The 60,526-nt window shown below is 29.7% G+C and overlaps 1 protein-coding gene across 1 annotated transcript; it reads right to left on the minus strand.

The window, feature by feature from the left end:
* Nucleotides 1–14,807: 14,807 nt before the first annotated feature.
* LOC105113934 (transcription factor MYB46) lies at nt 14,808–16,677 on the minus strand. Its single transcript, XM_011010301.1, has 3 exons — nt 16,362–16,677; nt 15,936–16,065; nt 14,808–15,844 (listed from the first exon to the last, which is right to left on the minus strand). Exons 1-3 carry the CDS (start codon nt 16,492–16,494, stop codon nt 15,007–15,009), a joined length of 1,101 nt encoding a protein of 366 aa, XP_011008603.1. The 5' UTR covers nt 16,495–16,677; the 3' UTR covers nt 14,808–15,006.
* Between the last annotated feature and the right edge of the window lie 43,849 nt (nt 16,678–60,526).

Consider the following 60,526-nt stretch of genomic DNA (forward strand, 5'->3'; position numbering starts at 1 on the left):
GAAAAAAAATTAAGGTCATTTGGACTTTTATAACTCAAGATATGGGTTGAACACTGAATAGTGTCTGGGCTACAAGATAGATTCGGACTTCTTCATTGTTGCTATAATTTCAATTAAAAATGTCCTTTTTAAATATTGAACTCCTAGGAAAGTTGTAGCCCTATATCTTACATTTCCATCCGTATAAAGTAAACCTAAATCTAAGATCTACAACTTCAGATATGACCCAATTACTAAACAGTGTTCTAGTTTGGACTGCACCAGCATCTCTTTTCCAAGTTTGGCTATCTTTTTGTTCTTTCAATTTCACTACTTAAACTCATCAATCAATCCTTTCATTTATGTGATAGGTCTGCATTTAAGATGAACATTTACCACAAATTAAAGGTATCTTATATTATTAGATATATTATTATAAAACATGCTTTATTTAAGGAGTTATCGATGCTTCAAGTGCAAAATGATGATATAAAACCATGATAAAAATTTACTTTTAAGTACTAATCATAAAACCAAGGGATGATGCATGCCACAATCACAACTACCTGTATATACATAATTTTTTCAAAAAATAAATAAATAAAGAGAAAGAGAGAGAGTATGAGATTCTAGATGGCCTACATATAGGTGGTATGATTGCATTTTCAAGTTCTTATCTATATAATCTTCTCTTTCTTCCTTTTATTTCTACTAAACCCATACATTCAACAATTTTTTCAAAAAATAAATAAATAAAGAGAAAGAGAGAGAGTATGAGATTCTAGATGGCCTACATATAGGTGGTATGATTGCATTTTCAAGTTCTTATCTATATAATCTTCTCTTTCTTCCTTTTATTTCTACTAAACCCATACATTCAACAGATATAAAAGTGCGTAGAAATGACAGGTTCCTCAAGTCATCACATAAGAAACATTTATGTTTTTGGTGGATCCAATCTTGGGAAAAAAATAGAGTTTTTAGAATCAACAAATCATCTTGGTCAAGTACTAGTTGAGAGAAAGATTCATTAGCGTATAGGGGAGGTAACCTTGGGTTAATAGGGGGAGTGTCAACATCTATATTTTTAGGAGGTAGTCAAGTTATAGAGGTTGTCTCCAAAGCTTGAGCACAAGGGGACATAATTAGAAAAACAATTAGAGAGGAATTACAGGTCTCCATAATGTCTAATCGAATGAATGCAATGTTTAAACATGTTGATTCCTTCATTACCTTACCAAGTGGTCTGGGCATATTGGAAGAGATTTTTCATATTACCTCTCGGGCCCAACAACACATTCACTATAAATCCATAGGTTTGTTAAATGTTAATGGTTTTTATGACAAATTCTTGTCTTTTCTCGATCATGTTATGGAACAGGAATTTCTAACATCTTTTGCACAATAAATCATAATCTCTACTGCTGTTGCTGAACAATTGATTGACCAACTACAATCTTTTACTCTTGTAATTTATCCCTCCATGAGTTGCATAAATTGGTTAACTAAGAAAAACTGTAAAAAACTTAGATTGGATTGTAGTCTTCATTTGTGAATCCTTATGTCTTTTAGTTTTCTTAATAGTATATTATTTTGTGTTTTCTTATTTTTTATATTTGTTTAAGTGTGTTTCAGGTTTGTCAATAATTATTGTTTTAGGTAATGTCTTCTATACTCTATCTTTCTACCTTAGAACATTGTGAATAATGTCTCATTTTAGGTGGAGGGAGAGGGTAGTAGTTGATATTAAAAAAAAATTAACTAACTGTGTTTTTTATTTCATAAACCATTTGTAGAATTGTTGTTACTAGGATGACAAAGTAAAGGAGTTCTTTTGTTAAAGTGACTCTTCATACCCATCTTAGTAAACATCCTTAACAAGGTCTATCAGAATACTTCTTGAAAGATTCAGGTTCACAAACTCTCACATTATTATCACTCAATTCTACTCATTTACTCATTTAACAAGTATTCTTAAATCTTTATTTTCACATACACACTTTAACATATGATTGTGGAAAGCAGATTGGATTATTATATTATTTATGTTCTTTTGTTAAAGGTAACAACTAAGGGAAAGGATAGCCTCCTTAACCTAAGCAATTAAGTTTGAAGGGGTGTTTTAACACTTAATACCCTAAACATTGCACTATCTACGTATCAGTATCTGCAACTCGAGTTATTAAGCTCGAAGGGGTGTCTCAACACCTAATGATGCCCTAAGACCAACTAGTTTGGGAGTTATTAGCCGAAAGCTCGTTACATGGTTAAGGATACATTATGTTATATATATATATATATATATATATATATATAACAAAAAAGAAAAACAAAAAAAAGAAAAAGATAATAATCCCAACCCAAGGAAGTTATCCTTAAATATTAGAACAAAAATTTTGTTTTCTTCCAAGTAAAGCCCCATAACTATATGTTGATATATTGAGCACAAAAGAAAGGTTTATTAGTATCTTATTTAAGAAGTATGAAGAAGATATATAACTCTAATGAGAGTTTGTTTATCTGAATAAATTAATGGAAGTTGAATGATGAATGCCTTGCTTAATGGAACTTGTAAATTAGTTTCTCTATTTTAACGCTTTGATTATTAAGGACTAGTAACAAGCTGGTTGAGGGTTGTGATTAGTACTTAAAAGTGCATTTTTAGCAAGGTTTTATATTAGCATTTTGGACTTGAAGTATTAATAACTCTTTAACTAAAGCATGTTTTATAATAACTAGTCTGATACTATAAGTTATCTTTAATTTATGGTAAATATTCATCTTAAATGCTGGCCTATCATGTAAATCAAAGGATTGATTGATGAGTTCAACTACTAAAATTGAGAAGCCAACGATAGAGTGAAGTTTAGAAAAGAGATGTTGGTTCAATCCAAACTAGAACATTGTTCAGTCATTGGGCCATATTTGAAGTTATAGAACTTGGATTTGGGTCTACTCTATATGGATAGAAAGCTAATACATAGGCCTAAAACATTCATTTGGAAGGAAAGACTATATTCTGCTGTTTGGAAGTCCAAATCTTATAAACAAAGGAGAAGTTTGAATCTGTCGTATAGCCCAGATACTATTCAGTGTTTAGCTCATATCCTGAGTTCTAGAAGTCCAAATAACCTTGACTTTTTTGTTATTATAAAGTTGAGACAATTTTCTAGAAGGTCCATGATTTAAGTTTGTTCAAATTCTAATGTTAGCAATCATGTTTTTGACAGACAAGAAGATAAGGATTATCATCAAGTCAAGAGTTGGCCACCCACTCAACAATTAGTCATCAAATCAATAGTTTTTAATTTTGACCTATAAAAAAAGGCATTTGTTATGCATTTAGGCAGCTTGGTTTTCAGAATAAGATCATGTTCTTGCTCTTTTTTTTATTGTAATGCTTAAGTTTTACTTATATTCATCTCTTATTTATGCTTCTTATTTCCTTTCCTTTCCTTAGTTAACTTTTATCTTATTTATGTTCTTATCTTGTTTATTTATGTTTCTCCCTTTTATTATATTTAGTTAAGTTTATAATGTTTAGGTGAAAATGTTACATTAATAGTGCAAGAATAAGTATAGTGTAAACTCAATATAGACTTTAATGTTTAATACTAATAAGTTTTATATTTGTTATCTTATTTACTTTTAATACTTTGCTTGTTAAATGGTTAATCTAGATTTGTATTGTATAACACTTGGTACAACAAATTTTTGACACTTTCATAGCCCAACCATATGGTATAACCGATACTTGCGCTATGAAAGGAACTTAATTTGTTGTTAAAATAAGTTATAATTATCCTAACAATATTTTCAAGTATTAGTATTATTCAAATAAGATAACTAATGTAATCAAGTTAACAATTTATAATCTGATTGTAACATCTTTTGTGTGTTGTTTTCAGTTCAGTAATAAAAAGAGTTTATACTATACTCGTTTAAAATACCATTAGTGGTCCTCTAACCTTGACATTTATTTTTATCATTGTTTAATCCTCACATTAATCTTACAATCTCAAAGTCTTCTTTAACTTTTTCTTTTTCTTCTTCTTTTTCTTATTATTATTATTGTTGTTGTTGTTGTTGTTGTTGTTATTGTTACTATTATTGTTGTTATATAGTTAACCTCCTTATTGTTTGACCTCGATCTTGCTAGGTTATTTATTACTTCAATACTCCTACACTTAGAAGAAGAAATAAATCTTTTGGTTGTGTCAATCATGTTAAGTAGCTTCCATGTGCCCCCTGTCCCTCTTATTTATAGCGACTTCTCCAACCTATTTTGGCTCCTTATGATTGATTCCAATCTTAAATAATTTAGTTTATTAAATATTTTGGGCAATTTTTTAGATATTTGATTTATTATACATTTTATTTTTAGGTTTTTTGTGAAAATGATTTGTTAGATATTTGATTTGATTATGCATTTTCCATGTATGATTAAATTTGTGTGAATGCAATTTAGGTATGATTTATTTTAATGGTGTTATTATTGTTGATTCGTGAGCAAATATAAATGTGGTGTTAACGATAATTTTACAAGGATTTTTTTTATGGAAATCATTTTGTTTGGGTACAGATTTTAATTCTTGTGTTGTGACAATTTATCTTCTCTCATAGTGAGCGGACTTTGGTTGGGTCATGATTAGTACTTAAAAGTGCATTTTTTATCAAGGTTTTATGTCATCATTTTGCACTTGAAGTATTAATAACTCCTTAACTAAAGCATGTTTTATAATAATATATCTAATAATATAAGATACCTTTAATTTATGGTAAATTTTTATTTTAAATGCAGGCCTATCACATAAATGAAATGATTGATTGATGAATTTAAGAACTGAAATTGAAAGGACAAAGAGATGGTCAAACTTAGAAAAGAGATGTCGGTGCAGTCCAAACTGGAATACTGTTTGGTAATTGGATCATATCTGAAGCTGTAGATCTCAGATTTAGGTTTACTTTATATGGATGGAAAGGTAAGACATAGGCCCACAACTTTTATATAGAGCTCAAAACTTAGAAAGACCATTTTCAAGTTCAAATTGTAACAACAACAAAGAAGTCTGAATCTATCTTCCAGCTAGAGCACTATTCAATGTTTGGCCCATATCTGGAGTTCTAGAACCCCAAATGAGCTGAATTGTTTATAAAAGAAAGCTGAGACAATTTCCTACAACTTTCATGTTTTCAAGTGGCTCCAGTTTTGACGTTATCAATGACGTTTTGGGCAGACAAGAGAAGATAAGGATTGTCATCAAGTCAAAAGTTGGCCACCCACTTATTAATTAGTCATCAAATCAATAGTTCCCAATTTTGGTGTATAAAAGGAGGCATTTGCCATGAATTTAGGCATCTTGGTTTCCAGATCAAGATCATGCTCTTCCTTTCTCTCTTTGTATTTTTTATGCTTTGTTTTCATTAATATTAAGTTTATGCTTTTCATTTCCTTTCCTTTACTTAGTTAACTTTTATGTTGTTATTTTGTTTATCTATTTTGCTTTCTTTCATTATGTCTAGCTAAGTTAATTATGTCAAGGTGAAAAGGTTACACTAATGGTGTAAGAATAAGTATAGTGTAAACTTAATATGGACTTTAATGTTTGATACTATCATGTTTTGTATTTGTTATCTTGTTCACTCTTTAATATTTTGCTTGTTAAATGACTAATCTTGATTTATGTTGTTTAACACTTGGTACAACAAATGCTTGGCACTTTCATAAGTCATATTGTATGGTATAACTGACACCTGAGCTATGAAAGGAACTTGATTTGTTGTTAACATAAGTTATAATCATGAATGCTTGACGAGATTTACAAGTATTAGCATTAATCAAATAAGATGACTAATGTAATCATGTTAACAATCTATAATATGATTGGAACCTCCTTTGTCTGTGGTTTCCAATTGAATAATAAGAGTTTATATTATACCTGTTTGACGTACCATTAATGGATCCTTTAACCTTGACATTTAGTGTTATTATTATTTAATTTTTACGTTAATCTTTCATCTCAAAGTTCTCATCAACTTTTCTTCTTCTTCTTTATTATAATTATAATTATTATTACTATTGCTACTACTACTACTACTATTATTATTATTAGTATTATTATTGCTATTATTATTAGAGTTGTTGTTGTTGTTACTATTATTGTTGTTTATTATTCTTATTTATAATTTATACAATTAGTTTCCCTGTGGTTCGACCCTAGTCTTGCCAGGTTATTTATTACTTCGACACTCTTGCACTTAGGAGAAGATATTAATCTTTTGGTTGTATTAAGTTTTTGGTGCCATTGCCGGAGAGGTAAGTTCTTGTACAAATTATAGTATTTATTTTATTTTCACTTTTCACTTTTCTTGTATATAACTTTGTTTCTTTTCGCTTGTTTCTTCTTCTTTTGTTTTTTTTTTATTCTATTCCTACATGTGTATGAGAGTGTAGTCACGTGCATTAAGTGGTAGACTTTGTAGGGTATCCTCATCATTTTTAGAAAATATGGTCGAAGAAGATAATCAATCACTTTATGATGAGAATAATGAGAATAACCGTGTTAGAACACTTAGAGACCATATGAATCCCACAAGAACAAGTGCACCATCATGCATAGTTTTCCCTCCTGATGCATCTCAATTTAATTTTAAGCCAGACATTATTTAACTTTTACCTTCTTTTTATAGCTTAGATTTAGAACATCCATACTTGCATTTAAGAGAATTTGAGGAGGTCTACAACACATATAATGACTCAAATTGTAGTGTGAATACCATCAGATTAAAGTTTTTTTTTTCATTAAAAGATAATGTTGCTATAAAATTTGAGACTAGGATCCATTCGTGTTTAGGATGAAATGCAACAACAGTTTTTAAAGAAGTTTTTCCCATCTTAGAGAACAAACTCTTTCAAAAGAGAAATCACCACTTTTACTCAAAAATCAGGAGAAACATTTTACCAATGTTGGGATAGGTATCGAGACTTGCTTAATACTTGCCCTTATCATGGTTTTGAAATATGGAGATTGGTTTCATATTTTTATGAAGGGTTAACGCCTAGAGTTGAATTGATGTGCAATGGAACTTTTGAAGATAAAAAACTTGATGAAGCAATGGAGTACTTAGACTTGTTAGCTGGAAATGCTCAAAATTAGGATGCTGCGGGTACTTATGAGACACCGAGTAAAACTTAACCTCATATATCTAGTGGAGGTATGTACAACCTTAAGGAAGATCATGACCTCCAAGCCAAGTTTGCATCTTTAGATAGAAAAGTCGAAGCACTAAAATTGAAAAAGAGTAGTCAATTAAAATCAGTTGAAAACATTGTGTGTCAAATATGTGAAACAAATAAACACTCAACCAATAACTGTCCAAACTTGCCTTCTTTCAAGGAATGTTTCCATGAACAAGCCCATGCTTTAAATAGTTTTCAAAGGGCCAACTACAACCCATATTCACAAACATACAACCCTGGTTGGAGAAATCACTCAAATTTTAGTTGGAAGAGTGATAATAACAATGTACAAACTTCACAACCATCATTTCAAACACACTATAATTTTCAAAATTCTCATGGATATGCACCTCCTTATGCTCCACCTCCTAGAAGAAATCTTGAGGAAACATTGCATGCATTCATTGAAAAGCAAGAGACAATCAATACTCAACTTGCTCAAAACAGAACAAATTTTAAAGATACTCTTGCAAAATTGACCTCTGCTCTTAGTTTCCAAGAGAAAGGCAAGTTTCCATCTCAACCACAACAAAATCCGAAGGGGCAATACAATCCAAATGCAAGTAGTTCTGGAAGCCAACACATGGATCAAGTCAAATCAATCACTACTCTTCGCAATGGTAAGATTATTGAAAAACCCACTCTTGAACCTTGTGAGAAAGATGATGAGTCAATCTTTTGAGGGTAAGGAAGGGGTTGAATCTGAAAATACAAAGAAACGACTGATTCCCCGCTAATGCTTCCATTTCCTCATGCCATGACTAAATAAAGGAAAGTCAATCACAACTTTGAAATCTTTGAAACTTTCAAACAGGTAAGAATCAATATACCTTTGCTGGATGCTATTAAACAGGTTCCTTTCTCTGTTAAATTTTTGAAAGATCTATGCACGGTGAAGAGGAAACTGAATGTGAAAAAGAAAGTCTTTTTAACCGAACAAGTAAGTGCCATTCTTCATAACAATAATGCTTTGAAATATAAAGACCCTAGTTATCCTACAATTTCTTGCTTTATTGGAGAATGTAAAATTAAAGGAGCCTTACTTGATCTTGGAGCTAGTGTGAATTTATTTCCATATTTAGTTTTCCAAAGTCTCAATCTAGGTAAGTTAAAACCAACTTTTGTAACTCTTTTACTTGCCGATAAATCTATAAAAGTGCCTAGAGGAATAATTGAAGATGCGTTAGTACAAGCGATAAATTCATTTATCTTGTGGATTTTGTTGTCTTGGACACACAACCTATTGAAACATGTAATTCATTTCCTGTTATTTTAGGATGTCCATTTCTTGCAACTTTTAATGCATTGATTAATTGTAGGAATGGACTGATGAAGCTATCATTTGGAAACATGACATTGGAAATGAATATTTTCAACATTTACAAGCAACCTGGAGATGATAATGATTTACAAGAAGTAGATCATATTGACAAATTAGTTTATGATCAACTTGAATCTACTTTAAGTAAAAATAAGTTGGATGAATTTGAAGATTTGCAAATGATGTATTCCAAGGAAGAAATCACGGATGAAAAACACACCGAAAATGTTGATGCGAAAGTGACAACAAATTCGACATCTGACATCACACCAATTGATGATTACTTTCCTAATGAATCCTTACTTCCTCTTAGTCCAATGCCATGGTATGATAAAAATATCAATTTTCTTGCTTTAGGAGATTTGCCAGCTAATTGAAGTACCCAAGATAAAGAAAAGTTTTTGAACGAAGTAAAGAACTTTTATTGGGATCACCCTAACTTATTCAAATATTTTCCTGATCAAATATTTCAAAGATGCATTCCTGACAATGAGAATGCAATTACAAAAATTTACTGTGTTAGATGTGCAAAATTGAGATTGTTAATGAATCATGGAATTCTTGAAGATATTCGCTGGTTGATTGAAGCAAAAGTCCAATTATCAGGTGAGTCCTTTAATTCCTTCATTTCACATATGCCTGGAACAGGTAAAAGCACTTTTGTAAAGAAACGTTGTGCAAAACAACTAAAAGTCTGTCATCGATGTGCTAGATGGACTTGTAATGCACAATGTCGTTCTTTAGGAATGATATTTATAAACCATGAAGATAAAATACAATTCATTAGGGATGGCCTGAGTAAGGAGTCTCTAGATAATCTTCTATTAACTCTTGAGACGCATCCTAGTGGAGATGTGCATCATGAAATTCATGATTTATGGCCAATATTTCATAAAAAACATGCTCGACTTAGTCTTGGAAATCTAACTAAAAAAGACCTTGTTTGCCAGTTTTTAAGAAAACTAGATGGGAAGCATATCCCCGACCCATAGAGGGTGTTTAAGCCGTTCTTGGACGTAAAACCAAGGGAAGATATGAGCCACAATCACAACTACCTGTACATACAAATGTTTTTTCAAAAGAGAGAGAGAGAGAGAGAGAGAGATAGAGTGTGAGACTCTAGCTAGCCTACATATAGGTGGTATGATTGCCTTTTTTTAATTTCTATAAAATCCTCTTTTTCCTCCTTTCATTTTTACTCAACCCATACATTCAACAAATATAGAAGTGTGTAGAAATGGCAAGTTCCTCAGGTCATCACATAAGAAATATTTGTGTTTTCGATGGATCTAGTCCTAGGAAAGAAAAGGAGTTTTTAGAATCAGCAAATCATCTTAATCAGGTGCTAGCTGAGAGAAAGATTCATTTAGTATATGGGGGAGGCAGTCTGGGGTTAATATGAGGTGTGTTAATAACTGCATTTTTAGGAGGTAGTCAAGTTTTGGGGGTCGTCCCTGAAGCTTTAGCACAAGGGGACATCATTGGAAAAACAATTGGAGAGGAACTACAGGTCTCCACAATGTCTACTCGAATGAATGGAATGTTTAACCATGCTGATGCCTTCATTGCCTTACCAAGTAGTCTAGGCACATTGGAAGAGATCTTTCATATTTCCTCTTGGGCCCAACTACACATTCACCATAAATCCATAGGTTTGTTAAATGTTAATGATTATTATGATAAGTTGTCTTTTCTTGATCCTGCTATGGAATAGGAATTTCTAACATCTTCTGCACGACAATTGATTGACCAACTACAATCTTTCATTTCTATAATTGATCCCTCCATGAGTCACATAAATTGGTCATCTAAGGATAGTCATAAAAAGCTTAGATTAGATTTGAGTCTTTATTTGTAAATTTGTTTTTGTCTTTTTATTTTATTATTGTGTTTTCTTGTTTCTTATTTTTGTTTTAGTGTGTTTCAGGTTTGTTAGTGTTGGTTATTTCAGGTGATATCTTATATACTCTATCTTTCTACCTTAGAACATTAAGGAAAATGTCTCATTTTAGTTGGGGGAGAAGGTAAAAGCTAAAAAAAAAAATTAACTAACTGTGTTTTCTATTTCATAAAGCATGTGCAAAATTGTTGTTACTATGATGGCAGAGTAAAGAAGATTTTTTTATGACTCTTGAGATGCATCTTAGTAACCCTTCTTAATAAGTTCTATCATAATACTTCTTGAAATATTCGGGTTTACAAACTCTCGCATTGTTAGCACTTAATTCTGCTCATATACTCATTTAACATGTATTCTTAAACCTTAATTTACACACACACACTTTAACATATGATTGTGGGTTGCACATTGGATTATTACATTATTTATGTTCTTTTGTTAAAGGTAACAACTAAGGGAAAGGGATAATATATAATTTGAAATAAAAAAACAAAAAACAAAACAAAAAAAATAAAAAAATAAAAAAAATGATGATAATAAAAATGTAGATAAGTTTGGTTTCGTGGCCACCCTAAACTAAGCAATTAAGCCCGAATGGGTGTTTTAACACCTAATACCCTAAAGTCAACTGACTTGGGAGTTATTGGCCTAACGCTTATTACATGGGTTGAGGAGAAAAGCTTAAGGGAATAAAACATTATACTATCTACATATCAGTATCTGCGACCCGAGTTACTAAGCTCGTAGGGGTGTCTCAACACCTAATGCCCTAAGATCAACTAGTCTGGGAGTCATTAGCCGAAAGCTCGTTACATGGGTTAAAGATACATGGTGTTTTAAGTTATATGTATATATATTTATAAAAAATAAAAAAAAATAAAAAAATAATAATCCTAACCCAGGAAAGTTAACCTTAAACATTGGAACAAAAATTTTGTTTTCTTCCAAGAAGAGCCTCATAATTATGTGTTGATATGTTGAGCACAAAAGAAAGGTTTATTAATATCTTGTTAAGAGGTATTAAGCAGATATATAAATTTAATGAGAGTTTGTTTATCTGGATAGATTAATGGAAGTTAAATGATGAATACCTTGCTTTGTGGGGTATTGAGTAGATATATAAATTTAATGAGAGTTTGTTTATTTGGATAGATTAATGGAAGTGGAATGATGAATACCTTGCCTTGTGGAATTTGCAAATTGTTTTTCTATTTTAACGCTTTGATTACTAGAGACTAGTAATAAGCTGGTTGGGGGGTGTGATTAGTACTTAAAAATGCATTTTTTATCAAGGTTTTATGTCATCATTTTGCACTTGAAGTATCAATAACTCTTTAACTAAAACATGTTTTATAATAATATATCTAATAATATAAGATATCTTTAATTTATGGTAAATGTTCATTTTAAATGTAGACCTATCACATAAATGAAAGGATTGATTGATGAATTTAAGAACTGAAATTGAAGGGACAAAGAGATAGCCAAACTTAGAAAAGAGATGTCAGTGCAGTCCAAACTGGAATACTGTTCGATAATTAGGTCATATCTGGAGCTGTAGATCTCAGATTTAGGTCTAATTTATATGGATGGAAAGGTAAGACGTAGGCCTACAACTTTCATATGGAGCTCAAGACTTAGAAAAACCATTTTCAAATCCAAATTATAGCTACAACAAAGAAGTCTGAATCTGTCTTCTAACTCGAGCACTGTTCAACGTTTGGCCCATATCTAGAGTTATAGAAGTCCAAATAATCTGAATGTTTTACACAAGAAAGCTGAGATAATTTCCTACAACTTTCATATTTTCAAGTGGTTTCAATTTTTACGTTATCAAGGACGTTTTGGCAGACAAAAGAAGATAAAGATTGTCAGCAAGTCAAAAGTTAGTGACCCACTCATCAATTAGTCGTCAAATCAATAGTTCCCAATTTTAGCCTATAAAAGGAGGCATTTGCCATGCATTTAGGCATCTTGGTTTCTAGATAAAGATCATGCTCTTGCTTTCTCTCTTTGTATTTTTTGTAATGTTTATGCTTTGCTTTCATTAATATCAAGTTTATGCCTTTCATTTCCTTTCCTTCACTTAGTTAACTTTTATGTTGTTATTTTGTTTATCTATTTTTCTTTCTTTCATTATGTCTAGCTAAGTTTATTATGTCAAGGTGAAAAGGTTACACTAATGGTGTAAGAATAAGTATAATGTAAACTTAATATGGACTTTAATGTTTGATACTAACATGTTTTATATTTGTTATCTTATTCACTCTTTAATACTTTCCTTGTTAAATGACTAATCTTGATTTATGTTGTATAACACTTGGTACAACAAATGCTTGGCACTTTCATAGCCCATAATGTATGGTATAACCGACACCTGAGCTATGAAAGGAACTTGATACTTGGCACTCTCATAACCCATATTGTATGGTATAACCAACATCTGAGCTATGAAAGGAACTTGATTTGTTGTTAACATAAGTTAGAATCATGAATGCTTGATGAGATTTACAAGTATTAGCATTAATCAAATAAGATAACTAATGTAATTATGTTAACAATCTATAATATGATTGGAACCTTCTTTGTGTGTGGTTTTCAATTGAATAATAAGAGTTTAAACTATAATTTTTTGGCGTACCATTAATAGATCCTCTAACCTTGACATTTATTGTTATCATTATTTAATCCTTATATTAATCTTCCATCTCAAAGTTCTCATCAACTTTTCTTCCTCTTCTTTATTATTATTATTATTATTATTACTACTACTACTACTACTACTACTAGTACTACTACTACTATTAGTATTATTATTGCTACTATTATTAGAGTTGTTGTTGTTGTTACTATTGTTGTTGTTTATTTTTGTTATTTATAATTTGTACAATTAACCTCCTTATGGTTCGACCCCGGTCTCATCGGGTTATTTATTACTTCTACACTCTTGCACTTGGGAGAAGATATCAATCTTTTGGTCTTGTTAGGTCAACTTAGCCCCACATAGGCCCAAATAGTATGAGTGGCACCTTGCAAGTCATGTTAGTCAAAGTGAGCCAAAGCTTTTTTTTACCATTTATATAGGTCCAACACTTGTTTTTAATATTTTTTATGAAATTTTTTACATTTAGAGATTAACATCATGATTTTATAAGTGTCTCAACTTCAATGAAATCTCCTTTATTAGGGATTAATGTCACCATTTTTCATAAAACTTTCAACTTTGATGGAATTTTTGCAAAATAGGGATTAACATAACAATCTTATAAAAACTTTAAGTTGACAAAATCTCCTACAAAATAGGGATTAACATAATGATTTTATAAAAAGCTTAATTTCAATGAAATCTCCTATAAAATAGGAATTAATTTCATGATTTTAATAAAATTCTAATTTTGAGAAAATATCCTACAAAATAGGGATTAATGTCATTTTTTATATATAAAATTTTCAACTTAACAAAATCTCTTATTCATAGGGATTTATGTTAAAAAATCTTTGTTAAGTTTTAAAAATTGATAAAATTTCCTTTGCATAGAAATTAACATCAAATAATAGTAGCTTTAAAAATGAAAAGATACGAAAAGGATGGTGTCTATCTTTTTCTAAGTAGAACTAACACAATATCTCAATATATGAAGGTAGTTAGAATTTTTAGTGACCATAATATTAGATAACGATTTCTCTTTTTATTTTTATTTTATTTTTTAAAAATAAAAAAAACCCTTTATTTTATGACCTACAATTCCCATTAGGCATAACACACCAATCTCATTAGACTATAACACCCCAAATTTCTATGAAGCACGTTGCAAACATTAAGTAAGCATAGCATTTCCCTTTCGTTTTCTTATTTCCCTTTGAATTTGAATTGGAACTATTAAGTTTAATCTCATGAATAATTAATTAAGGGAAAACAACAATTTTTTTCTTGGAAAAAGAAATAAATCAACATATATATATATATATATTACCATTTCACCAAATTATTAAAAAAAAAACATATAGTATATTTGCTTGTCTCACCATGTCACTGTTGTGGTCACCTGCAGCAATCCATAATAATAGAAATTCCCCAAAGTTGGCATCTAAATAAATGAATATACATTTGGGCGTATATGAATTTACTATATATTGCTTATTGTATCTTTGATTGTTAAAGGAAAGACAGAGACCAGAGAGAAAAAGAGAGAAATTTTTTTTTATCAAAATAAGGTACTTAACTTGGGAATTAATTGGTAGCAATAATTAATAAAATAAGGTACTTGACAGGGAAATTCATTAGTAATATGCAGATTTAGAATACTGTTCCTTCTTCAATATATGGAACAATAACTGCTGTATGCAAATATTTTAGGAGAGAAACATGTGAAAGAGGGTAGATATATTTATGAAATGAAACCTCAGCAAGCATTACTTGCAGAAGAACCTGAACAAGTAACATTTAGGTTTTCCAATAAAAGTTCGCTTTACCTATCTTATGCATATATCAGGAAACAAATGCATGCACTATATCAAATGAATATCCATACAAAATACCTAAACATTTCCTAGACATACCCATTTCTAGGTATCCCAGCTAGAAGGAAGATGGGGGTTTGCAACAAATTGACTACTTGAAAATGGTGATAATGATGATGAGGAGGAGGAGGAGTATGCTGACAGTGATGACATGATTGCATCGATGGACTCCAATTGACTGGTTGCCACTTCATGTACTGGATACGGCCCAGATGGGAGACTTGAAAGTCTAGCAAGTGGGTCGTGAACTGTGTTCTGTGATTCAGCTGAAGGTGGCATACGGCAAACATTTCCTTCGTTGATCTCAAAAAGTTTTGGCATCATAGACACTACCATAGATTGATTGTCATAAGACATTGTTGCATCAATCGCACTCTGATCATGAGTAACAACTTTCTCTCCAATATAATGCACTGGAATTGCCCCATTGCTCAAACTTTGATGATGATCTTCTTGGTTTTGATCGAGGTGTTGAGGTAGATAAGGCAATGACCACCCTGGGTCAAATGAAGATGAATTATCATTCAGAGGAGGTGGGATTGAGGGAGTTGCAGGTGACAAATGAGGCAAATCAACATTGTAATTATTGGGTTGGTTGAGTTTGAAATCTCCATGGCCAAAACTTTGTAGAATTGTGGTTGGTGAGGGGAGGTAGAGCTGGTGATGATCATGATGATGAGCAGTCAGGATGAGATTAGGGTTTGCATTCAGAGAGAGGAAAGCTTCCTCAGGAACACTCGAATTGTGGACAATATAATCAGTGAAGGCGGCTAAAGCAGGAACTTGATCATGAGAAATGAGCTTCTTCTTGATACTTGAATTCCAAAAGTTCTTCACCTCATTATCTGTTCTTCCTGGTAGGTGCTTAGCTATCTGTGCCCATCTGTCCAGTAGGAAATAACGAGCTTATAATTGCATGAATAAATGTGAACTACAGGAAAGATATATGATTTTTATACCAGAGGGTAATATACCTATTGCCTAGAATACTATGGAGTTCGATGATAAGTGCTGCTTCTTGAGGAGAGAAGCTTCCACGTTTTAGGTCAGGTCTTAGATAATTTATCCATCTTAGTCTGCAGCTCTTTCCACATCTCTGCAGGCCTGCATCCAAGAATAAGGCGGAAGAAAACAACGAATTGAAGAAGAAGAAGAAGAAGAGAATCAAATTAATACAGTTCTAGAATTAATCCAAGCACCCAAAAAAAACCTCTGCAACGTCTATACTTTAAAGAGAAATAGAAACTAGGAAATGCAAACATGATCATGAAATATATAGAAAACATGACACGGACACCAATTAATATTATTCAAGAAACAATCTTTCGTGGATGACAAGTATGCTGTGTGCGTGTGTGAGAGAGACACGGAAAGATACTATTAATTAATTAAATAAAAACCTGCAAGTTTAGGAACTGAGCTCCAGCAACCATGACCATATGTCGAAATGTAGTTGGCGAGCTTCTCATCTTCCTCAGGCGACCATAGACCTCTCTTAACTTTCTGTTTATTACAGCATGAGTGATGTCCCATCTCTCTATCTCTCTCCCACACACTCACTCTAAAAGCAGTATTGCAGCCAATGACAGACCGAAATGAGTCTTCTGTAATGTTTATTTAAAAGCGAATAGCTAGAGGCAGAGAGAGGAAGGGTTGTTTAGAAAGGAAATGGAAAGCAAAAATGCATGGAGAAATCATAAAAACTGTGAGATAGTGATGAAGGGTTGTTTAGAAAGGAAATGGAAAGCAAAAATGCATGGAGAAATCATAAAAACTGTGAGATAGTGATGAAGGGTTGTTTAGAAAGGAAATGGAAAGCAAAAATGCATGGAGAAATCATAAAAACTGTGAGATAGTGATGAAGGGTTGTTTAGAAAGGAAATGGAAAGCAAAAATGCATGGAGAAATCATAAAAACTGTGAGATAGTGATGAAGAGAGATATCAGAGTGTGAGTTCACTGACTGAGAGGTCTGTGGGAGAATTTAATGTGGAGAGCGGTACCATGGTGGCCCAGTTAGGGTTTGTGGGCAAAAGGCTAAAAGCTGCTGCATCCTCCTGTAAGAGCTGTATGGCTTATAATGGGAGGATCATTCAGGGATGGGCTCTTTCCCTCCACGCGTGTCACACATGCGACGTGGGTGGGTCCCGTTCCCTTGACAGGTCCCACTTTGGATTTATCGACCATTCAGATAAGATCAACGTTTCAGTATCTGTGGACCTTCCATGCTCGCATGAAATCAATGGACGCCACAAGATTATGATTAGAGAGAATCATCTCGCTACTGTGATTGCTTCAAACTACAAAATTCCATGGTTGCCTCTCTTGCTTACCATTGGATTAGTGAATTAAGATGGAATACACTAATGTTATTCAATATTTTTTAAAAGGGTATTTGGTACAACGTTTCGACTAGATTTTTCAAAAGTTTTAAGTTTTATTTTGGTATCTTTATATTATTTTAACATGAAGTTGTCAAAAATAAATTTTAAAAAATAAAAAATATTTTATTTTAATATATTAAAAAATAACCATTACCATTTATATTACATAATTGAATGGGTATATATAACACTCCTTGCAAAAATTAAGAAATGTTCCTTATAGATTTTCTCTTCAATAAGTGTAACCTTAAAAGTTAAAACTCTTTTACCAGAGGTTTGCTCTCTTTTCAACTACTAGCTAGCTAAGCATAGGTGATAAATTTAATGAACACTTGACTTACTAATAACTAAACCATCGAATCAATCCTCCCTATATACAGAACAGGAGGATCATAAGCGTGGAATTGAAGTAATCTCCAGTTAGCTAATACTAGATTGCTCGACACTTAATTTATAGATCTTTCTCTTACCAAATCTTCTTCTTAGCCTAAACTTAAGACTTTAATTTATTATTTTCTTCTTCCACTTCTTTCAAGGGTTTCGTTTTTTTAAAAAAATTATTTATTCTTTAATTTTATAGGTTCAAATTTTATAACGACACTCAAAAAAAATCTATTAAATTTTTTAAATATACTAGACCAATTAGGATATGTATTTTTAAGATTATCTGGAAAAAAAACTTAGAATAAGCTACATCAAGAATATTTTATCATCGAAAAAATTCCAATACATAATTCTACCCTGTAGTTAACTTTGATATCATTTCTACACACAAGCTTCTTGCATTATTGTATATTTGATAAGTTCTTCTTTTTTTTTAAGTCTCATAATTATAATATAACTAGAGATGATTATGTACTACATTTGTCTTTTGAGTCTCCCAATAATCCAAAAAGTAAACTTTATTATTATTATTTATCTTACCTGGTAAAAATTATTTTTTTTGTTTTATTTTAAATTTTATATATATTTTTCTCCGTATTATTGGATTAAAATAAATGAATTGAATGTGAAAGCTTTATTCTCACAGTCTAGTTGTTTTTTTTTTTTTTTTAAGATTGGATGCATAAGTCACTTCCTTGCATAGAAAAGGTGTCAATACACACAAGCAATTATTGAAACCAAACTTTTTCTGCGAGCTAGAATTTTGCGCAAGTTGATTTGAATTGAAGTTAGATCCATAAAGTTTTACATAAAAATTCCATTTATAAATTAAAAAACACACACAACACGCATAAACACAAGGAATCCCGCTGGGATAAAAGAAATTCCGACATGACATGACTATTGATTCTCATCATTATTTATTTGACTTAGTCGATAGAATAATATTGTTTATGTACCAAAAGTTTTCATGATTAAACACAGAATGCATAACTATTTTGAGAAATAATATCAGGCCCGCATGTTCTTCCTAAATCGAACAACTATCCCTGGCACATAAATAATATCCATACTTTCGTTTTCAATTAAAAGCTTGTAAAAAAAAAAAAAAAACCAACGCCAAATACACTTCATAGCATACATGCTCTATGATCATGTAAAGTTGCCAAAATCATTATTTAGGTTACTGTTTAGAGTATAAATCTTAATTTAACATAGGAAACCTTAAGGCTTTTTTCATTGGCCCAATTATCACAAATGTGTGGCAATTTATTTCTTTTTCGCTCTTTCTATATGCTCAAATTAAATTGATTTGTCTAAGTAGGGTATATGCTATTCTACTTCATCACCGGGACTAAACTTTAGGTCAGAGTATGGGCGGAACTATATGCAGAATATGCCCCTTCAAAGGTTTCTTTTTTAAAAAAAAAATCTTCAAGATCCTTATTATTTATAAAATATTTTATTTGATCCTTTTTAATTTTTTAACTTACACATATATCCTGCTCTTTATAAATAGGAAACAAATGAGTTTAGGCAAGGTATTTACTTTAAAGATTTGATTGAGTAGTGCTTTCAACTATTATAACCTATGTTTTAATATTTTTGTTTTTTATATGTTTTTTAAATAAAAATAAAAAATATTATAATAATTAAAAAAATATTAGGGATAAACAAGAAATAAAAAGGAACCAAAATGATGGATGATCAAATATTATAATATATAAAAGATTATACAAATGAAAAGAACAATAGTGCCTCAAACAATATTAGAAAAAAAATAGAGAGAGATCCTCTTTCAACGAGAAAATAATATAAAAATCTTCATGTTTTAATTTTTTTTCTATTTTTTTAGGAACCTAGCAACATATATAAATTAAATAGGGGATAGATCAACCAACCCTACCCCAATTGAAACATATTAGACATTGAAAAATCATATAGGAGAAAAACCTTAAAAAATAAATAAACATAAACTAAAACCAAAAAAATAAAATTCACTCCATCCCTTAAAAAGAAAAAATCTAGTTACCAGTCGCCACCAGAAAGTCATTAGCTCATTCTCATGATGAACTGCACAATATTGTTACAAACTATCCATTAGTCCAACCTCTCTCAACTCTTAACTCTCAGCCCCAATAACCATGATCCTTTCTTGCTATAGTAGCCAGTCGCAAATAAGCACTAGCAACAACAATTATAATAACTTTATCCATGTCAATCTACTCATAACATTCACTATCTTTCAAAATTTTAGTAATAACCATCATCGATCAATAAAGACCAACCAAGCCTATAACCACCTCCAAATTGAACCACTAGCAACATCGTGCTTCCCTTCATCTTCTTTTCCTTGTCTAATTGAATCAAGTTAGAGATTACAACAAATTCCCATTCCAAGAATCAATTTATTTTTTGTTGTTTTAAAGGTATAGTGTCAACATGTGGAGCACCTAGCTCATCCCACATACTAGTGCATGGCAGCCATACTCCACCCCCTCTATGGATTATTTCTAGTAGTTTCTAGTTGATTTAATAGCTTTCAAAGGTCATTCTTGAACCCTAACACATTGATTTTTCTTCTTTGAATGACTTGTAAAGTGTTATTGATTTTTATATGAACGATGATAGAATGTTTAAAGTGCTGGGGTCTGTATTGTTGCATGGCAAGCTCGAGGTGATGAAACCATTAAGGACTTAGTTTTAAAGGTGGAATAAAGTTGGTAATTGATTAATACTTAAAAGAGTATTTTTATCAAGGTTTTATATCATTATATTACACTTAAAGTATCATTAAATTTCCTAACTTAAGCATGTTTTATAATAATAATTCTGATAATATAAAATATCTTTAATTTATAATAAATGCTCATTTTAAGTGCAGGCATGTTCACAATTCAAATGATTGATTGATTTGTTTATCTATTGAAATTGAGAAGACAAATAAAGGGCTAAGCTTGGAGAAGAGATGCTGGTTCAATTCAAACTGGAATACCATTCAGTTATTAGATCATAACTAGAGCTGTAAAACTTGGATTTAGGTCTAGTTTGTATGGATAGAAACCTAAGACATAGGCCTAAAAATTTCATAAGAGTCCAAGATTTAAAATGACTCTTTTCAAGCTTAAATTATAATAATAAAAGAGATGTCAGAATTTGTCTTATAGCCTAGACATTATTCAGTATTCAGCTCATATCTCGAGTTTTGGAAGTTCAAATGAGCTCATTCTTATTTTCTTAGAAAGTTGAGACAAATGTCTAGAACTTTCATGAATATTATTTGTTTAAATTCTGACATTAGCAATGATGTTTTGTTCAAATAAGAAGATAATGGTTGTCACCATATTAAAAGGTGGCTACCCACTCAATAATTAGTCATCAAATCAATAGTTATGAATTTTCACATATAAAAGGAGGCATTTACCATGCATTTTGACATCTTATTCAGATCAAGATCTTACTCTTACTTTCTTTCTTTGTATTATATAATGTTCTAGTTTTATTTTATATTATATTAATCTTTTGTTTATGCTTTTCATTTCCTTTACTTAGTTAACTTCTATCTTATTTATATTCTTATCATGTTTATTTATATTTTTCTCTTTCATTATGTGTAGTTAAATTTATTATGTCAAGGTGAAAAGATTATACTAATAGTGTACGAATAATTATAGTATAAACTCAACATGGACTTTAGTGTTTGATACTAACATGTTGTGTATTTGCTATCTTATTCACTTTTAATACTTTACTTGTTAAATGGTTAATCTAGATTTATATTGTATAACCCTTGGTACAATAAATGCTTGACCCTTTTATAACCTACTGTATGGTTTAACCGACACTTGTGCTATGGAAGGAATATGATTTGTTGTTAACATAAATTAATATCATGAATACCTGACAACATTTACAAGTATTAACATTATTCGAATAAGATAACTAATGTAATCATGTTAACAATTTATAATCCGATTGGAACCTCCTTTGTATGTGGTTTCCAATTGAGTAATAAAAATAGTTTATATTATTATTATTTGAAATACCATTAGTGGATCCTCTAACCTTGACAATTGTTTTATCCTTATTTAATCCTTACATCAATATCCCATGAAATTCTCATAAACTCTTTATTTTATTAAATATATATATATATATATATATATATATAATTTGTAATTTATGTAGTTCACTTCCTTATGGTTCGACCTTAGTCTTGCGAATTATTTATTACTTCGACACTTTTACACTTGAGATAAGATATCAATTTTTTTATCATGTCAATAATCAATACTTGTATATGAGTTGAGAGGAAGGGAATAAAGTTGGTAATCAATACTCATGTATAAGCATTATTTTAATGCATTTCCAAGCAAAAATATTTTAAATGACAATTACTATCATGATATCAAATTAGCTCTTAGTCTGATTTGTATATTCCTCGTAACTTAAAATCAGCATAGAAATTGTAAATCCTAATTAGATTTTTTTCCTGGATATCACATTAATGGTAAACAGATTCTTATATGTAAATATTGATGTTAGTGTATATATTTTTGTATTCTTAATTTTTTTAATGATTTATATTTTTCTTGTAATTCAAAATTGACTGAGAATTTATAAATCTCAATTAGGTCTTTCTTAGATGTTACATTAAAGATAAGGAAATTTATATCCATTATTGGTGTGCATACATTTGTTTTCATGTTTATAGCCCATTTATGATATGGTTAAATTTTGGTTGAATCGATATGATCCTACATGGACTTTTCGAGTAAAAATGGTGACTTTTGAGCCAGTTTTATAGCATAACCGAAAAAGGCATGCCATCACGTAATTTTTCATCCATCATCCATTCATATCAATATCCATACTTTAAAAGTGAGGATTAAGCTTAGCTATTGGGCCTAGATCCTAAATCATTGTTTTAAGTTTTAGCAGTTTTTTACCTTTAACAATAAAAGCATATATATTAGTTTAAGAAAACTCTTAGCATATAAGTGCAATAGATACATTTTTATCATTAGAAACAAGTATAAAGAAACTTAGGAATAATGTTATAGGATGATTTTAATCTTTCATTTATCATAATTAGTTCCTTACCTAGAACTTTCAAAAATTAGTTAGGGTTTCTAATTACCATTAAATTAGTTAACAACTGTTTTTTAATTTATTTTTACATAATAAACTTGTTAAGATGTCCCTGCGATAAAAGGGCAATTCCACTAGGATTCCTTCTATAGGGTTAAGCTTTTTTATTTTTTTCAATGATAAGCTATTTGGTGTCCTTTGATCCATGTTGTAAATGTTTTTGTTATGATTTTTTTAAATAATCAATGTATATTAATTGGCTGCTATTGTTTTATTTAATATTTACATTTTTGTTTATCTAATTCTTGTACGTTTGCTTTTTATTTATCTAGATTAGAAATGTATTTAATCCCATAAACACACTAAAAAATTCTCTTTAGCACATGTTTTAGATTAGCATAAGGAATTAGCAATATCGCGATGACCATTGACTTAACAACACTAATGAAATTACCATACTCTCACAGAAAGTCTACTTGGTCATGATTAATAATAGCAAATGGACTTTTCCTTGTTCTATAATTTTTATGCAATGTATGTTGACTAAGCCTAATAAGGCTTGTTTATTAAGTTACAAGGGACTGTTTAAATCCAATTGTTTAACTAACCTATCCTTATATACAATGACTAGAACCTTCATTTTGAATGTCTTTCTATATTATTATATCCAATCAATCATATTGTTTTCACTCTATCAATATATATATCTTTACCCATGTTATTTTATAATTTTCAAATGAGGAGGGGAAAAAATATACATAGTATTTAAAAATTTTAATCTTTTTAAAGTCATGGAAGATAAAGGAACATTCCTTTTAAAGCAAAACTACCAAAAAGATACTAAACTGATGAGAAACAAGATAGCTAGGTTCATTTATTTGCTTGAACAAAAACTTAATACTAGGCTTTCCAGTGAAGAGCCCTCTAATAAATATAATTCTTTAAAAATATACACCAGCAACATATCCTTATAGCTATTGAAAATATAAACAGACCACATGGTTTTCCATCCACAATTAGTAAGGCTTATATAGCAGTAACATGATCAAAAGATTGATGTCTTCTCCCAACTATAGAAGTGTCGAAGTAATAAATAACCCAATAAGACGGGGGTCGAACCACAAAAAGGTTAGTTGTATAAATTATAAATAACAACAACAACACAACAACAAAAACAACAACAATAATAATAATAGAAGAAGAAGAAGAAGTTGATGAAAACTTTAAGATAGAAGATCAACGTGAGGATTAAACAATGATAATAACAAATGTCAAGGTTAGACGATCCACTAATGGTATTTCAAATAAGTATAGTATAAACTCTTATTACTCAAATGAAAACCACACATAAAGGAGGTTCCAATCAGATTATAAATTGTTAACATGATTACATTAGTTATCTTATTCAAATAACGCTAATAATACTTGTAAATATTGTCAGGTATTCATGATTATAAATTATGTTAACAATAAATCAATTCCTTTCATAGTATAGGTGTATGTTATACCATACAGTTTGTGCTATGAAAGAACCAAGCATTTGTTGTACCAAGTGTTATACAACATAAATCTAGATTAGTCATTTAACAAGCAAAGTATTAAAGAGTGAACAAGATAACAAATACAAAACATGTTAGTACCAAACATTAAAGTCCATATTAAGTTTACATTATACTTATTCTTACACCATTAGTGTAACCTTTTCACCTTGACATAATATACTTAGCTAAACATAATGAAAAAGAGAAACATGAATAAACAAGAAAAAACATAAATAAGATAAAAGTTAACTAAGTAAAGAAAAGAAATTGAAAGGCATAAACAAGATATTACTAAAAACAAAACTTAAGCATTAAAAAAATACAAAGAGAGAAATCAAGAGCATAAACTTGATCTGGAAACTAAAATGCTTAAATGCATGACAAATAACTCCTTTTATAGGCCAAAATTAGGAACTATTGATTTGATGACTAATTATTGAGTGGGTAGCCAACTCTTGACTTGGTGACAATTCTTATCTTTTTATCTGTCAAAAACGTTATTGATAACGTTAGAATTTTAACTAGACTTACCATGAAATTTCTAGGGAATTGTCTCATGTTTCCAATAAAAAAAATTGAGGTCATATGGACTTCTAAAACTCGAGATATGGGCTAAACACTGAACAATATCTGGGTTGCAGGACAGATTTATACTTCTACATTGTTGCAAAAATATGAGCTTCCAAACAGTAGAATTGAGTCTTCTTCCTCATGAAAGTTTTAGGCCTATGTCTTAACTTTCCATCCATATAAATCAGACCTAAATCTGAGATCTACAACTCGAGATATGATCCAATTACCAAACAGTGTTCAAGTTTGGACTACACTAGCATCTATTTTCTAAGTTTGACCCTTTCTTTGTCCTTTTCATTACAATACTTCAACTCATCAATCAATTCTTTCAATTATATGATAGACCTGTATTTAGGATGAACATTTACCATAAATTAAAGCTATATTATGATATTAGACTTGTATTATAAATATGTTTTAGTTAAGAAGTTATTGATACTTCAAGTGCAAAATGATGATATAAAACCTTGATAAAAATATACTTTTAAATACTAATCACACCACCTAACTAGCTTATTATTAGTCCATAGTAATCAAAACGTTAAAATAGAAAAACAATTTTCAAATTCCATAAAGCAAGGCATTCATCATTCAACTTTTATTAATCTATCCAAATAAATAAACTTTTATTAAATTTATATATTTGCTCAATAAATCTTAAACAAGATATTAATAAACTTTTTTTTGTGCTCAATATATCAGTATATAGTTATGGGGCTTTACTTGGAAGTAAACAAAATTTTTGTTCTAATGTTTAAGGTTAACTTTCTTGAGTTGAGATTATTATCATTTTTTTAATTAATATATATATAACTTAAAAACACAATGCATCTTTAACTCATGTAACGAGCTTTCAGCTAATGACTCCCAGACTAGTTGGTCTTGGGGCATTAGGTGTAGAGACACCCCTATGAGCTTAATGACTTGGGTTGCAGATACTGATATGTATATTGTGCAATGTTTGATTTTCTTAAGCTTTTCTCCTCAACCCGTGTAACAAGCGTTGAGCCAATAGCTCCCAAGTCAGTTGACTTTAGGGTATTAAGTGTTAAAACCCCCTTTGGGCTTAATTGCTTAGTTAGGGAGGCTGCGAAACCAAACTTATCTACTTTTTTATTATCATCATTTTTTTTTTGTTTTTTTACAATTTATATACTATCCATTTTTCTTAGTTATTATCTTTAACAAAAGAGCATAAATAATGTAATAATCTAATGTGCAACCTACAATCATATGTTAAAGTGTGTATGTGAAAATAAAGGTTTAAGAATACTTGTTAAATGAGTATTTGAGCAGAATCAATTGATAATAATACGAGAGTTTGAAAACCTGAATATTTCAAAAAGTATTATGATAGACTTTGTTATGAATATTGCAAATAACCATTGACAAATATTTACCATGATACGTCTATATGGAAGTAAATTCACACTAGCTCCAAGATCAAGTAAGGCTCTTTCAATTTTATGCTCTCCAATAAAGCAAGAAATGGGTGGCCAACTTTTGACTTTATATTTCAAAGCATTATTATTCTGAAGAATAGCACTTACTAACTTTTGACTTGGTGACAATCCTTATCTTCTCTTGTCTGCCCAAAACATCATTTATAACGTCAAAATTGGAGCCAGTTGTAAACATGAAAGTTGTAGGCAATTGTCTCAGCTTTCTTGTGTAAAAAATTCAGCTCATTCGGACTTCTAAAACTCTAGATATGGCCAAACTACCGAACAGTGCTCGGGCTGAAAGACAGATTCGGGCTTCTTTGTTGTTGCTACAATTTGGACTTGATAATGGCTTTTTAGATCTTGGGCTCCATATGAAAGTTGTAGGCCTATGTCTTACCTTTCCATCCATATAAATTGGACAACCAGGGTCTTTATATTTCGAAGCATTATTGTTTTGAAGAATAGCACTTACTTGTTCGGCTAGAAAGGCTTTCTTTTTCACATTCAGTTTCCTCTTCACAGTGCAGAGATCTTTCAAAAATTTAGCATAGGAAGGAACCTGTTTAATAGCATCCAACAAAGGTATATTGATCCTTACCTGTTTGAAAATTTCAAAAATTTCAGAGTTGTGATTGACTTTCCTTTGTTTGGTCATGGCATGAGGAAATGGAAGTGCTGGCGGTGAATCAGTCGTTTCTTTGCAATTTTCAGATTCATAGATTTTAAGTGACCACTCTTTTTCAATTCTAGTGCCTCGAATTTTTTAGCTAGAGAAGCAAACTTAGCTTGAAGGTCATGATTTTTTCTAAAGTTGTACATACCTCCACTAGATATATGAGGTTGAGTTTTATTCGATACCTCATAAGTACCTGCAGTGTCCCAATTTTATGCATTTTCAGCTAACAAGTCTAAGTACTTTATTACTTCATCAGGGTATTTATCTTTAAAAGTTCAATTGCACATCAATTCCACCATTTGCTTATCTTTAGGTGTTAACCCTTCATAAAAATGTGAAAGTAATCTTCATGCTTCAAATCCATAATGAGGGCGAGTATTAAATAAGTCTTGATATCTATCCCAACATTAGCAAAATGTTTCTCCTGTTTTTTGAGTGAAAGTGGTGATTTGTCTTTTAAAAGAGTTTGTTCTATGGAAAGGAAAAAACTTCTTTAAAAACTATTGTTGCATTTCATCCCAAGTATGAATGGATCTAGGTCTTAAATTTTTTAACCGTGTTTTAGCTTTATCTTTTAACAAAAAAGAAAAAAGCTTTAATCTTATGGTGTTTATGCTAGAATTTAAGTCATTATATGTGTAGCAGATCTTCTCAAATTCCCTTAAATGCAAGTATGAATTTTCTAAATCTAAGCCATGAAAAGAAGGTAAAAGTTGAATAATGTCTGGCTTAAAATTAAAATAAGATGCATTAAGAGGGAAACTATACATGAGGGTGTACTTGTGCTTGTGGGATTTATGTAATCTCTAAGTGTTCTCACATGATTATTCTCATTATTTTCATTATAAAGCGACTGGTTATCTTCTTCGATCATATTTTCTAAAAATAATGAGGATACTTTATAGAGTTTACCACTTAAAGTACATGACCAAACTCTCATACACATGTAGGAGTAGAATAAATGGAAGAAGAAAACAAAAGAAGAAACAAAACAAAAGAAACAAAGTTAGATACAAGAATAGTGAAAATAAAATAAAATAAATATTATAATTTGTACAAGAATTTATGATTAGTATTTAAAAGTTCATTTCTATCAAAGTTTTATATTATCATTTTGCACTTAAAGTATCAATAACTTCTTAACTAAAGTATGTTTTATAATAACATATCTAATAATATAAGATACCTTTAATTTGTGGTAAATATTCATTTTAAATGGAGGCTTATCACATAAATGAAAGGATTGATTGATGAGTTTAAGAACTGAAATTGAAAGGACAAAGAGATAGCCAAACTTAGAAAAGAGATGCTGGTGTAGTCCAAACCGGAACACTATTCAGTAATTAGATCATATCTGGAGCTGTAGATCTTGGTTTTAGGTTACTTTATATGGATGAAAGGTAAGACATAGGCCTACACTTTTATATGGAGCTCAAGATTTAAAAAGGTCATTTTCAAGTCCAAATTATAGCAATAACAAAGAAGTCCGAATCTGTCCTATAGCCTGAACACTACTCAGTATTTGGCCCATATCTAGATTTCTAGAAGTTCAAATTACCTCCATTTTTTTCTTGGAAAGATGAGACAATTTCCTACAACTTTCATGGTTTTAAATGGTTCCAATTCTGATATTATTAATGATGTTTTGGGCAGACAAGAGAAGATAAGGATTGTCACCAAGTTAAGAGTTGGCCGCCCACTCATCAACTAGTCATCAAATCAATAGTTCCCAATTTTGATCTATAAAAGGAGGCATTTGCCATGCATTTAGGCATTTGGTCTCCAGATCAAGATCATGCTTTTGCTTTCTCTCTTTGTATTTTTATAATACTTGAGTTTTATTTTCATTAATATCTTATTTATGCTTTCATTTCCTTTCATTTTCTTAGTTAACTTTTATCTTATTTATGTTCTTATCTTTTTTTTATTTATGTTTCTTTCTTTCATTATGTTAGTTAAGTTTATTATATCAAGGTGAAAAGGTTTCCATTACAAAAATACAATTGAAAGGAAAGGAAAGGAATTGAAAGGCATAAACAAGATATTAATAGAAAAAAAACTTAAGCATTACAAAAATACAAAGAAAGAATGCAAGAGCATGATCTTGATTTGGAAACCAAGATGCCTAAGTGCAGGCAAATGCCTCCTTTTATAGGCCAAAATTGAAAACTATTGATTTGATGACTAATTATTGAGTGGGTGGACAACTCTTGACTTGGTGATAATTCTTATCTTTTTGTCTCCCAAAAATGTTATTGATAACGTCAGGATTTTAACTAGAATCACCATTAAAGTTCTAGGAAATTGTCTCAACTTTTCAGAAGAAAAAAAAATTGAGGTCATTTGGACTTCTAAAACTCGAGATATGGGCTGAATACTAAACAATGTCTAGGCTGTAGGACAGATTAAGACTTCTACATTGTTGCTAAGATTCGATCTTCCAAACAACATAATTGAGTTTGCCTTCTAATGAAAGTTTTAGGCCTATGTATTAGCTTTCCATTTATATAAAGCAGACCTAAATCTGAGATCTACAACTCTAGATATGATCCAATTACCGAACAGTGTTCTAGTTTAAAATACACCAGCATCTCTTTTCTAAGTTTGGCCCTCTCTTTGTCCTTTTAATTTCAATACTTCAACTCATCAATCAATCCTTTTAATTATGTGATAGACCTACATTTAGGATGAACATTTATTATAAATTAAAGGTATCTTATGGTATCAGACTTGTATTATAAGACATGTTTTAGTTAAGGAATTATTGATAATTTAAGTGCAAAATGATGATATAAAACCTTGATAAAAACATTCTTTTAAATATTTATCAAGCAGAAAGCCTCAGTCCACACTAGATCACTTCATCAAAGGTTTTTATGAGAAAAGTATAATGCCTACTTCTTGAAAGCTCCCCTTCCTTTCTTGGTACTACCACCTTATTAATAAGTAAGGTTTACATATATTATAGATCATAATTGAGAAAGTATTGTGGATGAAAAGCCATAGAAAAAGTCAACGGCAAGACCATTTAAGAGAAATTAAGGGCATAAATAAAATGTGCTTGCCACAATATATAATCATCACACTTGAGGATTTATTATAGTAAAATGATGGAAGTAATCAAGGATGACAAGATTCTTTTCTATTTCTTATATGAAAGCCTAAATGGTGCTATCTTAATTTGTTATATAAACCTAAATGGAAATAAGATTAAAAAGCGGGCATATTTGGTTGAAACATTCATGTATGAGTATAAGATGAACATGGAAATGCTTAAACATGTTTGATCTATACAGTTAGCCAAAGAATATGTTACAAGGTGGTATGGAATGGTAGCTGATTGTGCATCAAAAGTGTCATTAAGTCTCTTATTTTACATATGTATTTATTGTTTTTATTTGGTTGTTTTTATAATAATTGATGTGTTTTTTAGTAATGAAGTTTGTTTTAATGTTTCGATAGGTTTTTGGAGCTTAAATGAATTAATTCAGAAAATTCAACGTCAGAATTCAGAACAAAGAATTGAAGAGACATTTAGTTGAAGATTGAAGCAAATCTTGGTTCAAATAAGTGCTCCAAATTTGTCCCAAAAATCAATTCTATTCCAATTCTAGAAAAGAATATCATATGATTTATTTCAAGGCCAAACTTGCCTTATGTTGTGTGCAAACTTCAACCATTAAACACTCAAGGTTTCAATGTCAATCTTAGCCCAAATAATAAGTACATTTGTATACTTATTTGATGCTCAAATTCAGCCCAAATTCAGCCCCAAATCAGCCCTAAATCAACCCCAAATCAACCTTCAAATCAACCCAAACACAATCCATGATCTTACATGTCCACACAACAAATAACAATTGATTTATTTTGGGTAATCCATTGATCCAAGAAGGCAAGCACATGGATGGAAAGCTGGAGGGGATATTTAACATTATTTTGGGTCAAAAAGAAGAAGGAGACACCTCATAAATGAGGAAGAAAAACGTGCACCAAAGTAGTTGTAAAGCTGTCTTGATTTGATTTTTCAGAACACCTTTCGGTGTTTTGCCCATAACTTTTGACTCAGGTGTCCAAATGATCTGTTCTTTAATGATCTGGAAAGGTGACAGAATTGCCTATAAATATTTCTCTAATAGACTTCTTGAAAAAAAGCTTCGAAGAGGGTCGAATTGCTGTCCAAATTTAGAGTCAGATTTGTGTCCGAATTTTTTCTGAAATTATATTATGTTCTTCTTTATAGATTTCGGTTCTTTAGTTTGTAAAACTTATTATTTCAGTTGGATTCAAGTTCTTTCATGTTTATTGAAGTGTTCTTATATATAATCATGGTTGGCTAAACTCTTTCTTGGATCCAAATCAAGGATAATGGTGATTGAGATGAGTTCTTTAGGATATGAATGAATCTTAATGTTTATCTTTTTATTTTCTTCATGAATGATTTATTATTGTAAAGAAATTTTAGAAATCATTTAGGTAATGTTATAATCTTGAATTTTTATGCACAAACTTTATTTTTGGTATAGAGATTGCTTGATTCAATGTCTTACTTAATATGAAAGTACTTGTTCATTCTTAAGCAATAATCAATCTTCATCTTTCTAATCTTCATTGTAATATCCTCCGATCTAATATCACCATCGTTGAGATTAGGTTGAGTTATCTTATATATGTTGAAGAAATCACCAATACATCACCATTAAAATTGATTTGGACCAAGACTTACTTTTTCTTGTCATTTAAAATCTATTTACATTTTTTTTATCTTTGAAAACAAATCCATCAATTATTTTCAACCAAGTTATTGTTAATTTAATTTCTCTTGAGTTTTTTTTGTTACTTAGCTTAATTTCCAGATCTAGCTATCTGTGGATATGACCTCGATCTTACCGAGTTAATTGCTACATCGCACACTCGTGCACTTGCGAGTTAAAACAAGCCAATCATAAAAAGCGGTCAAGCAGTAGCATATATTCTTCCTTTTTTATTAGAGACATAGTTCATCTTTATTTTTATTGGAACCTTCAATCTCCTTACTTTAAATATTTTATTTAAATACTTTCAACTCATTTTATAGTTATGATAACTGTAGGATAAAGGATTGAACAAGTCTTTAAATTAGGAAAGATCATAAATTCATCAATGAAGTTTTGTACTATATTAAATGATATATCATAAGATAGCCCTTAAATTAGAAATCTTGACTACAAAGACTCTACTTTTTTCCCTCAACATCTTATCCAATCATCTCAAGTATTACCAAGTGTTATAACATCGACAACTTCTAAAATGCTACTGGATTGATATACCTCTTATGCTCAACATTGTTTATAATATCTTTTGAATAGAGGACACATTACCCTAATTCCAACAAATCTTATATAGCCATCATAACTAAAATGGTATAATTCAAACACTAAATTTGAATATCATAATAAGATTCTATGTCATTTAATTAAAAATTATAATCAAGTATCAAGTCTGGAAATTAATAAGCACGGATTATGTTATGTATATAAAGAATAGTAGTACATACAATATCATCATCAATTTTTTAGTGACATAATAATTGATTTATAATGATAATGGAAGACATACCCGATAATGATACCATATCATAAATATTTGAATGAGTGTTATGTTGTCAACCCATTTTTATTACTGAAAATTATGAATGAGGTAATTAAAACCTAGATTATTGTTTTGAAATCAAGATATGTTTATTTGAAAGTAACATGTAAAATTGATTCAAGATTGATTAAATTTCAAGACATCCCACGCAATTTTTTTTTTTTTAGGGGGGGCTCCTTTTTGAATCACAAAATCTCATTTTCTACTCTTGATATACCTTAAAAGGTAAAGTCCGACCTGAATCTCTTTTTATAATTTTAAAGTGTCTTTTTCACCCATCATAAATCTTAAAAGGGTGAAGTCTTTTTTCAAACCCTCTTTCTAAACCCCATAATACTTTTTTGCTCACAACAAACTGTTAAAAAAAAATTACTCAAAATAAACCCAAAATGAAATTGAATGATTTGATGAAGTAAATGATGATGAATAATTTGCATTAAGTCATGATCCTATCCCTTTCCTTTTTCTTTAACGTTAACATTATGATTTTCCTAATTAATTATTATTTTTAAATAAATTATTTAAGATCTATTAACATGAATAGATTTGAACTTAATACGAAGAAAAACCATATTTAATCGATCCTTCACCAAAAAAAATAATCCATTGTCATCCCTTCTTGAGCCTAAAATATTTCTTGGGTAAGAACCCAAACTAAATCACCCTTCACACTAGAAGCGGGTTTTGAAACTTTTTAGATGATCAATGGAGTTCTCCAAATAAAAAAAAAATATATACAAGGGATGAAAAGTGTTAGAAAAAAACAAATATGTAAACCTTTTCGAGGATTATCTAACAAGGGTGCACAATCTAAATTTGAAGACAAAATGTCATGATAAAGAACAAGATGGAACTTGGAGGTGTGACATTAAAAGTGAGGTGTGACATTAAAAGTGAGTTCAATTACTGAAATATCAAAATCAAGGAGGGAAGCCTAAAAGATCTCTATATATAAACACATGAACTTTTGAGTCATATATATACATCTCATTCTTTAAAAAATAACATGAACTTTGAACCTATTAATGCTTTTAAAAGCTATTTTTAATATTAAAAAAATAATTTGTTGATGTTGATAAGTTTTCTTAGCCTCTAAAATTAAATAAAAAAATCTTTAACCAAAATCATGACTTGTTTGTGTACTATATATCATTAATTATAACATAAAATCATGGATTCTCATCAACAAATAGGAAATCAATACAATATAAAGCAAGTCCCTTTCCTTTATAAGTTCAAAATCTTTTTGAGAACTAAACTTTTCTTTCTAAAAATAACTCTTCATTAATTTAGGCTACCTATTTTTGGCTAAAAAATGGGATGTATAACAACCTGAATTTTTAAATGTAATTTTCACCTTTTCAAAAGTCATGGAAGTGAAAATTAAAGTAATTGTTTTTACCATATTATGATAAGGGCAAGCTCCAGCTCACAATTCCTTAATTTCATCAAGTACGATGATACACAATTATACATACACCATAGAAAAATTACAACACTTACATATATAAAGAGTAATTCGTATAAAAAGAGAAAACTATAGAAAGATACAAGAGGCATATCCTAAAAAGTATACAAAGATAAGAAAGACATCCCAAGAAGTACAAAGACTCGTTACCCATAGTTTATAGACCTCATACAATAGGTACAAAACAAATCAAAGAAAAAAAAATTAAAGGTCAAAGACCTATACAAAGATAAGAAAGACATCCCAAGAAGTACAAAGACTCGTTACCCATAGTTTATAGACCTCATACAATAGGTACAAAACAAATCAAAGAAAAAAAAATTAAAGGTCAAAGACCTATACAAAGATAAGAAAGACATCCCAAGAAGTACAAAGACTCGTTACCCATAGTTTATAGACCTCATACAATAGGTACAAAACAAATCAAAGAAAAAAAAATTAAAGGTCAAAGACCCAAACTACCTAAATAATAGTTAGGCATCTAGTCGACCAGTTCTTAGAAACCATAGAATCGATCAACTTGTTATACAAGTAGAAACCTAGAAAAACAAATAACCCAAAAATTGAATGATTAACTTCTGAAAAAGCCTAGAATTGATTGATTGATTCTATAAAAAAGCATAAATATGAACAGGAGCTTGAAGGAAACTATAAGTAGTGGTACCTTATGATACTAGAATGCACCTTATGGACCTAAGGATAGCTAAGATATGATAATGTAGTGCAAGCTCAATCAAACTATATCAGATGAGCTGAAATATCTCCTTGCTAACATCTTGGTAAGGTTGATAAGTCTAGTGGAAGATCTAGTTTTCCTCTTATACTAGATTATGTAAATCATGGCTGAGAGAACATTATTAAATAATAATGTAAGTCATTTTTTCTTATTATTATTCATACAATCTATATATTATTCCTAAATTAAATACATGTACTAATTTATTATATAACATTATCTAGTTTTACACAATTTTACCTAAAATAAAATAGCTAATGAACATATGGAACATGATATCCAGGTATATAGAATGGATGGAAAGCACTTATCAAAACACATAAAAATATATATTTAGTATATGATTGTCCATTTCAAGTAATCACTTAAGCAAACTCTAAGAATAACAAAACAATGAGTATCCTTTCATTGAAGTTTCTGGTTGATACCATAATTCTCATATATTTCATTCACTTCATTGATTGATGAACATACCCTTCTCTAATTATTCTTTTCATGCCATTTCTTTCTCATCTATGCCATGTTTTATTTTCCAACAATATTATTTAATACCCTATTTTATTCAATCGATGAAAACACCATTGGAGTCAATTTAATTTTCTCATTTTACATTTCACTATTGTGGTCCACTTTACAAAATATTAAATTTTGGTCATGGAATCATATTTTTCTTTTTCACATTATTTATCATCCTATGTAATTTTTACTTAGCATTCATTTCTTGCCTTATTAGCATAACTCACTCAACATTTATTTTAATAACAGCCTCTATCCAAATGAATGATTCATTTAAATTTTATAGTCCTCAACCAAAAAGCTAACTTTATTTAACTTTTGTATCCCTTGTCCACGTGGTTGGCTGATTTAAATTTTTATAATCCTTGTCCAAATGATTGATCTTAAATCAATTAATAAAATCCATCATCCCGGTCTATTGAAATTCACATATTATTTTTTGATATTGTGATCGATTACCATTTATATAGAATTTAAAATATACATTGATTTTTCATTATTGTTATCAATTAAAAATTTCATATGGATGTTTGTCGTTGTTATTAATTTCAAATCATATAAAAATTATCATTATTACAAACAATTGCACATCACATATATATTATTGTCATTATAGTCAATTACCAATCACATATAATTTACTATCATTATAGTTAATTACAAAATAAATTTATGTTTCTATCATTGAGAGCAATCACATATAAATATTATAAGGTCACATACAGTTTCTTGCCTAATTGGCATAATTTATTTTGATAAATTATACTTAGCACATTTAAATTCCTTTGCAAACTAATAATTATAAAAGTATTTTATTAATTAAAAAAGGCAAAAGAGGCAACCTTTACCTTAAGCTCTTGCTATATAAGGTCCTGAGAATTCAAGTTTCACACCAGATGTTCCTTCTATAACTTTTAAATAATAACAATTAATGTTCATATTAAAAATTAAAATTTAAGCTTAGAAATTTCCACACATCCTATTTATATTGAATCATGCAAATTCTCACACTTATATAATTATATTTTTCATTTCACATAGCTACACATAAATAATCAACCCTATTTTATTAATACTCAAATTCAAACATAAAAAACATTACAACAACATAAATTAACCACATACTTAATCAATACACATCTAAAATACATCGAACTTAGGACTCTAAATTCCTATATTTTCTAGAAACACGGCCACAATTTCCCAATCATACAAAAATATCAATTTCAATTTAATATGAATAAATTAACTCATATATCATCAATTAACACAACATCACATCATCAACCCATGTTTTCCTATTCCTTTATCTTCATAAATAGAAATCTTTCAACCATATTAATAAAAGTTCCAAGCAAACCAATTCTTAAATTTTCAAACCAATTTGCAATATTTTATCATCAAATTTGGAAAGTCCATTCACAACATCACATCATCAACCCATGTATTCCTATTCCTTTATTTTCATAAATATAAATCTTTCAGCCATATTAGTAAAAGCTCCAAGCAAACCAATTCTTAAATTTTCAAACCAATTTTCACTAATTTATCATCAAATTTGAAAAGACCCTTAACATTCACATCGACACTTCAAAATAACAATCTTTCCTACCTAATTCTTAACATATCACAATTCCCTAAATTTTCCATTTAGTCATTTCTTATTATAGTTAGCATTTAACATTTTGTTTCTTATTCTTTGTAAAGCACAACATATTTATATTCTCCTTTATATCAAATTTCCTAGTGATTACAATTCTCAAACTTTCATATTGAAAACATAATAATATTTACCCAATATTTTCTTTTTTTAATTCTAGCATTATTAACCCAATTCCAAAACTCATAAAAGCTTATACTTAGCTTTACTAATTAATTTAACTCAACATGTTAATTCTTTGCAATTTATAAACTCAAATTCCTATTTCACACGCAATTTACTATTATTGCATTGTCTATAGTTATAAAACATTCAATTCATCATACAAATACAACCAATTCAACATCAAAACCAACTTCTCAAATTTCTCAAGAATTCACAAATCACCTACGACCAAGTTATAAGCTCATACATAATTTATCACAACCTCAAATCAACACACACACACACAATCACAATTCTATTTAATAAAATATCACATACACATTAACACACCTTTCTACCTCTCTCTCTCATATATATATATATATATATATATATATGCTAGCCACCTTAATTGTAAAAATCCAATATTCATTTCTAAATTAATTCCTTACATTTCTTTAGTACCATCAAGCTTTAGGCCATATTGCCACTTAATTCAAGTGCTTCTTATATATCCAAGTTTCTAAAAAATCATACCTAAATTCTCCTGACACATAATCCAAAACCTATCTAAAACACCTTTTTTTTATACTTCTAGATTTGATAAACATATAATTTCACATAATTTACCAATTTATACCACTTCATAAAATCCCCCTCTAATGGTCAGCCCAAATGGTGTTATCACTTCATTGATTTTGTTCAATTTCTTCCATGATTTATCTTTCATTAACATCTATTTCATGATTATTATGTCAATTTTTAACAAACTACCCTTTTCCTTAAATTTTCAAAACTAATAATTTGACCATTTATATTAAAACTCTATAATTTCTCAAAATTTCTATACTTTACTTAATAATAAACATGTCATTACATCACATATTAACAATGAGTTATCCTAATTATCAACATAAACCTTAACAAATCCAAATTTGGGGTTTTTCATTTCTCTTTCAAATTTGAGTTAAATACATTAAAATTGTAGAAATCATCTTACCCTACCATAGTTTAACTTAATTTACTACTAGAATTTTTAGATTTATTGATAGAATTTTCTATTGGTAATTATACTCATAGTTTGTCAACATGAATTTTATCAACAAGTTCATAAACAAAAATACATCGTTAGAAAAACTCTCATTGATGATTTGTGATCTGTCGATTAGTCCATCGATAATAAAATTACCGATGGATTTACTAATGGAAAAGCAAGCTAAATAAATTCACTTGTTTCATTTTATCGATATTTCCACAATTGAATATGACATATTATTGACATAAAAACCATATCTAATTGCATTGGTGATGATTAGTAAAACCATATCTAATTCTATTGGTGATGATTAGTACTTAAAAGTGCATTTTTATCAAGATTTTATATCATCATTTTGCACTTGAAGTATCAATAACTTCTTAACTGGAGCATGTTTTATAATAACAAGTCTGATAATATAAGATACCTTTAATTTATGGCAAATGCTCATTTTAAATGCTGTCATATCTCACAATTCAAAGGACTGATTGATATGATTAAATAGTGAAAGTGAAAGATAAAGCAAATGATAGGTTTAGAAAAGATATGCTGATTCAATTCAAACTGGAACACTATTCAGTGATTGGGTCATATCTGGAGCTGTGAATCTTGGATTTCAGATTGGTTTATATGACTGGAAAGCTAAGATATAGGCTTAAATCATTTATGAAGAGTCCAATACTCAATTCTACTATTTGAAAATCCAAATCTTAGCATCAAAAGAAAAGTTTGAATCTGTCTTGCAGCCCAGAAACTATTCAGTATGCAGCCCATATCTCGAGTTCTAGAAGTCCAAATGCACCAATTTTGTTTTTTGTTGGAAAGTTGAGACAATTTCTCAGAACTTTTATAAAGACTATATGTTCAAATTCTGATGTTATTAATGACGTTTTATTTAGACAAGATGATAACGATTGTCACAAAGTTAAGCGATGGTCACCTACTAAATAATTAATCGTTAAATCAATAGTTCTGAATTTTGGCCTATAAAAGGAGACATTTATTGTGCATTTAGGCATATTGGTTTTCAGACAAGTTCATGTTCTTGCTCTCTCTTTTTATATTTCTGTAATACTTAAGTTTTGCTTTCATTAATCTCTTGTTTATGTTTTTCATTTCCTTTACTATACTTATATAATTATGTTCTTATCTTATTTATCTATGTTTCTCTTATTCATAATGTTCAATTAAGTTTATTATGTTATTTTGAAAAGGTTTCACTAATGATGTTAGGATAAGTGTAATATAAACTCAATTTGGACTTCAATGCTTATATCGTAAACAACTTGCTATTAACATGTCTTATCATTTTTATCTTATTAACTCTTAATACCTTGCTTATTAAATGGTTAATTTAGATTTGTGTTGTATAACACTTGGTACAATAAATGCTTGACACTTTCATAACCAAACATATGGTATAACATACAGCAATGCTATAAAAGAAAATTTGTTGTTAACATAAGTTAGCATCATAAATTCCTGATAATATTTAAAAGTTTGGTGTTACATAAATAAGATAATTAATATGATCATGTTAATAATTTATAATGAGTTATTAATGACAAATCATCAGATTGAAACCTTTTTTATGTGTGGTCTCCAGTTGAGTAATAAAAAGAGTTTATATTATACTTATTTGAAATACCATTAGTGGATCCTCTAACCTTGACAACTATTTTTATCATTGTTTAATCTTCATATTAATCTTACATCTCAAAGTCCTCTTTAACTCATCATCATCATCATTATCATCATTATTATTTATAATTTACATAGTTAACCTCCTTGTGCTTTGACTTCGGTCTTACTAGGTTATTTATTACTTTGACACTCCTACACTTGAGAGAAAACATCAATCTTTTTATCATGTTAGGTGATATTTGTTTATTTATCGGTATTTTCCTCAATGTTTTTAATATATAACCGATAGAAAGACCATATGTAATTCTATCAATGATTAAAAAGTGGCAATGATATTTGCAGTAATTCTTTTTCATCTCTTTGTAATATATTGACGAACTTAGTCTATTGGTAACATTGTCTGTAATAATTTAAAAATATTTTTTCAAAAAAAATCTTGTAAAAAAAAGTAGAAAATAATTAAATTAAATTAATATAAAAATCAAATATTTACTACAAATTTAAACATTTATTACAAACTCAAATACGATTAATCTAAAATAGAGGCGCTGAAGTAGGAGGAGGCAGGTCTTCTCTAAGACTATAGGGCCAATAAAAAAAGCACATGTGCTACCCATCTGTGATCTCATTTTCATTCATTACCAATCAATAGAGTTTGGTCATCCTAGTACTAAGTAGTTCATAATCAACACAATAGAGGTCATTTGAGCTTGAACTCGTTGGTCTAAAATCACCTCCAACTCCAAAGTTTAAGGTTCAGAACTGATTGTTAGCATCCAACAGTTGAAACACTACAAGTAGTCTGCAAGTTCTTAGTCTTAGTGTTAGAGAGACTATACACTAGATTTCTATTAGGTCTACCAAATGATCATGCCTCCAACCACAAATCTAGATCAAGATTTGGATGGGTTGAAGGATCATCCTTGTTTCTCTCCTTCAATATGGTGTTATATGTATCCTAAAAAAAAAGTCAACAAATTAAAAAATAATAATAACTTAACAAAAAATTATTGAAAACCAACATATCACAAAGTGTTGAGCTCAACTATCCATGAGTTATTGTATCATTTTTTAACGATCATCACTTTATATGTGTGTTTTCATAAAAAGGTTCATTAGGCTTGAATCGTGTCCAAGAATTGTAACCTACAACAGAAAAATTTTGTTAGTTAAATATATTTATAAAAAAATTATATGTAATAAAAAAAACAATCTTACTATCTGCTTCATATACAAAACGAATAGAGTAGAATTGCTAGTGTTGGTGGTAACAACATCATGAACACACTAGTTCCAGTTCTCCCTATAAAATTGTGACTGTCACACGAAACACTCAAGCATCACGTGCTAAATATATTTTGCCCATAGAGCCTCCAAAACGTATAGTGATCTGAAATCCTTTCACATTATCATGTCCTTTCAACCTAAAAGCTCCTATTCTATAAAGGAAACTCCTATAAAATAATTCACTTTACCCAATTATGGGTCAAACCAAAAATAAAAAAATTTATGTCTACCAAATTGAAAACAAACACAATGTCATCGTACTATGAGACCATATCATATAATTTTTCACCTAATGGTAGTGGCAATGCAACATCCCTTTCAACTTTACCAACAAAGAACTCATTTATGTTCTTTCTATACTTATAATCTATTAGCAAGAATAACTAACAACAATTAAAAAAAGACATTTTACCACCATTTATTAATGTAGAGGCCTTGTTATTTTCTATATAGTATGAATATGCTAGTTTTCCATGTGTGCTCCAATCAAAAACCATTCTATACATAAAAAAAATCATTCATAGTCCACATCAAAACTGTCTTCATCTGAAAATTCTATTTCCTTGACATATCATAAGTTAAAGCCTTGGATGACCATAAGTGCTTTAACTCATAAGTCAATGATTGTAAACAAATATCTATATTCTGATCTAGACTATTAGGACTAGTATGACCATAGATAAAAATATGAACTTCAATCTCATACAAATCTCCAATGACAAGTTATAAACCATAAGTATCACTACCCAACAAGAATAAGGAGAAACAAATGACCCGAATAAATTAAATATGTTTGTACATAACTCAAGATGCACTTTCCTTGATTCCACTGAAAACTAAGGATACACCCTATTAAAATGTTTCCAAGATTCACCATTGGAATGGTGAACCATCACTTTATCCACCGCATAATTTGAATGATGCCATATCATTTGCTCAACGATCTTTGGAGACATAAATAACCTTTGTAGTATAGGTGCGATTGAGAAATTTTTAAGTTTTTTATGTGCAACAAAAGTCCTTCCCATGTTAGTTTTGGATTTATAACAAGCATGCTCACATGTTCTGTACTCGGTTAACTATGCAAATTTCAAGGTAATAAAACATGCAAAAGTTTGGACAAATGTCAATTTTCTAGTACCCTAGGCTGAGAGGTTTCATCATAGATTTAGCATCATAGAAGTTCTCTTTCAACCTATTCCCTTCATATAAAATGTTTTTCATCCATATAACAATTTTGTCATAACCGGCCTTACTCAACCCATGATCTAACTTGAAGGTGAACACTTGTGTGATAACCCATGATCTAATTTACTATGATTTGTGCACCCATCTTATAATGGTTCATCAAAATCTTTCAAAAGATCAAAAAACATGGTCGCATCTACATTAAGTTCTTCATATGTGATTGGACTTTACTAGTATAACCCTGATTCATTCTTATCGCATCCATAATCATATTCCTATAAGGACTGTTGCTATCATCTACAACTCTATGCACATTGCTAGAACTAGAAATTAACCCAGCCATCTTTTATACCATGGTTTCGTAAGGAACATATGATTCTCCGTATGCAAGCTAATAGAAATATATCTCCATTAACCCTTTATGTAAAAAATGCATCATTACAATATTTGGATGAAGAAACTTTTTATTTTTACACCTCTTACATGGACATCTAATACCGCCTTTATTAATATTTCTCATATTAGATAGTTTGCAATTAATAAAACCCTAAACCCTGTTAAAATAACCCATCTCACGCAACCCTTAGAGTTAATTTCAATACATCCATAAATGATCATTCAGTACTTATATCAAACCTATATAAAATATTGATTACAACATGTATTAATTAATTATGTAAACTTAATAAATTTGCAAATATTGGTTTAACTCAAACTTATTCAATCTATCTTAATAATACTCTTAATTTATTATCAATTATTTACATAAATTCAAATTTATATATATTTACCAAAATGTTTAAACTTAATAATAAAATTAACAAAATATAAAATGGACTCGTTAAATAAGGGATTATTTATTTATCACAAAAACACCTAAATCACAAATTAAAAAAAAAATCATCAATTTACAAACAAATATAATTTATACAATCTCAAATAAACCTTAATATACAAATCATACATTCATACAATAAATTTCTATGAAAAAAAGCTACTAAATCAAGTAAACACTCAAATAAAATACATATGCTACAAAAAAATGCAATAAAAATTAACATTTTAAATTGAGTTCAAGTAAAAAAATGGCTAGTTTTGCTTACTTAAAATAGAGAATCCTTAATAAAATTTTAATCATAATAGGGATGCTGACAAATTAAGTGTCGGGGTTGTTAGATTTTTAGTGGAAGGTTGATTTATGATAAAATTAGGGGGGGTGTTATTTGTTGTAGAGAAAAAATAAGGAAGAAGAAGAAATAAGGAAGGGGGGTCGCTCGTTAAGTCATATATTAAATATCACAAATGAATTTACCAATAAATTTCTCCAGCTGATTAATTCCATCGATAATTACGTTTGTAAAAATGACACACCTTTAAACTTTTTAGCTTTTTTATATTTATTTATTTTCTTCTTTTTCTACCTACCAATATTCTATATAGGTTTAATATAAGTAATTAATAATTTTCCATGGATGTATCGAGATTCACCTGAAGGGTTGCGTAGGATGGATTATAGTAATGGATTTGAGGGTTTTATTAATTGCACACTATCTAATCTGAAAAATATTAGCTTAGGCGGTATTAATTGTCCATATAAGAGGTGTAAAAAAAAAAAAGTTTCTCAATCCAAATATTGTAATGATACATTTTCTACATAAATGATTCTTGGAGAAATACTTATGTTGGTTTGTATATGGAGAACCATATATTATTTATGAGACCATGGTGTAAAGGATGGCTAGGTCAACTTCTAGTTCTAGCAACATATATAGAGTTGTAGATGACAATAATAATTCTTATAGAAATATGATTATGGATGTAATAAGAATGAATCTAGGTTATACTAGTAAATGTTCAATCAAAATAAAGAACTTGATGCATATGCGACCATGTTCTTTGATCTTTTAAAAGATCCTGATGAACTAACACGACCAAAAGATTGATGTCTTCTCCCAAGTGTAGCAGTGTCGAAGTAATAAATAACCCGGTAAGACTAGGATCGAACCACAGGAAGGTTAATTGTATAAATTGTAGATAACAATAATACAACAACAACAATAACAACAACAATAGTAACAATAATAATAATAATAATCATAATCATAATAGTAATAGTAGTAGTAGTAGTAGTAGTAAAATAGTAATAATAATAATAATAAAGAAAAAGAAGAAGAAGAAGAAGAAGAAGTTGATGAGAACTTTAAGATGAAAGATTAACGTAAGGATTAAATAATGATAATAACAAATGTCAAGGTTAGAAGATCCATTAATAGTATGTCAAACAAATATACTATAAACTCTTATTATTCAATTGGAAACCATACATAAAGGAGGTTCCAATCAGATTATGAATTGTTAACATGATTACATTAGTTATCATATTCTATTAATGCTAATACTTGTAAATCTCGTCAGGAATTCATGATTATAACTTATGTTAACAACAAATCAAGTTCCTTTCATAACTCAAGTGTCGGTTATACCATATAGTATGCGCTATGAAAGTAGCAAGCATTTTTTATACCAAGTGTTATACAATATAAATCTAGATTAGTCATTTAACAAGCAAAGTAGTAAAGAGTGAACAAGATAACAAATACAAAACATGTTAGTATCAAACATTAAAGTCCATCTTAAGTTTACACTATACTTATTCTTACACTATTAGTGTAACCTTTTTACCTTAACATAATAAACTTAGTTAAACATAATGAAAGAAAGAAAAATAAATAAACAAAAAAAGAACATAAATAAGATAAAAGTTAACTAACTAAAGCAAAGAAAATGAAATGCATAAACAAGATATTAATGAAAATAAAACTTAAAAATACAAGAAAAATACAAAGAGAGAAAGCAAGAGTATGATCTTGATTTGGAGACCAAGATACCTAAATGCATGGCAAATGCCTCCTTTTATAGGCCAAAATTAGGAACTATTGATTTGATGACTAATTGATGAGTGGGTAGCCAACTCTTGACTTGGTGACAATCCTTATCTTCTCTTGTCTGCCCAAAACATCATTGATAACGTCATAACTGGAATCATTTGAAAACATAAAAGTTGTAGGAAATTGTCTTAGATGTCCAGGAAAAAGAGATAAAGGTCATTTGGATTTCTATAACTCTAAATATAAGCCAATCACTAAACAGTGCGTAGGCTAGAGGACAGATTTGGACTTCTTTATTGTTGCTACAATTTGGACTTAAAAATGACCTTTTAAATTCTTGGGCTTCATATGAAAGCTATAGGCTTATGTCTTACCTTTCTATCTATATAAAGTAGACCAAAATCTAATATCTATAACTCCATATATGACCTAATTATCGAACAATGTTCTAGTTTGGACTGCACCAACATCTCTTTTCTAAGTTTAACCATCTTTTTGTCCTTTCAATTTTAGTTCTTAAACTCATCAATTAGTCTTTTTATTTATGTGATAGGCCTGCATTTAAAATGAATATTTATAATAAATTAAAGGTATCTTATATCATTAGATATGCTATTATAAAACATGTTTTAGTTAAGAAGTTATTGATACTTTAAGTGCAAAATGATGATATAAAACCTTGATAAATAATGCATTTTTAAGTACAAATCATGAACCATTATGAGATGGGTGCATAAATCAAATTAAATTATTAATCATCCCATAAGTGTTCACCATCAAGTCAAATCATAGGTTAAGTAAGGCTAGTTATGACAATATTATTGAATGGGTAAGAAGCATTTTGCTTAAAAGGAATAGGCTGAAAGAGAACTTATATGCTATTAAATCCATAATAAAACGTCTCCGCTTAGGATACCAAAAAATTAACATTTATCTAAACTTCTACATGTTGTACTAACTTGAAAATATATAGTTGACGAATTGCAGACCATGTGGACATACTCGTTATAAATCCAAAATTAGAAAGGGAAAGACTCTTATTGTAAATAAAAAACTTAGATTTCTCAATCACACTGATTAGTATTTAAAAGTGCATTTTTATCAAGATTTTATATCATCATTTTGCACTCGAAGTATCAATAACTCCTTAACTAAAGCATGTTTTATAATAATATATCTAATAGTATAAGATACCTTTAATTTGTGGTAAATTTTTATTTTTAATGCAGGCCTATCACATAAATGAAAGGATTGATTGATGAATTTAAGAACTGAAATTGAAAGGACAAAGAGATTACTAAACTCTGAAAAGAGATCCCGGTGCAGTCCAAACCGGAACACTGTTCGGTAATTGGATCATATCTGGAGTTGTAGATCTTAGATTTAGGTCCAATTTATATGGATGGAAAGGTAAGACATAGGCCTAAAACTTCATATGAAGTCCAAATCTAAAAAGGTCATTTTCAAGTCCAAATTGTAGCAACAACAAAGAAGCCCGAATTTGTCTTCCAGCCCGAGCACTGTTTAGTGTTTGGCCCATATCTAGAGTTCTAGAAGTCCAAATGATCTGAATTTTTTACACAAGACAGCTGAGACAATTGCCTACAACTTTCATGTTTTCAAGTGGTTCCAATTGGGACGTTATCAATGACATTTTGGGCAGACAAGAGAAGATAAGGATTGTCACCAAGTCAAGAGTTGGTCACCCACTCATCAATTAGTCATCAAGTCAATAGTTCCTAATTTTGGCCTATAAAAGGAGGTATTTGCCATGCATTTAGGCATCTTGGTTTCCATATGAATATCATACTCTTGCTTTCTCTCTTTGTATTTTTTGAAATGTTTATGCTTTACTTTCATTAATATCATGTTTGTGCCTTTCATTTACTTAGCTAACTTTTATCTTATTTATGTTCTTATTTTGTTTATTTATTTTTCTTTCTTTCATTATGTCTAGCTAAGTTTATTATGTCAAGGTGAAAAGGTTACACTAATGGTGTAAGAATAAGTATAGTGTAAACTTAATATGGACTTTAATGTTTGATACTAACATGTTTTGTATTTGTTATCTTGGTCACTCTTTAATACTTTACTTGTTAAATGACTAATCTTGATTTATGTTGTATAACACTTGGTACAACAAATACTTGGCACTTTCATAGCCCATACTGTATGGTATAACCGACACCTGAGCTATGAAAGGAACTTGATTTGTTGTTAACATAAGTTATAATCATGAATGTTTGACGAGATTTACAAGTACTAGCATTAATCGAATAAGATGACTAATATAATCATGTTAACAATTTATAATCTGATTGGAACCTCCTTTGTGTGTGGTTTCCAATTGAATAATAAGAGTTTATACTATACTTGTTTGACATACCATTAGTGGATCCTCTAACCTTGACATTTATTGTTATCGTTGTTAAATCCTTACGTTAATCTTTCATCTCAAAGTTCCCATTAACTTCTTCTTCTTCTTCTTCTTCTTCTTCTTCTTTATTATTATTATTATTATTATTATTACTATTACTACTACTACTACTACTACTACTATTATTATTGCTACTAATATTATTGTTGTTATTGTTGTTGTTGTTACTATTGTTGTTATTTATAATTTGTACAATTAACCTCCATGTGGTTCGACCCCGGTCTTACTGGGTTATTTATTACTTCGACACTCCTGCACTTGGGAGAAGACATCAATCTTTTAGTCTTGTCACATACCTATACTGCAAAAGGTTATTCATATCTCCAAGGACTACTAAACACATGACATAACATCATTCATATGATGTAGTGGATGGAGTGATGATACATGCTTCTAGTGATGAAGCTTGAAAACATTCTAATAGAGTGCATCATTAATTTTTAGTGGAATTAAAAAACATGTATCTTGGGTTATGTATAAAAGATTCAATCCACTTAGATCATTAATGCTCCTTATTTTTGTTGACTGGTGATACTTATTATTTATAACTTACCACTAAGGATGTATATAAGGTTGGAGCTCTAATAGTCTTGGTTAAAATATAGATGTTTGTCTTCGACCATTGATTGATAAGTTAAAATAGTTGTGGTTATTTAGTACATTGACTTATGATATATCGAAGAAACAAAATTTTTCAATAAAGAAATTTTTTATGTAAACTATTAATAATTTTCTTCTGTATGAAATGATTTTTTATTAAAGCACACATAAAAATTAGTATGTCCATTCTGCATGAAAAATAACAAGGATTTTATGTTAAAAAATGGTGGTAAAATGTCATTTTTTATTGCCACCGATGGTTCTTGACAAAATAAGTACATAAAGAACTTTTTTTTTTTGTAGTGTTGAAAGAGATGTTGCATTGTTGCTAATGTTGGATGAAGAATTGTATGACATGGTGTAATGACATTGTGTTTGGTTTTCAATCTGGTTGACACGACAAAAAGATTGATATCTTCTTTCAAGTGTAGGAGCGTCGAAGTAATAAATAACTTGGCAAGACCAGGATCGAACCACAGGGAGGTTAATTGTATAAATTATAAGTAACAATAAAACAGCAACAATAAATCCATAACAACAATAATAATAATGCTAAATACTAATACTAATAATAATAATAATAATAATAATAATAAAGAAGAAGAAGATAAGAGCTTTAAGATGGAAGATTAATGTAAGGATTAAACAATAGTAAACACAAATGTCAAGGTTAGAGGATCCACTAATGGTATTTCAAACAAGTATAGTATAAACTCTTTCTACTACTCAATTGGAAACCACACATAAAGGAGGTTCTAATTGGATTATAAGTTGTTAACATGATTACATTAGTTCTTATTCGAATAATGTTAATACTTATAAATATTGTCAAGTATTCATAATTATAACTTATGTTAACAACAAATCAAGTTCCTTTCATAGCACAAGTGTCAGTTATACCATACGGTTCAGCTATGAAAGTATTAAGTATTTGTTGTACTAAGTGTTATACAACACAAATCTAAACTAATCATTTAACAAGCAAAGTATTAAAAGTGAACAACATAATAAATACAAAACATGTTAGCATCAAACATTAAAGTCCATATTGAGTTTACACTATACTTCTTCTTGCACCATTACTGTAACCTTTTCACCTTGATATAATAAACTTAACTAAACTTAATAAAAGAGAGAAACATAAATAAGCAAGATAAGAACATAAATAAGATAAAAGTTAACTAAGTAAAGGAAAAAAAATGAAAGGTATAAACTTTATATTAATGAAAGCAAAACATAAGCAATACAAAGAGAGAAAGCAAAAGCATGATCTTGATCTGGAAACCAAGATGCCTAAATACATGGCAAATGCCTTTTTTTATAAGCTAAAATTGGGAACTATTGATTTGATGACTAATTGATGAGTGGGTGGCCAGCTCTTGACTTGGTGATAATCCTTATCTTCTCTTGTCTGTCTAAAATATCATTGATAACATTAGAATTGGAACCACTTAAATCATGCAAGTTTTAGAAAATTGCCTTAGCTTTCCAAAAAAAAAAAAATGGAGGTCATTTGGACTTCTATGACTCTAGATATGGGCTGAACACTAAATAGTATCTGGGCTGCAGGATATATTAAAACTTCTTCATTATTGTTACAATTTGGACTTGAAAATAACCATTTTAAATCATGGGCTCCTCTGAAAGTTGTTGGCCTATGTTTTACCTTTCTATCCATATAAAGCAGACCTAAATCCAAGATCTACAGCTCCAGATATGACCCAATTACCGAATAGTGCTCCGATTTAGACTGCATTGGCATCTCTTTTCTAAGTTTAGCCATCTTTTTGTCCTTTCAATTTCAGGTCTTAAACTCATCAATCAATCCTTTCATTTATGTGATAGGCCTGCATTTAAAATGAATGTTTACCATAAATTAAAGGTATCTTATATTATTATATATGTTATTATAAAATATGCTTTAGTTAAGGAGTTATTGATACTTCAAGTGCAAAATAATGATAAAAAACCTTAATAAAAATTTACTTTTAAGTACTAATCACACCCCCCAACCAGCTTATTACTAGTCTCTAGTAATCAAAGCGTTAAAATAGAAAAATAATTTGCAAATTCCACAAAGGAAGGTATTTATCATTCAACTTCCATTAATCTATTCAAATAAACAAACTCTTATTAAATTTATATATCTGCTAAATACCTCTTAAACAAGATATTAATAAACCTTCTCTTTGTGCTTAATATATCAACATATAGTTATGGGGCTTTACTTGGAAGAAAACAAAATTCTTGCTCTAATGTTTAAGGTTAACTTCCTTAGGTTTGGATTTTTTTTTTTGTTTTTTAAAATATATATACATGTAACTTAAAACACAATACATCTTTAACCCATGTAACGAGCTTTCAACTAATGACTCCTAGACCAGTTGGTCTTAGGGCATTAGGTGTTGAGACACTCTTACAAGCTTAGTAACTCGGGTTGCAGATACTGATACGTAGATAGTGTAATGCTTGATTCCTTTACACTTTTCTCCTTAACCCATATAACAAGCGTTGGGACAATAGCTCTCATGTCAGTTGACTTTAGGGTATTAGGTGTTAAGACACCCCTTTAGGCTTAATTGCTTAGGTTAGAGAGGCTATGAAACCAAACTTATCTATATTTTTATTATCATTATTATTTTTTTCTTTTTTTGTTTTTTTTTCAAATTATATACTATCTCTTCCCCTTAGTTATTACCTTTAATAAAGAACATAAATAATGTAATAATCCAATATGCAACCCACAATCATATGTTAAGTATGTGTGTGAAAATTAAGGTTTAAGAATACATGTTAAATGAGTATATAAACGGAATTAAGTGATAACAATGAAAGAGTTGTAAACCTAAATATTTCAAGAAATATTATGATAGACCTTGTTAAGAATAGTTATTAAGATTCGTCTCAAGAGTCACTTTAACAAAAGAGCTCCTTTACTCTGTCATCCTAGTAACAATAATTTTGCACATCCTTTATGAAATAGAAAATATAGTTAGTTAATTTTTTTTGTCAATTATTGCCTTCTCCCCCCCAACCAAAATGTTTCATGAAACATTGTTCTCAATGTCCTTAAGTAGAAAGATAAAGTATAGAAGACATCACCTGACACGCCAAACACTAACAAACCTAAAACACAGTTAAACAAATATAAGAAACAATAAAACACAAATACTATGCTATTAATAAAACCAAAAGACACAAGTTTTTATAAACTAAGACTCAAATCGTAGTTGTGATTGTGGCTCACATCTTCCCTTAGTTTTACATACAAGAACAGCTTAAATGCCCTCTATAGGTCGGAGATAGGCTTTCCATCCAGTTTTCTTAAAAACTGGCAAACAAGGTTTTTTTTAGTCAGATTTTCAAGACTAAATTGATCATGTTCTTTATGAAAATGGGGCCATAAATCATGAATTGCACGATGCACATCTCCACTAAGATGCGTCTCAAGAGTTAATAGAAGATTATTTAAAGACTCCTTACACAGGGCATCCTTAATAAATTGTATTTTATCTTCACGATTTATAGATACCATTATTAAAGGATGACATTGTGCATTACAAGTCCATTTGGCACATCAATAACAGACTTTCAACCATTTTGCAGAACGTTTCTTTGCAAAAGTGCTTTTACTTGTCCCAGGCATGTATGAAAGAAAAGAATTGGAAGACTCACCTGATAATCAGACCTTTGCTTTAATTAGCCAGCGAATCTCTTCAAGAATTCCATGGTTCATTAACAACCTCAATCTTACACACCTAGCTCGGTAAATTTTTGTAATTGCATTTTGAGGCAAAGTGGAAAAATACTTTTTCAATTTTTCAAGAGTGGTATCCATTTTTTAAGATGAAAAGTTAAAAAGAGATTTAAAAAAAAGAGAAGGAATAAGGAATTAAACAAATATATACACATATATCGGTTATCATGGGAAATTGAAAGAATCAACTTAAGAGTCACGGAGTACTGTTGTCCGTCATTTAATCGGGGTGAGAGAGACTAGCAAACCAAGAGTCACAAAAAAAAATCAAAACACAAAAATAATATGAGAAAAATAAAGTAATCAACCTTTATCTATAGGATAATTCAAACTAGTGGATTTATTTTCACTAGAAAAATTATCAAAGTAAGGTTTCAAACGATGTCCATTTACCTTAAAAACATTGTCATTCTTAAAAACATTATCATTTATCTTATAAAGATACACATATTTCTCAATAAATGGACTGCTCCATCTTGATCTTAGCTCTCTAGGGAATAAATGGAGTCGAGAATTATAAAACAAAACTTTTTGACCAATATCAACTTTTTGACAATTTTCACAAGTTTTGCAGAATGCATGTGTGTCCTTGAACATGGCGGGCCAATAAAATCCATTTTAAAAGATTTTCAAAGTTGTTTTTTTATGAGAAATGACTCCTACATGCTTCACAATGATAAAGTTTAATGACAAAAATGAGATGCATTAAAAGGAAAAATTATGCATGAGGATGCACTTGTTCTTATAGGATTCATGTGGTCTCTAAGTATTCTATTATGGTTATTCTCATTATTTTTGTTATGAAGCGACTGATTATCTTCTTCTGCTATATTTTATAAAAATGATGAGGATACCCTACAAAGTCTACCACTTATTGTGCGTAAACACACTCTTATGCATGTGTAAAAGGAGAATAAAAGGAAGAAAAGAAAAGAAAAAGAAATAAAACAAAACAAACAAAAGTTAGATAAAATGAAAAGTAAAAAATAAAAATAAAATAATACTATAATATGAACAAAAATTTACCTCCCTGATAACGGCGCTAAAAACTTGACACGATCAAAAGATTAGTGTCTTCTCTCAAATATAGGAGTGTCGAAGTAATAAATAACCTAGCATGACTAGGGTCGAACCACAAGAAGGTTAATTGTATAAATTATAAATAACAACAATACAACAACAGCAACAACAATAACAACAACAACAACAACAACAATAATTATAGTAATAGTATTAATAATACTAATAATAATACTAGTAGTAATAATAATAGTAATAGAAGAAGAAGAAGAAGAAGAAGAAGAAGAAGAAATTGATGAGATTTTTGAGATGGAATAATAAATGTTAAGGTTAGAGGATCCACTAATGGTATTTCAAGCAAGTGTAATATAAACCCTTATTATTTAATTGGAAACCACACACAAATGAGGTTTCAATTTGATTATGAATTGTTAATATAATTACATTAGTTATTTTATTCGAATAATGCTAATACTTATTAATATTGTCAGGCATTCATAATTATAGCTTATGTTAACAACAAATCAAGTTCTTTTCATAGCACATGTGTAGGTTATATCATATGGTTAGGCTAGGAAAGTGCTAAGTATTTATTGTACCAAATGTTATACAACATAAATCTAGATTAACCATTTAACAAGTAAAGTATTAAAAGTCAATAAGATAATAAATACAAAACATGTTAGTGTCAAACATTAAAGCCCATGTTGAGTTTACACTATACTTATTCTTACACCATTAGTGTATTCTTTTCACCTTGACATAATAAACTTAGCTAAACATAATGAAAAAGAGAAACATAAATAAACAAGATAAGAACATAAATAAAATAAAAGTTAACTAAGTAAAGGTAAGGAAATGAAAGCAAAACTTAAGCATTACAAAAATACAAAGAGAAAAGGCAAGAGCATGATCTTGATCTAGAAACCAAGATGCCTAAATGCATGGCAAATGCCTTCTTTTATAGGATAAAATTTAGAACTATTGATTGATAAATAATTATTGAGTGAATGGCCACATCTTAACTTGGTGACAATCCTTATCTTCTTGTTTGAATAAAATGTCATTGATAACGTCAGAAATAGAACCACTTATCCATAAAAGTTCTAAAAAATTATCTCAGCTTTTTAGAAAAAATATTGAGGTCATTTGGACTTCTAGAACTCTAGATATGGGCCAAACACTAAATAGTGTTCTGGCTGCAACACAGATTTTCTTCATTGTTGCTACAATTTCGACTTGAAAATGACTTTTTTAAATCTTGGACTCCATATGAAAGTTATAGGTTTATGTCTTACCTTTCTATCCATATAAAATAGACCTGAATCTGAGATCTACAACTCCAACTATAACTCAATTACTAAATAGTATTTCAATTTAGACTACACTAGCATCTCTTTTCTAAGTTTGACCCTCTCTTTGTCCTTCAATTTCAGTACTTAAACATCAATCAATCCCTTGATTTATGTGATAGATCTATATTTAAGATGAATATTTACTATAAATTAAAAGTATTTATATTATTAGATATGTTATTATAAAACATGCTTTAGTTAAGAAGTTAGTGATACTTCAAGTACAAAATGATGATATAAAACCGTGATAAAAATGCACTTTTAAGTACTAATCATTAGTATCAAACATTAAAGTCCATGTTGAGTTTATGCTATACTTATTCTTACACTATTAGTGTAACCTTTTCATATTGACATAATAAATTTAACTAAACATAATGAAAAAGAAAAACATAAATAAAATATAAGTTAACTAAGTAAAGAAAAGGAAATGAAAAGCATAACCAAGAGATTAATGAAAGCAAACTTAAACATTATAAAAATATAAAGAAAGAGAGCAAGAATATGATCTTGATATGAAAATCAAGATGTCTAAATGCATGGCAAATGCCTTCTTTTATAGGCCAAAATTTGAAACTATTGATTTGTTAACTAATTGTAGAGCGGGTAGCCACTTCTTGACTTGGTGACAATCCTTATCTTCTTGTCTGAACAAAACATTATTGTCAACATCAGAATTTAAATAGATTGTCCGCATCAAAGTTCTAGGACATTATCTTAACTTTCCAACTTAAAAATAATCAGTGCATTTGGACTTATAAAACTCAAGATATAGGATCAATGCTAAACAGTGTCTAGGCTGTAAGATAGATTCAGACTTCTTTGTTGTTGCTATAATTTATAATTGAAAATGATATTTTTGAATATTGAACTTTTCATACAAGTTATGGGCCTATATTTTAGCTTTCCATCCATATATAGCAAACCTAAATCCAAGTTCTACAGCTCCAGTTATGATCTTATAACCAAATGGTGTTCCAGTTTGGACTAAATCAACATCTCTTTTCTAAGCTTAACCCTTTATTTATCTTCTCAATTTCAGTAGTTAAACTCATAGATCAATCTTTTGATTTATGTGATAGGTCTGTATTTAAGATGAACATTTACCATAAATTAAAAGTATCTTATATTATCAAAGATGTTATTATAAAACATGCTCTAGCTAAGGAGTTATTGATACTTTAAGTACAAAATCATGATATAAAACCTTGATAAAAATGTATTTTTAAGCATTAGTCATTTACAAATATTGAGGTTGCCCGAATCTAAACATCAATGCTAAAATCATCAATGTAAGTGTTCATATTTCATTAGAGTCAGGCTTCCAAAAATTCTGAATGAAACCTATAATTGATGGATGATTTAAAAGATTTAAGGTTAGTATTAATTTTAAAAAAATTATTATGTTAATTTAGTTTGTTGATTAATATTAATGAAATTATTTTTCTACCAATTTGAACTGCAAGAAAATTTTTTATTGGGATAAAGCTTGTTGCTAGGAGGGTTTGGGAGAATCACGTTGTGACTAAGTAAGACTAAAATTAAGATATTTTTTTAATCCTAATGTTAAATTTTTTTTTTCATTTATTAATAAATAATTTATTTATACCATATAGGTTGTGTGATTTGTGGTATGAAACTCAAAAGAAAGAAAAAAAATGTTAAAGAAAGAGAACTTTCAAGCTAGAACGACATGGTATTTTGGAAGAATTTCAAACCTTCGTACATCTTGGAGGTTGTATTGGTGGAATATATTCAGCAAGTGATGTTCGAGCATTTGGTTCAATAGTCATAATCTAGTGTGGAGAATTGTAACTAACATATTCATGATTCCATTACCATGCACATTTACAAATCCATTTCGTTCGTTTTGCATGCAAAACAAATAATAATATTCTTTTTTAATCACATCCATTTTTTTAATTTGTTATTTTATATGAATATTTTTAACTAACACTATTTTCTCTTGCAAGTTACGGTTTTTGGACGCGAACTAAAACTAATGGAGCTTTTTATAGAAACGCATATATGGAATGCTGACCATCGAAAATGATGTAGTTGCTTGTGGATAATCGAGCTCAACATTTTATGGTTTGTTGGATTTTAAAATTTTCTTGTCCTAAGTTATTATTATTATTATTTTACTAACCTTTTTTAGAAAACACATAACACCCCGTTAAAGAAAAGATACAGGGATGATCTTTTAACCCATTTTGAAACTTGATTTGGATTTGTGGTTAGAGGTAGGATCATTTAGTGGACCCAAAAAAAAATTAGGTGTATGATATCTCAAATACTATAGTCAAGGAATTGCAAATAACCTGAAGTGTGTCGACCATTAGATGCTCGCAATTGGTTCCGAGCACCCAAATTCTAGAGTTTGAGTCGATTTTAGTCCAATGAGTTGAAGTTTGGATGACCCATCTTACTGTTGAGACAGAACGACTAAGTGTTGAGACAATCAAACTCTATTGATTGTACATGGAGCTAAAATCATAGATGAGTGGTGCATATACTCTTCTTATTGGCCCATGGTCTCGATAATAACATACCTCGTCTTCCTCCCCTATCCCCTATATTCTAGATTAATTGTATTTCAATTTTGAAATTTGTAGTAAATATTTGATTTTTATATTAATTTATTTTTTTAATTATTCTTTACTTTAGTTTAATAGATTAAAAAAGAGTATTTAAACCATTAGTAACGGTCTTATTGATGTATTAAATTTATTGATATATTCCAAAAATTTAAAAAATAATTACTGCAAATACTATAATATCATTGTTTAATTGCTGATAATTTCATTCCGTTGGTAATATTAAAAAAAATCATCAATGGAATTACATTTGATTTTTTTATCAATGATATGGTTTCTCAATGTTGGGATACGACTGTAATGTGAATATGTTTTCTCTTGAAGAATTTTGGCTTTAGAATTCATAGCAGTTGACGTCATTTCAATGTTCATGCTGCTCCCTAGGTTTTATTATCGTCAATTTATGACTTTTATTTTCTTATAAATATGAAGTTATTTCCTAAATGAGGTGTTTCTTTCCAAGTCATATTCTTGTCTTCTTGTGATGAAATACTATCATGGGTAGACATACGGGAAAGCTTCAGTATTATAAATGATCAATTTTTTTTTTTGTCCTCCTAGAGTAGAGAGCAAACTAATTTATCATCTTAGCTTGTATGCAAATTAATCATGGCAGTCTTTCAAGCCTCTCAACAATTGTATTTCCTGGGAGCTCTTTAATAATACTTCTCTGCTCTGGGTTAGCTAAACTTGGAAATTAATGGAGTAAAAAATAGGTGTAGAATGCAATATTTATGTAGAGGGTGTTGAATTTTGACAAGAACTAGGTGGCATGTAATATATATATATATTTTTCCCATCTCATCATGAAAACCTTACATAAATATCTTTTTAAGATTTTTTATCAAAACCAAATATGTAGCATTTTATTTTACAAAGCGTATTGCCTAAAGAAAACTGGAATCAATAACTTGTATTAAATTATTAAACTTTCATTTTCCTTTATCTATTTAATATAAGCTTACCGAATATATATACTAGAATAGTGTTATGAATCTACCAAGCAGCTTAGCACATTAATTACATGATATAATTGCATCATTACATTGCATTTAGATATTGAAATCCTAGGCATAACAATGGCAAGTTGTGATGTGAACATTCCAGATAGGAAGCTATATATCAGGATTTTCCTTTTCGAGGTTAAAAATATTTGTCTTGGAAGTCAGTTTATACTAGGGATATTTACAATAAGCTGTGGGGGGGAACATTACAAAAGTAAATATAAGAGCAATAATTAAAAAAAAAGAAGAGTATTACAGGAGTGGTTAATTACAATGATTAAAACTAATTTAAAAGTGAAAAGTTACAAATTATCTAACAGATTATACAAATGAGGATAAACGTGTTCCACATCGAGGACTGGACAAAAGGCATGGGGTTAGAGGTGATGATAAGGGCATATTTAAGGGCGGAATCTTATGGGGAAACTTTATTTTTGCTAGTGGAGGGTGTGGTAACTGTTTAAGGATTCCTTAATTTGTCTGTAAAGACGTGGTGTTTTGTAGCTTTGAGGTAAAATTGGATTTATAATTATGGGAAAAGAAAATAAAATTATTGGTTGACAGCAAGCTGTTGCGCTGTTAGTGGATAGTGGAGGAATGAGGAGATGTTTTGGACTGTCATAATGCTACATTGATTGATTGAATGATTTATTTATTTATTTTCCATTGTACAGATATTTATTTTCAAATTAACTTGTATATCAGCTGAAACTAAATCTCTTATGTTACACAGGCCTCATATGACATCATCATAAATTAAAGTATTGCTGTAAATTAAAGCACAGACGTCAATTGTTTTTCCTTCCATTTCATGGAAGTGACCACTAAGTAATAAATAAAACTTGGATTGAATAATTTCAAGATAAAACAGACCTAAAGCAACGCTTTTTCATGAGGTGAAGCAGTTTGCCAAGCATCTAGGTTACATATTATTCTTGCTTCTGAAAGAAAAAGTAGGAGTTGAATGCTTGTGATGGAAGAAATAAGACCAAACAAGATTCTTGATTTATTGTTGCACATGCAACAATTAATAGCACCAGTCTCTTTTGCTTTATTTGTTGAGCCATCAAAGGACACTAGCTGTGGGTGATTTTTGTTTTTTCCAAGCTTACTGAGGAGTCAAAACAAGTACTTGCAAGCATGGCTAGGTAACCCTTGTCCTCTCTTGAGATGAGATTGGTTTTGGTATGGGTCATTTTCAGTCAAATTTCCTAGGGAATATATATATATATATTTGTGCGTGTGTGTGTGATTTGTTCCTCACTTTTCATTTCAGATTAGACAGGCATTGCCAACCTTTTTGATGGAGGGGGAAAAAAGGCATCATAATCCCTTTCAAACAACAATTACCCCGAAATCAAGGAAAAAGAAGAAGAAAGAGACTGGCTCGCCGGAGTAATTAGAAACTCACATAAGATGGTATATTTGATTTACTCCCATAGGCAACAATCTATCCTTAGAGGTCCTATTCGAGAGAAGAAAAAATAAAAATAAAAATCTCCCATTATAAGAAATATAGATTTAATCTTCTCCAAAAATTGCTAAGGTACTAATTCCTATAAAGTTAATCATCAAAACCATACTATGCTATTAATTCATAATTCATTTTTTTCTTTCAGTAACATCTATGTAAACTGAAATAAATTATTACATAAATAAAATTATACAATGTCAAAAATACTATCTAAATCTAAAAGCTTAATATACAAAAAAAGATTTCTTAACACTATTAAAACGAAATCCTTCCTTTAATTTATGCACGTCCGAATTCTTCGAGGTAAGTTGAACTATTATTCTATATGGCATAAAGAGTCAAACATGTATTAGCACTAAATTTTTGCAGGAAAGCTGCGGGAGCAATAAGCGTAGAAAATCAAGACATGTAAACCGATCTTTTCCAAGAAATGCATCATGGCTGCCAATTCGAGAGGTACATCGATCGATCCTATTTACTAGCACTCAATTCTTGTGAAGATGATGGAGCGCTTAACTTTTTGGGAAGTTGATGGAAAAGTTTTCAATCTGTATATGTTAATGAAAGGAAGGACAATGCATATTCCCAATTAATAGATCAACTTTTGACCTTTTTCCATTTGCCAAGCAATCCTCCCAATTAGATGGCCATGCGCGCGGGGGGCATATAATTGAGATTATTACAGTATTTTGTTTTTAATGATGGAAAAAGAAAAGGAGATGAAAACTTTTAACCAATACATAAAAAAGGTAATGAAACAAACCACAATATTCTCAAATTAAAGGACGATGAGCATTGAAGACAATAACCAATCCAAAATTAAGACCCCACTTGACCCACGTTGCCCTTCCTTCTCTTCGTGGCAACCCCCATGAAAGAAAGTCCACATGTTTACTCAAATATATAGAAAGTTTCCCCCACCCCTTTTTCTTCACTTTCCCTCACCTGAAGATCCCATCAAATTGACGACGCCCAAGAAAATTTACAACTTCATGGTAAAATCCTGATCACCCCCCCCCCCCCCCCCCCT

The sequence above is a fragment of the Populus euphratica genome, unplaced genomic scaffold (genome assembly GCF_000495115.2).
Source record: "Populus euphratica unplaced genomic scaffold, PopEup_1.0 scaffold471.1, whole genome shotgun sequence".
NCBI classification, from domain to species: Eukaryota; Viridiplantae; Streptophyta; class Magnoliopsida; order Malpighiales; family Salicaceae; genus Populus; species Populus euphratica.

Coding starts and splice junctions, on each gene's coding strand:
- LOC105113934 (XM_011010301.1), bottom strand. CDS start 16,494: ATGGGACATCACTCATGCTGTAATAAACAGAAAGTTAAGAGAGGTCTA. Junction 16,066..16,361: donor CTCAGTTCCTAAACTTGCAG/GTTTTTATTTAA, acceptor TCTTGGATGCAG/GCCTGCAGAGATGTGGAAAG. Junction 15,845..15,935: donor CATAGTATTCTAGGCAATAG/GTATATTACCCT, acceptor CCTACTGGACAG/ATGGGCACAGATAGCTAAGC.